The sequence below is a fragment of the Telopea speciosissima genome, chromosome 7 (assembly GCF_018873765.1).
Source record: "Telopea speciosissima isolate NSW1024214 ecotype Mountain lineage chromosome 7, Tspe_v1, whole genome shotgun sequence".
Classification (NCBI taxonomy): domain Eukaryota; kingdom Viridiplantae; phylum Streptophyta; class Magnoliopsida; order Proteales; family Proteaceae; genus Telopea; species Telopea speciosissima.
In genome coordinates, this window is record NC_057922.1 from 1,278,807 (window position 1) to 1,350,895 (window position 72,089).

A 72,089-nucleotide genomic window follows, 5' to 3' on the forward strand; every position below is an offset into this window, starting at 1 on the left:
AAATGGGGATTCATGGAGGTCTCATTCTTTGGGATGTGCATGTGTGTCTACTCTAATTTTCATACTACACCATTCTGCAACGGTTTTTTGTACCCTCAAAAAGTGTCCATTGTCTCTCCCTTTCCCTAGGTAGAACATTCTGGTGATGTCTTTGTTTAACAAAGCGCTCCAATGGTAAATTTGACTGCGGAGATAGAAGGGCGGTATCATCTTTGAGAAGGGAAGCCTAGAGATAGCTGTACGATAGTGGCCGTCTACATCTTTTTTATTAATTTATTTGGCCAGACGAGATTTAAGATGGCGTTAGACTGTAATTTTTGATGTTGTTGAATACTGGCATGGATTCTCTTTTCCATCGTCCGGTTTTGAATTATACTCTTGAGCATAATAGAAAATAGTCACCCTTCAAGGTGGAAGGTTTGTAGAGTATACAAGAGAGAAACAAAATATTCCCTTCTCCTTCTCCTTGCTTCTTTAAAAATAGGGAAAGAGAGCCACAGAATTATGTGTGGGGATTTTCCTGTGCCCTCTCACAAAAAGCGTGGGCCTCGCACGGTATTTTTTTATGGGTAAAAGATTTCTGCCAGTTTGCGTACAGCCTGCGTTCAGACGTGTTCTTATTGTTTTTTTTTTGGTTATGATAAAATACGTGTTCTTATTGGCCATCAAGTTTGTGCAAGGCCATGCATTGATTTTCTATCCTCTTTTTAATCTAATTAAAAAATGTAGAGTCCATATGGATTGATATATTTTTTAGACCACTACTTAGTGGTAGTGTCTAGGTTCTTTTCTACATTGGCAGCGTAGATTGATACCTTTTTTAGACTATTAATAAGTGGCAGTGTGCAAATTCTTTCCCACATTGTCAGTGTAGTAAACCTTCTCCCATAAAAATAATGGGAGAAGGTTCTTTGAGCAAGTGGCATAGGAGAGTTAATAAACTTGGATTAATAGAGGTCATCTCATGTGAGGAGAGAGAGAGAGAGAGAGAAGTTGCTAATGTAGTCTTTATTGTTAGCATGGATTCGGTGATTGGTTGTCGTCGATATCGATATTAACTGGTCACTGATACCAATACATAGGCTGTATCAGTATTGATTGCTTATCAAACACTATTTTCCACCCAAAAAAAAAAAAAAAAAAAAAACACATCCGTATCATATCAGTCAGATATTGATAACATACGATGCTAATACGGCCACTATGATATCAATTCCAAAAAATTGTGGTGGTCGACTTAGAGAACTTTTTCCTAACAATAATTTAATCATCGAAAAACTTGACTGAAACGAAAGACATTTTGAATTCGATATTGTGACTGAGACTGAGAAAAAGAAGTCTCATAAGTGAAAGCGATTTTAAAGACTGAGGGTGTTTCCTTATGGACATGGTTTTTCAGCACGAGGAAATAATCTTTTCTTGGGCACTAAGATTTACCATGTAAAATTTGTGGACAGGTAGGTACCTAGGTCCGAATTTGCCAAGTACTACAAAAAATAGTTGAAAAATATGGTGCTACCATGGAACATACGTGGGCGGTAAATGATTGAGTTTGAGGCTCTTGTGTATTCCCCCCAGCCCCAGCCCCACCCCCACCCCCACTATTAAAGCTGTTCAATTCCACAAAACTGGGTGCATTCGTTAAGATCTTTTAGTAAAAGCCATGTGGGAAAACTTTTTTTATTCTGTTTTGTAATTTATTTTGTTTAATCTTTTATGGTGTCCTAGAGATATTCTCACCGTCGTTGGTTTCTCATGGTTTTACTGACATCCAACCAGGACAGATCAAAGGGCAACACAATCAAGAGAACCAAGAAGTTAGAGGTAGGCCTATGGTATAGGATGAAATGATATGGCAAATTATCTACTATAAATTATCCAAAGAAGCCTTTAATACCAATATTGGGGTTCCAAAAGCTTTTACAGAGAATCTTATAATTCTGAAATCTGAAGTCAGGAAAATGATAGTTTTCCAATTCTTCATCCCTTCTGGTCCAAGGCAGTTTACTGGTTTGCACTTTGCAGTAGGGTCTGGTGAAGGGTACACGACAACAATTGCAAATCATAGCATAAACGCATTTTTTCTTCTTTTTTATTTTTTAAAATAGCATTGTCACTTGTTACCTGGCACGAATTATCAGATCCATCCTCCCAGTTCCGTTTGCCACATTTCTTGTTCGAAGAGAGATAAGAACAAAGTCATTTTCCCAGTAAATGTTATATCATGTTAAGATCGACAATATATCTGACCCAAGTTATATAACTTCTTCCAACTTCACTTTAGAAAGAAAAAGAAAAAGCAATGTGGATAAAACATCCATTGTTTAGATAAAGACAAGCCAATTTTTTTTTTGGTAATAATAAAGACAAGTCAGCTTTTTTTTTTTTTAGTAGTAACAAGTCAGTTCAAAACACACAAGTAAATGCATCTAATATTCATATGTCAAGAAACTTGAATAATGAAAATAAAATTAAAGTAAAAAAAACAAGATATGTCACATAAGTTTTTTTTTTTTTTTTTTGGGGAGGGCCGGGGGGAGAGACTCGTTGGAGGGAGAGCACACCCCAGAAATTGGATGACAACCAGCATTCTTCATTCAATATGTTTGGCATTTATTAATACATAATATGGGTTAACTAATCACAACTAAATAATCCCACAGATTCTAGACTACTACTAACAACCAAACGCCTGATTCAAGAAACTAGACCCATGCACAACCCCATATCTCCATACAACATGGCTAAGCGAACAAGAAAAGACCCATAAGAACTATGCACACCAAGGAAATTTAAGATGAGTAACTATTCCTTTTGAAGCTTTCAATAGTAGCAAATTGTACATGTACGGTTCATAGTGAAAAAGAGTGATTTTGATCTACAAGCTAATCAGCACATACCACCTCTTAAGCACCTAATACACACTTTTCCAGATTTGGCAAGCTGCTAACTACTTGTTTCTTTGTGGAGAGACCCAATTGCATCCCAACAGAAACTAATGTCTCGAGCGATCTTGCACTATTCGAAAGAAGGTCCTCATCTATATCTATTACATCCTACAAAATGTTTCACAGATAAAAGTGAACGCAATTAATCAGTTAAATCCTGTAATGAGTTCCTACATGCTCCCAAGTGATGCATCCATGAAAAGTTCTAAACAAAAATCAGATTTCTATAAATAATTTCAAAGTTACAATCCAAAGGAACATTTATGCAAGGCTAAAGTTTCTGTAGACATGTCCAAAAAGTATCTTCATGAGTGCATTTGGACCCCTTTTATCTGCCTCATTGTCACTTGGTGCCCAAATTTTGTGGAAGTAGACCGAATCAGCTTTGACTTAATGTGGTAGTTTCACCAAAAATTTGCTATATATGTGGCATAAGCAACAGGTGAATTTTTCATCAAAAAAAAAAGAAGAAGGTGAATTTTCATCAAGATTTGGGTCGCTGACACAACAGAAAAGCTTCCATACACATGATTGAGTTTGAAAATTTGACAGATGGCCATCCACTTGTTTCCCGATCTATCGAATGATTAGAATTACCACAACAGACCCGATGATGGGATGAATTTACAAGGGGATAAAATTCATTAGATTGTGAACCATATGATTGAGATTGACCAAGAAATTCGACATGTAGACAATTTAAGGGTGTTATATCTATCAATAGCCAGATTGGCCACATCTGTCCTCCACATGGCAGAACCATGATGTTCATCAAGAGAACCTCTCTAGATGTGCTTATCTAGAGAAACTGTGGCCTTAATAATAATCAACAGAAACTACAGAATAAAAAAAGACTGTCCCAGTGCACAAGGCTCCAGCCACTGCAGGGTCTGGGAGGGGCAAATGTTTGCAGCCTCACCCCGCTTCGTGGAGAGGCTTTTTCCATGTTTCAAACCTGCAACCTGATGGTTGTAATACTGCAACTTAACCGTTGCGCCAAGGCTCTCCCACTTACAGAAACTATAGAACATGGAATGCTAATGTTTAAACAAAAAGGTACGAAGAAAGCTTAGGACATGAGAGTTACTGTTTGATAATATAGTATTTCATGAGAAAATTTAATACTATTTGGATGGTAAATACCAATAAAACAAGTATAGTGTCCAGACACATGTTAAGCAATTCAACATTTGTATGGAACACCAATTTTTCACAAAAGAACTTTCCCCCTCTTTAAATAGGCGACAATGTTAAGAGAACCAAAGGATACTGAACCTTTTTTTTTTATTTATTTTTTGATAAGTAATGCTACTGACCTTTTCAAATACGCAAATCACAGTGCTTCCTCCAAATGAGAAATAACCAAACTGTCAAATTGAGTTCAAGGAAAAAAGTCAGAGACCCCAAATAGTCCATGATTTCACCACAATACAAGTTTGTGACAAGATACCTCTTCTCCCTTCTGAACAAGGTCACCTTCGTTCTTCAAGAATGTGATGCTGCCCACCATTGTCGCTCCAATCGCAACAAATGCCACCTGCAAGCAAAAACATTTCTCCATGATACAGCACTGCACAATTGATTAAGGGTTCTTTCGAACTGTGGCATATGGTGCCTGCACTTTGACTTTGTAACCATGGTCATGTAAGTGTCTTCAGTTCATAATATGAATTTTATTTTTTAATTTTCAGATTGACAGAGCACTGTCAAATGATTATGTTAAATTAGTTTACAAGGAAAAGGACATTGTTTCCATGAGAGAAGAATTTTCTCTTAAAAGAACAATAGATAGGAAAACAAAGAATAATAAGCACAATTAAGCAGATGGTGTAATCTTGATATTTCTTCCTTCCCTCACTGAGACGTGTGAATTTCCTCCAGTAACAATGTGGAACTATGAAGCATCAAATGGTAGTTCTATTTCAGGGACCACAGAATAGATTTACCATATTGAGATAACCATTCACCATAAAGCACCGGAAAATTGCGATGTTGCATTGAGATTGAGCTTTCGGGAAGCACTGTACCAATCTAAAAGATGTAGAAAACTAGAATCTTTTTTACTCATATATATTGGAAATAAGATCACTAGAAATCAGTACTGGATAAAAGATACAGATAGAGAGCATCTGAAACAATTCCATGGATCAATATAAGATTTTCACCATTGTAGAATGGGATTTCATTTTCAGAAGAAAGGCCACTTTCGTTCATTATTTTTGTACTTTAAACACAAGGATGATGAGAGCCAAGAAAGAAGAGAACTATATGCAAGAAGAACTACATGCTTTAAAAATCATGATCACCCATTATGCATCCAGAGATAAGGTTGTCAAAACCAATACTATGATAAACTCATGGCAGAACCGCATGGCAATCTGAAACTTAGAGATGAACAAGATTGTCAGTGCTACTATGCCAGAAATGGAGATTGTGTCAAACACACTTCCCATCAAACAAGCTGAAACTCTAGGGCAATAGAATTTAAAAATAAGCTTTGAATGCTGGCAGGGCTGTCAGCAGGTCGGATTTGAGAATCCGATAAGGAGTTTTGTTGATTGGATCTAATAATCTGATGAATAATTGAACAAGTAACTGGACTTCGAATCCAACAAGGATTCAGATATTCGATTCGAAATCTGATCTGATCCAATCTGGTTATATTATATTATTGGTTATGATTTAGAACTTTTTATAGAATCACATATACTTTGGACAAAAACTAAAGGGAAAATATCTACATGTACTTTTAGCCTAGTTAAGAAATAAACAAGTCGTATAAGATTCTCAAGTCAGCAAATTAAAATGTATTTTTGAGAGTGACAGTTTCCTAGACATCCCACTTAGGAACCCATTCCTGTACGACCCTGATATCTGCCAGGTGGCTGTCAGATGCGCCCCACATTTTGTGGACAGGTAGGGTCCCAAAATAGATGGGAGGTGTACGATTTAATTTGGCTCTAAAGTCTAAACTTTGACACATTTCCCTTCCACATCGCACAATTAGGTGGACCACATAAGTAAGGCCTTCCTATATGGGCCGTACAAAGAACCTTTTCCCTATTGTTAATGCATACATTATATATGTAGATGTGATTCTAGTTGGATATAGTCATATAATAGGATTGGACCAAAGTCCAACACATCACCTGACTTTCCAATTACTACTGGGACAATTATTTATCAGATCAGAACTTGATCAAATCATATCAGAACCTTATCAGAATCCTATAGTTGATTTGGATTGGATTTGGGTCGATTCAAATCCAACGATAACCCTTATTGCTGGCAATGTCAATAAAATTGATCTAAAACCTTTGCATGTGGGAAGAGCTGAAAAAAAAAATCATAGTAGTAAGAAACTGCACACCTTTCCAAAGTCTTCAGTTGAAATAATAGATACCACTCGTTTATTCTCGGTGAAGACATTGCAATATTTACTATTCACAGCAATTGGATTCACCTAAAATAAGGAATGAAAGAAGTCACAGAACTTTCTCAAATGCAAAGGGAAAAATATAACTCTATGACTGCCAGTAAATTATAAAATGCAATTAAAATATAGTTGCACAGACCGTATACAAGCATCCTGGAATGTCAACAAATTGTTCAATGGTTCCAGAGACTGGGAAATGGAACCGATGGTAGTCCTGCAAAAATTAAGTAAGATCATATTACTAGAAAATAAAAAAGTACCCCAGCAATCCAATCCTTAAGAGCCAAATCAAACTTGAAAAATGGAGATGGAACCTAACAAATACCTGTGGTGCCAATCGAAATATCACCAAAGTGCCATTGACGAAATCAGTGGAGCATATGTCCTTCCCTAGAAGACCTTGAATCGAAAATTTACGACCCTGACAACAACAGATGAAGCAACTGGGAGATGAGGAACTACTTAATTTATTGAAGTTAGATGAAAAAGCTCTAGGAGTTTCAATTAGGGAATTCCCTTTATGAGAATCAGGACCTTCTTCAAGTGCAATCACGTAAAAATTAATCTCAAAATGGCAATGTGAGATCCCAGAGAATTTTATTACATTACTCCAAAAATTGGTCCTGAATACGTTCTTGGGATGAAGTTGTTACTAGACAATGTCTGAATGATCAGCTGTCTTTCTACAGCTTCGGGATCTAGTAATGCCCATAGGTACCAACATATTCCCTAATCCCCCCTTGATAAGTTCTCAAGGACCAAGGTCTAAATTTTAAGACACAACATTGTAAGTCGACACTCAGTCTAAGTACTGGCTGATTTATTTCCATTTATCAGAATCATGGATTACCTCAATTCTTCAAGCTTGGGTGTGAGAATTCTTTTGTCTGCAACTAAACTAGGGGTTAAATTATGTACACCAGAATACCATGGGGGGTATTCTGGTCTTTTGGGTGTTTTATTTATTTTTTATTTATGTATTTATGAGCAAGGATAGGAATGTAATTAGGGCTGTGACATTGTTCACGTGAACAGTGTTTCCCCTTGTAATCTCTTTTATTATTATTATAAATAGAGAGCTTGATTGATCTCATTGATCATTCAAGCATTATTCCACAACCTGTTTTGTTAACATGGCATCAAAGCCAAAATTTCTCTGATCTAAGTTTTCAAAACCCACCCCCTTCCTATCGTTTTTTCTTTCCTCCCCTTCTCTCGATTTCTTTTCTCTCTTTTTTTCCCTTTTGCTTCTCCTCCCTTCCTAAAGGCAGCACTACAAAGGTGATCATATGATCTAGTTGCTGCCCTATTCCCACCTCTGTTTTTCCCCTTTATGAGATAATTTATTTGGTTCGATTGCTGCTGGTTCCTGTTTGCGATTTTTGGAGTTTCCAGAATTTTGAAGCCCTAGCCACTACCATTGATCAAGGCTGGTTTTCTGCATATTGGACACTCATCTGCGATCTGGACCAGCTGCCCTCAAGCCTTTTTTGGTTGTTGAAGACCCCTTCTCCCAATCGATTCCTCTTTTTTAGGGTTTTCTAAAACCCTGATCATTATCGATTTTTGGGAATTGGGCTGTTTGCTGCTGTTTTTTTATTGGAGCTTCTTCTCTTCATCAAGGACATCCTCTACAGGTTCTTGGACAGATTCGATCAAGCTTCTTCGTCAATTTTTTTTTGGATCCCCATCACCACATCGATCTCCAATTTCGGGTTTTCTTCCAAAACCCTGACATTGTCGATCTCTGTGGAAGGGATCTCTCTGCTGCTGCTGATTTTTTGGGGGTTGTTTTGCCCTTCATATTGGCCCACTCGACCTTGATTTCAGCTCTTGGTTTAGTGTAATTGCTTGTTTTTCATTCTCCACAGCCTTGTTGCAACTATGGGTGACTCTGCTGATTCCACTGCAACTTCTAATCAACTTGGACATGAAAAATCAGATTATCATACTTTTCAGCCCAATCCCATCAAACTTGATGGCAGCAACTACCTATTGTGGTCTCAGTCAGCCTCTTTTGCTATTGCTGGCCGTGGTCTCATTGGCCACATTGATGGCACTGTTCCCATGCTTGCTGCCCCAGGTGCTGCCTTGACTCGCTGGCTTGCCAACAATGGTGTTCTCACGTCTTATTTGATTGGTTCTATGACTTCGGACATTGCACATGGGTTCCTCCTTTTTGATATAGCTTCTCAGGTTTGGTCAGCCTGTAAGGAAACGTACGGACAGCTTGGTAATGATGCACAGGTTTATGAACTCAGGAAGAAGGTTCTTCATACTACTCAGGAGGACTTAACAGTCTCTAAATATTATGCTACTCTGCGCAACCTTTGGCAACAGTTGGACCACTTCTCTGATTACCAACCTGATAATGCTACTAATCTGGCTGCCTATAAGAAACATGTGGATAAAATCAGGGTCTATGACTTCTTGGCTGGGTTGAATGTTGAGTATGACCCAATTCGTGTTCAAGTGTTGGGCCATTCCCCTTTTCCCAAACTTGAGCAGTCTTATGCCTTGGTCTCCTCTGAAGAAAATCGCCGAGCTGCTATGTTGCACCCTGCTATCCCTGACAGATCAGCCCTTCAGACTACTGTACCGGCTCCTTCTACACCAGTTGGCACTCTCTCTATGGGTGGTACTACTATCGGCACTATTACTTGTGAGCATTGTCATAAGCCTTATCACACCAAGGTCAAATGTTGGAGACTTCATGGGAGCCTGCTGACTTTGAGGCTAAATGGGCTGCCAAGCGAAAACCAAAAACCAAGGCCAATCACTCTGAGTCTATCACTGCAGCCCCTACTACTGACATTGGCCTATCTCAGGAGGATTTACAGGCATTCCTACGTGTGCTAAAGTCTTCCACTACGGTTGCCTCTACTACACCAGCTACTGTCACTTCGTCTACTCCTTCAGGTTCACACTTTGCTCGGTCAGGTATTTCGTTTGGTGGTCATTGTGCCTCTGTAGCTTCCCATCCTTGGATCATTGATTCTGGAGCTATAGATCACATGACCGGGTCCTCTAGCCTCTTCCATCGTTATTCTCCTACCTCTGGGAAAGACAAAGTAAACGTGGCTGATGGTTCCCTTTCCTCCATTTCTGGAAAAGGAATCATTAACTGCACTCCTTCCCTTCCTTTGTCCAATGTTTTACATATTCCAAATTTTACTACTAACCTTCTTTCTATTAGTAGTATAACTCGTGATCTTAACTGCAAAGTAACCTTTTTTTCCTTCCCATTGTGTTTTTCAGGATCTGGACTCTGGGAAGACGATTGGATTGGGTAAAGTGCATGGTGGCCTATACCTGCTTGACGATGGACGTCTCACTCCACCTCCATTACTACTACTACATCAGAATTCCTTAGTATCTTCTGAAATTTATCAGTGGCACTCTAGATTAGATCACCCCCCCTTAAGCATCTTAACATCTTTATTTCCTACTTTGGTCAAACATTGTGATAAGACCGATTTCTTTTGTGAGGCTTGTGTTCTGACCAAACAGACACGTTCAACTTATTCTATTTCTAATAAAAGGAGTTCTTCACTTTTTCACTTAGTACATTCCGATGTTTGGGGCCCCATCGTAAGACTTGGTTTCAGTCACCGTTGGTTTGTCTCTTTTATTGATTGTCATTCTAGACACACATGGGTTTATCTTTTACACACCAAAAGTCAAGTTTTTCTTGTTTTCAACATTTCCATAACATGGTCAAAACTCGATTCAATGCTACTCTCAAAGTCTTGAGAAGTGATAATGGGACCGAGTATACAGAGACTCAATTTGAAATACCTTGCGATAATGGGATTGTTCATCGACAAGTTGTGTTGATACCCTAGCCCAAAATGGTGTGGTGAAAGGAAGAACCGACACTTGTTGGAAGTGGCCGGGCGTTGATGTTTCGCGCCATGTTCCCTCCCAATATTGGGGGATGCTATTCTATCGCAACCTATCTTATTAATCGGTTGCCTTCCCGTGTTCTTGACTCCCGCAGTTCGGCCGATATTTTACATGGGAATTCCACCTTTATGGTTCCTCCCAAAGTTTTCGGTTGTGTGTGTTATGCCAGAGATACTAAACCTCATGGCCAATTTGATCCTCGTGGGTTAAGGTGTATTTTTTTGGGTTATTCTCCAACCCAGAAAGGTTATAAGTGTTACCACCCTCCTTCTCGTCGTACTTTGGTCAGTATGGATGTGGTCTTTCATGAAAGTCTTGCCTATTATCAGTCTACACATCTTCAGGGGGAGAATTCTGGTTCCAGTTAAGATGTGCTTGTGTTTCCTCCCCTTGAAATTTCTCTTTTGGCTGCTGCCCAGCCTCCTACCACTGCTGCCCAGCCTCCTACCGTTGCTGTCCAGCCTCCTTTGGCTGCTGCCCAAACTCCTTTGGCTGCTGTCCATTCATTTGTAGGGACTCCTTTACAAGGGGAGTATGTAGGAAATAATGGTAGTAATGATCATTGTCAGGGGGAGTTGACTCCAGTCCAAAGAACCATCAACTCTAATATCATCACCTACAAGAGACACTCCAACAGAGGGCAACATCAATCCACTGTGGCACCAATACCTATCCAATTGCCAACCTAGGAGTCAGATCCTCCTCCTCCTTGTGGTGAGACCTCTCCTTCCGATCTACCTATTGCTCATCGAAAAGGTACTAGGACTTGCACCCTGCATCCCATTTCTCGCTTTGTTTCTTATAGTTCTCTTTCTCCACCTTTTCGTGCATTTGTGTCCTCTCTTTCTTCTGTTCCTATTCCTAAAAACTGGCAGGAAGCATATACAGATGGAAAGTGGAAGGCAGCTATGTTGGAAGAAATGAGAGCTTTAGAAAAAAACAACACTTGGGATCTTGTAACCCTCCCTCCAGGAAAAAAACCAGTTGGATGTAAGTGAGTGTTTGTGGTCAAACAAAAGATTGATGGGTCTGTGGATCGGTAGAAGTCATGTTTGGTTGCAAAGGGCTTCACCCAAACATATGGGATTGACTATCAGGAGACTTTTGCCCCTGTTGCAAAATTGAATACAGTTCGGGTTTTACTATCGTGTGCAGTTAATCTTGGATGGGATCTCCAACAGTTGGATGTGAAGAATGCCTTCCTAAATGGGGAACTTTGTGAGGAGGTATACATGGATATTCCACCAGGTTTTTCTTTTGACAATAATGAAGGCAAGGTGTGCAAATTGAAGCGAGCATTGTATGGGCTGAAGCAGTTACCTCGAGCATGGTTTGGTCGGTTCCACAAGGCAATGACATCTGTTGGCTACAAGCAAAGTAATGCTGATCATACTCTCTTTATAAAGAGGGCTGGTGAGAAGCTCACTGTTAGTATAGTGTATGTGGATGACATTGTGGTTACAGGCAATGATGGGGATGAGATCAGCCGGTTAAAGAGGTTTCTTGGGCAGGAATTCGAGATTAAAGATCTAGGGCCGCTACGGTACTTTCTTGGGATTAAGGTTGCCAGATTTTCTAAAGGCATCTTTCTCTCCCAAAGGAAGCATGTCCTAGACTTGTTGGCTGAAACTGGTCTGTTAGGATGTCACCCTTCAAATACTCCTATGGAGGCTACTGTTCGTCTCAAAGAAAAGGAGGGTAAACCTGTTGATAAAGGCCGGTACCAACGCCTAGTGGGAAAGCTGATTTATCTCTCACACACTCGTCCAGATATTACTGTTGCTGTGAGTACTGTGAGTTAGTTCATGCATGATTCCTATTCTTCTTACATGGAGGTTGTTCTTCGGATTCTCCACTACTTGAAGTCAGCTCCTGGAAAAGGCATTCTTCTGTCTCCTAATGGTAACCTACGGGTAGAGGCGTATACCGATGCTGACTGGGCTGGTTCTGCAGATCGGAAGTCTATCTCTGGGTACTGTTCTTTTGTAGGTAGCAATTTGGTCACTTGGTGTAGCAAGAAGCAGAATGTGGTGGCTCGTTCTAGTGCTGAAGCCGAGTTTCGGGCTATGGCACAAGGCATTTGTGAGTTACTTTGGTTGAAAGGCTTGCTACAAGATCTTATCTTGGTGTTCCTGTTCATCTTCCCATGATGTTGTACTGTGATAACAAAGCTGCAATCAGCATTGCACACAACCCGGTACAGCATGATCGCACTAAACATGTTGAAGTAGATAGACATTTCATCAAGGAAAAGCTGGAAGAAGGGTTAATTTGTGTTCCCTTTGTGAAGTCTGCTGATCAGGTTGCTGATATCTTCACTAAGGGATTATCTGGGAAATTGTTCCATCCCATTCTAGTCAAGTTGGGCATGATTGATATATTTGCACCAACTTGAGGGGGAGTGTTAAATTATGTACACCAGAATACCATGGGGGTATTCTGGTCTTTTGGGTGTTTTATTTATTTTTTATTTATGTATTAATGAGCAAGGGTAGAAATGTAATTAGGGTTGTAACACTGTTCACGTGAACAGTATTTCCCATTGTAATCTCTTTTATTATTATTATAAATAGAGAGCTTGATTGATCTCATTGATCATTCAAGCATTATTCCATAAACCTGTTTTGTTAACACTAGGTTATGACCAACTAACTTTTATATAAGAATGTTTGTAGCAGTGTAATCCCTTGAGCTGAGAGGAAGTTCAGTTCTAGTTCAACAACCATTCATGAGAGCAATTTTAGGCAGCAGATCCTGTGAAAGCACATTATTTTATAGGAAAAAAATCATTTCATGGCCCTGTCAAGATGAGGGTCTGCCTCTTTTGAGCCATGTTGAGGGTTCTTCTGGTCAACATGCTTGTTAGATGGGAAGCAGCATCCTTTGATTAGCCACATTTCAAGTTTTGGGTCTTATCTCCTCCGTATGTCCCCACCATGTTTGGGCTTCCATCTTTGTATTCCCAATGGTTGAACCAAGGTTTCATATCTCCATGTGGGAAGCAAGGTTCTAAAACTCGGTTTCGACCAGCCAGTAACCGAGAAATGGTCGAAACTTGTGATTTTTTCGCAGCCAACTCGAGGTGGTGGTTTCGAGGCCCAGAAATGGTTTTTTTAATCTGATTTTCTGTATACAGCTTATTTTTAACATTCTAAACACAATGCATGAACTATTTTCACACACAAAAAAAAAAAAATCTCTCAAAATGGTACTTGTGGTTTTTGGCCCAAGTTTACTAGTGTACTGGAGGCACTGATTTATGCTTGTTATTTCATTTACTTACGATATTATTCATAAATATGCAAATACCCCCTATTTGAATCCAATAAAATAGTTAAAAATTCAAATTCCAAAAGAATAAAAGTCAACCCCCCAGTTCAAGAATAAAAACTGGATTTACGGCGGTAGGTGTAATTTTCAACTTTTAAATGTTGGGGTTTTTTCTCAAATCTATATATTCCATAAATCTTAATATGGTAAAACATCAATAAAAACCAAAAGTGCAGTAAAATATTCATTTGTTTTGATGCCTAAAAAATATTCAAAGCGATTTTGATAGCATTTGCGCACACCAAATTAAGTTTGATCGAAACATAACTCCCTCAGATTTAAGCAAATCTTGGATTTGATGGAAAGCTTATCTCGTCTCGGTTTTTTTGATGTGGCTTAATATTGATTTTTGATGATATGATGTGGCTTAATGTTGATTTTTGATGATATAAGGTATATATTGTAACATACTAAATAATATTAGAAGAGAAGGGAAATAAAAAATAACACATGGGCGCCTTGGTCGCCTAAGTGCTTAGGCACCCCTCCACCGCCTTGGGTCGCCTTGCCGCCTTGACAACTATAGAAACAATCGATGGCAGCAATCGTAGCAAACCCTAGCAGCAAATCGTTAACAAAAGAAAATCAAAGCAAATAGCATCGAAGTACCAGATGCCAACAAAGCAGCAGTAGCACGATGGAGTGAACCAGAAAATCACGAGCAATAATGAAGAACACGATGCAGGTAAGGAATTTTTTTCAGACTTGCAGAGACTTTACTTCTTCTCAGCAGAATTTTTTTTTCTTCTTCATCGCTCTGATACCATGTAACAGAGTTAAATATGTGCAACCAGAGAACCAAAGGAGAAAAGAGAGAAGATGGAGAGAAAGGGGAGCTGCTAAGAGACAGAATTATAATTAGGAAAGATTCCTAATCCTACTAGGAATCAGATCTAGAAAATAGAATTATAATTAGGAAATTAAACTAGGACTAATTCTAATTATAATAGGACACCAACCAGGGATCTCGGGAATATGGAATATTTCCTACTATTGGGTTACATATACTTAACAAGGATCAACGAAGAAGAAGCTGAGAGAAAGAGATGATATTGAGGGAGAAAGATGGGAGAGACTGCTAGAGAGCTTAGCAATCGTTACTCTAGCCGTCTTCCTTACCACACTTACATAATAACCAAAGAAGTACAATCAAACAAGGAAAGTAAGTCCTTGTGCAGCAAGAAAACAAAAAATAGAAGTCTAGTCTAATTAAGAAAAAGAGATCTACCCTAACTAGGAAAAGAATAAAACCAAAAATAAAAATAACAACTAACCACAATAGGGACAAAGCCCCTCATCGTGACGCATATCTTAACAGTGGTATTTTTCATTAACTAACTTTTGTTGATGTCTTTTTTTTTGTCCCTTAAATTTTCTTTCCATTTTTATATTGTTCGTAGATTATGTATGTGCTGGACTGTGATATTTCTGTTGATTCATCCAATTTCTTTCCCCCCCCCCCCCCCCCCAAATTTTTTTTTTTTTTTTTAAATACTCTTAATAATCCTTATTGTCTGATCATATGTTTTGACCATTGGTACTAGTTTCAGGTCTAAAAAGTCCAATGTTGGTTTTTTCTGTTCTTCATCTCGATAACTATAGTGGGCCGTCTTATGGTCCTTCCTCTGTTTCAGATGGGTGGTTCCTCCCATTCCTCCCTACAACCCTAATGGGAAGGTCAATTTTATATTCAGATGATTGATAGTTTGGGGCTGATTATGTCCTTTTGTCCCTCTTTGGGTGGTCTCCCTTCAGCTTGATTTGGCTGTAGAGTAGTCCGTTGTTTTGTTGTGGAGCTCTTGGTTTTACATGCTCAAAAACACAGGGAAAGGTGTGCAAGTTGAAATGTGCTTTATATGGGGGTGAAGCAATCACCTCGTGCCTGGTTTGGGTATTTCCACAAAGCTATGGTCACTACAGGTTACTCTCAAAGCAATGCTAACCATACTTTGTTCATCAAGCAGTCTGGTAAAAAGATTGCGGCTTTAATTGTATACATTGATAATATTGAAGAAATTTCTCGCCTCAAACAATATTTGGGCGAGGAATTTGAGATTAAGGATCTTGGACAGCTTCGCTACTTTCTTGTCATTGAAGTCGCCAGGTCCTCTCGTGGCATCTAACTGTCTCAGCGGAAGTATGTGCTTGATCTTCTAGCAGAGACTGGTATGTTGGGATGCAAGCCAACTGATACTCCTATTGATGCTAACTATCACCTGGTTAGCAAGGAAGGTGATCCTGTTGATAAGGGACGTTACCAGAGATTAGTTGGGCGATTGATTTACCTCTCACATACTCGCCCTGACATTGCTTATGCAATCAGTTTGGTCAGCCAGTACATGTATGATCCTTACTCTATTCACATGGAAGCAGTGTTGGGCATCCTCCGTTACTTGAAGTCTGCCCCAGGTTGTGGCATCCTTTTTTCTCCTCATGATCATCTCCAAGTTGAAGCCTTCACAGATGCTGACTGGGCTGGTTCTCCCGATGGGAGGTCTACTACAGGTTATGGTACCTTCGCTGGTGGCAATCTTGTCACTTGGAGGAAAAGAAGCAAGTCGTTGTGGCTCGGTCTAGTGCTGAAGTAGAGTTCTTTGCAATGGCTCACGACATCTGTGAACTTCTATGGCTTCAGGGTCTTCTCACCAATTTGGCTGTCCCTGTTATACTTCCTATGAGGCTTTATTGTGACAGCAAATCTACCATCAGCATTGCTCACAACCCTGTCTAGCATGATCGGACAAAACATGTGGAGATCGATCGTCACTTCATCAAAGAGAAATTGGACTCGGGTCTTATTTGTATGCCTTTTGTTTCTAGTAGTGAAAAATTGGTTGATATCTTTACTAAAGTTCTTAGTGGAAAACTTTTCCATCCTATCGTTTGCAAGTTGGGCATGTGTGATATATATGCACAAACTTGAGGGGGGAGTGTTGTAATATGGGTACAATGGTAGATTGTCATTAGGGGTATTTTAGTCCTGTACACATTCTAGATTGTTCTCCTCCGTATTATAAATAAAGCTGGCCTGTGTCCCATTCAACACAAGTCATATTCATCAAACCAACAATATATATACACACACATGCACACACACACACACTCCACCTTGAGGGGGAGTGTTAAGTTGTCAGTCCAGTCTCATATATTGGATTGAGTTTCAATCTGCCAGGCCATAAGTCCCAATCCAATATTACCTCTAGATGTTTATTATGAAAAAGTATTCAGCTTCTATACAATATTTGCATGATATTGCAAAATGAGATTAACTTTTTACTGCGTTATATAAAGAGATAAATATTTGAATTCAGTAAAGACAAAGATGACAACATGCATGAGAAGGAACCATGTTTTCTTTTGAAGATCGGGAGTGGGTTCTGACGGTGTATATTAGCCTGCTAAACTGTACCCTTAGCCCAACTACTTGGGTTAGCTACAGAAATCATGTTCTACCAGGTGTATATTAGATTAGTAGACAAAATATTACTTTGGAGTATTTCTTCCCAAAAAAGTAAACAGTTTTTTGTCATAAAGTAGGTAAGAACAGATTCAACGCCCCCCCCCCGCCAAAAAAAAAAAAAAGAAAGAAAGAAAAAGGGAGAACTGACCTTAATCCAAAATCTCAGACTTTCTTCAATTGATTTAAATGCCATCAGACGGCTATCAGCAGCACAAACAGCAATGTCATCACGTCCCTTGTGGGTGATGGGTCTTGCATCAGGCTTTAACTCTCTCACAAAAAATTCATTAAATGTCTGCATATTAAAAGTTGAATATTTTGTCACTTTTTGTGATAAAATGTTCACATATATGAGAATACTGATACAACTCCAGGTGACAATTACCACATACATATGTTGGACTCAGATAAGTTATCAACCAATAGATTCGAAGAGGGACAAATATTTGTAGAACCACTGGTAACCTACTAAAGGATTACCTTAAACTGCTCTACAGTGTACTTGACATCAGCCATATTGATTTGATCCTGTGACAGCTCAATTGGAAAAAGTGAGATAAGAACAATTAAGAGACTAGAGATGCATGTTGTATGTTCAAATACTAGTAGGCATGTGAATGCAACTTAAGGTGGTAAGCCTCTTCCAATTATATGGGGTTGAAGGGCATGTGCATATAATTCCTATGTAGGACTAAACAGGTTAGGCTGGATATATATATATATACCCAAGATTTAGTTTGACGACTTAATTCTAGAGTTTCTTACACTTGTAGTCATTTACACAAGTATGCAAAGATTTATTCCAATTACTTTTTGGGGTCATTTACATGACTCCTGTACTGCAATTGCCCTCTACGTAGGCTTATCTTCTGTTATATCTTAACCCCTCGTTTATTTTTTCTTGCATCTATTATCTAGAAACATTGTGAATTAGCTATGCAATGGTCAGGATTTGGGCAGTCAATTTCCACAACTTTAGCACTGAGAAACGTGGCATGTGTAAATTGGTTACAAAAGGAAGATAATGCAATAAGAAAAACTAGCCAAAACAAAGTCAAATACAACAGTTCTTTATGTCACAAATCATGCAACAGAGGTAATATATCTGCATAAAGGTATGCTCAGAATATTTTAAATTAGAACGTGAAGAATGCGATGACTGATAGTAGTTAGTCCTATCACTACTATTTGCTTTAGTGCAGTCCATTCTTAGTGATGGGGAGTAGCGCCTGGCCCCTTTTACTTCTGTGGACCTCTGTCGGGTTTGGGACCTTACAACATTAGGAGGACTAGCAGTATGTCTCCTGATTCCATTACTTGGACAGTTGGACTGCCAACCGGACAAGTCTTTTCCCATCTAAATCTGCATGAGATATCTTGAGAGCATCGCAAACTAAGGTTGGTTGGGGTCATGGTATCTGGTTTTAGTTTTCTATTCCTTGTCAGTCCTTCATGCCCTGGAGGTGTTTGGTGTTAGAGTTTATGTAATATGGGTAGTTTGAGCACCAGTTTAGTATCTTGTTGTTCTATGTTGAAATTTTCCTTTTTTACCTTTTACCTCCCTAGGGAGGTGTTTGTAATTCTTCTTCATGTTAGTAAATCAAATAGGGGAGAGGAATCTTTACTCTCTCACATTCGGTTGCACATCTCTTTCTTTCTTCTTCTCCTCTCTTCTCTTCCCTTCATCTTCTCTTCTTCTTTTCTCACCTCCTACTTTCTCCTCTCCTCTCTTGAATCAATCCTTACACCATTTCCAACTTGGTATCAGAGTGTGGTTTGAGAGTCGACCAAGCTTTCACATCCCTTATACCTCTCTTTGGAACCCTAGAAAAGTAGAGGGTTCCAATAGAGGCTATACCCTGTAAACAAACACATCTAGAAGATCTATTGAAGTTTTCTCATCATCTAGAAGGCATAATGGAAGACGTTTGGAGGTTGTGAAGACTATTCGAAGAAGCAAGAAGCCCTTTGGTCACTACCGCCAATTTTCTCTCTCTCTTCTGGCTTGTCCTCGATTGAGCACTATTTAAAAATGGGGCTGGGCTTGCTAAAGTTGCCCAAGGGGTGGCTTTCAACCCCCCAAGGCCTTGGTTACTAAAGAGGTGAGTTGGTGGAGCACAACTCATCCTCCTCCAAGCTGCCAGGTACCGGCAAATTTGTGTTTTTGCCCTTTTTTGCTCAAAATGCTTTTGTATGGTGAGTTATATCATTTGGGACTTATATGTTGTCATGGAATGAAGCTAAATTGTGAAGGGTGGGCACTTGGATGTTGTGTATCGTATCCTCAGGTACTTGAAGTCAGCCCTAGGGAAAGGACTGTTATATGCCAGACAAAACCATCCGAAGATAGAGGGCTACACTGATGCGGATTGGGCTGGTTCAGTTTCTTATAGACGGTCTGCATCAGGATATTGTACATTTGTGGGAGGTAACCTAGTCACATGGAGAAGTAAAAAACAACCTGTTGTGGCCCGATCCAGCACAAAGGCAGAGTTCAGGGCTATAGCTCTTGGAGTGTGTGAACTCTTATGGTTGAGAAGGCTGGTCCAAGAGCTGGGATTTGATATTGAGGCACCTATGAGACTCTATTGTGATAACAAGGCTGCCATAAGTATAGCTCACAACCCTGTGCAACATGACAGGACAAAACACATTGAGGTGGACCGACATTTCATCAAGGAGAAGATTGACTCCGGCTACATTTGTACTCCTTTTGTTAAGACGGGCGATCAATTGGCTGACATCTTTACCAAGGGGCCCATCCCTCATCAGTTTAGTGCCCTTTTATGCAAGCTGGAAATGTATGACATTTATTCTCCAGCTTGAAGGGGAGTGTTAGAGTCTATGTAATAAGGGTAGTTTGGGTACTAGTTTAATATTTTGTTGTCTTATGTTGTAATTTTCCTTTTTTACCTTTAACCTCCCTAGGGAGGTGTTTGTAATTCTTCTTCATGTTAGTAAATCAAATAGGGTAAAGGACTCTTTACTCTCTCACATTTGGTTGCACATCTCTTTCTCTCTCTCCTTTCTTCTGTTCCTTTCTCACTTCATACTTTCTCCTCTCCTCTCTTGAATTGATCCTTACATAGTTACACCATCCCTCCAACTTTTGGTTGATGCCCTCCCCACCAAAAGACCAGATGAGACAGAAATCTATTCAGGTTCCTCCCTTCTGTTGGGCGGGAATGGAGAGCAGAGATCATTTGTTCTTTGACTGTCCTTTCCAGATTTGGGTGGAGATTTGTATGTTTAGCTTCCCTTGTAGAAGGCTGGGTAGGAGTGTTTTGCAGGAGGCTGAGTGGATTGCCAAGTCATTTCACGGTGACTCTATTAGTATTGCTAAGCTTGTGTTTTGCTGGACTATCTCCCAGATTTGGCAGGAGAGGAATTTTCGCATTTTCCGGAACAAGACTTGGACCAAGACCTCTATAGTAGGGATATTCGGTTGGGTGTGGATGACTACTGTCGCGCTTCTACCCCTAAGGGACCCAAATCCCCTAGGAATTTGTTTCTCTCGGCCACTTGGGGAGTTTCCCCACTTTGGACCAGATCGACTTAGCTTAGGGTGGATTTCACTTCCCTCCCCCATCTCAGGTCCTCTATGTCTCGATTTGAACCTCTTGAGGTTGCTGAATCCCTTTTCCTCCTTTGCTTTTCATCCCCCTTGAGGATTGTCCCAAGTGTAAGGCTGCTAGTTTTTGGGGTAAGCCTTTTCTTCTCTTGGGTTATGTCCTTGAGAGGCTCTTAAGCTTGCCCCCGTTTGTTTGTACATTGTTTTATTCTTTCAATTTTCAACATTGTTTTCTTCTTTCACTTTTCAACAAATTGATTCTACCGATCAAGAAAAAAAAAAGATAGTTAGCCCTACAAGACATGTAATAAAGGGACTTGAGACGATGCCTTTTTTTTTTTTTTTTGGATGAATAAATAATTTCATTACCAAAGGAAAGAAAGGGGGGGGGGGGAAGGGAACAAGCGCAAACCAAATACAACCAGCCAAAACGGCAAGGGCGAGCAAGATCAAAGGCAAGAGCCCACACAAAAACTACTCACTAAGCAAACCAAAACAAGGAACCAACAAGACAATCCGAAGGCAGCCTCAAAGAAACAGGACCTCTAGCCCGGATCCATAGTCTTACGGCAGAAAACATGATCTCTAGTAACCGAACTCAGAAGCAAGATCTTCTCAGCGCAGGGAAGGGAGTAGGCAATGTAGGGGCGAATCTTAGGGAAAGGAGTGGAGATGGGGTTACAACGGTGGAAAACATGAAGAGGTGGAGGAGCATTAGGCTGGGGCTCAAAGGAGGGAGCATCATAAGAACTACGGCCCAAACATGAGTGGGCCAACAAAACGGGGTTAGTGCAAAGGGACAAAATACAAGGAGTAATTGGACTGTTGGGCCTAGCTGAAACAGCGGAAGAGGGAGGGGGGAGGGGGAGATGGGCCGAGGAATGGAATGGGAAGAAAAAGGAGAGGGGATCACCGCGGGGTCCACTAGAAGGGGACCAAGTGAAGAGAACAGGAAGGGCTTTTTGATGCTGTTGAGATAGGAGGAAATCCCGAAACGAAAAGGGGAGGAAATGGGAGGGATTGAAGAAGAGGTGTCTGGGGAAGGAGAAGCCAGGGCGACAGAGGGAGAAATCGACTCGACAATGGAAGAGGAAAGAGGCTCTTCAACAGAGGAAGGGGACATTGCCAGAGGCACAAAAGAGGAGGTTAGAGTGGCAGGGGTAGTAGAAGAGGAGTCAGGCAAAGTTTCCAAAGGGAGGAAGCGGTTGGGACCAGCAGTCTAAAGACCACCGGACAAGAAGGAGGAGCTAAGGGGAGGCCGCGAACAGCTTTAGATTGCCGCCGGCGGCAACCCCGAGAGGGAGAAGGAGAGGCATCACCATTACCGCCACAACGAAAGGCGTTAAGGGGAGAGTACAAGGAGTGAGAGGAAAGGAGGGGATCAAAAGAGGGTAAAATAGGGGGGGCGGAATCATTGGAGTGATGGAAAGAGGTACGGTAAGAACAAGAGGCTTAAAGGAGAGATGGGGGAGGTTCTAGAAGAGGTGGGAATGGGAGATGGAATTTGCCGGAGTTGGCATTTACCCTGGGAGTGTCCGAACACTCGACAGGAAGCACAAAGGGGCGGGGGGGGGGGTCCAGTCAAAGCTCACAGGTTGCTGGAAGGAGAACCCTTCGTTGTCAGAGACTATGATGAAGGATGGAAGGGGAGCATCAGCGGTGACTTCCACACAGATTCGGGCAAAGGCTAGCCGATCTTTTTTCTTTGTTCTTCCATCTGAGAAGAGAGGCTTTCCAAGAACAAAGCCCACCACATTGAGACCATCCTCACACCAGAAATGGAGCGGAAGCCCTGACAGAGAAACCCATAGAGGGATAGAGCTAAGGTCAAGCTTGTTGAGTTGCAGGTGCCGATCCCATTGTCTGAGGAGGATAGGTTTCCTACCAACATTCCATGGACCACCCTCAAGGACACGAGAGTTGTCCAGGTCGTCAGAAAATTTGAAGATGAAGAAGACATTTCCAAGCATAAAAGTCTTTACTGAACCCAGGAGCTTCCATTGATTAGAAAGAAAGGATTTAACAATCGGAAAAGGAGGGCGGCTACCAATAAAATGCCCTATGAGGCAGGATTCCGATTTGTGAGCTTCATTGACCAGGAGGGTCGGATCATAAAGAGCAACCTTGGAGGTGCCGTTAATGGTGGGGGGGACAAAGTGAAGTCGAAGGCCATCTCCAGAAGGAGACTTGGAGTTTCCGAACAGAGAGGACCAAGACAGGCTAGGGGTAGTGTGACTAGCAAAGGGGGGGGGGGGTGGGAGGAAGGACTGAAGGAGAAGATGGGAGGAAGGGGGAGGGAGGGTCCCCGGGTGGCAGCGGCGCCACCCCAGGGAGGTCGGACATGGGAGCTTAGGCCATCTCGAGCACTAAAATGTTGAAACTGTACCTCAGAAAATTTAATTCAATCAACGATACCTATTATCGGGTCAAGATTTCTTATAGCATATTGCGTTTAACTCACTTACAAGTTTTGTGTTTGTGAGACACTTGATTTTTTTATAGGTTGAAAGAATTATGGTGGTTAAGCTAAACATCATTAACTGCACAATTTCAGTATACAATTTTGTCAGATCAATAAACTCTTTTGACAATTCTAATTGTTTATTTGTGCAAGCATAGTTTTCAAGACGACACCTAGGCATCAGGTGCCTTGCAACTATGGTCACCTAGGTGGCACCTTGGTCTCCTTGGTTGCCTACTCACCTTGTTGGTGTCACATTGTGTCCAGGCCCCCTCCAACGTCTTGGGTCGCTTAGACGCTGTGACAACTATGTGTGCAAGAACTATCTGAAATTTAAGCATGGCTTGATAAAAAAATTTAACAGTATTGAGGACAATTTCTTAGAGTAACCTTATCTCTATATCAGATCTATGGAAGGTAAGAAATATTAGATCCTAGACACTTAGCTCATCCAGGCTGATAGACATCATCCAGAATCTTCTTGAAATACCTAAAACCAACTTGCTGGAATGAGTTCTTTTTACCTTCCCCAATTCCATTACATATGAAAATACCAATTTACCGAAAAGTAAATATTCTGAGTTTTGGATTTGCCTCGCAACAAGTCCATAATTTAAGGGGAAATGAATTTGAGACCCCATTTAACTAAGTGTTATATTGTGCTGCATATTTTATGAAGAGTTTTACTAAGTTAGAACTGAAAAATAGTAGCATCAAAATATGCCAACAAAGATAATAAAGAAAAGGAGAAAAGGGATCTCAGTGCTGCTTATTTTGCAAGGAATGTTACCCATGCCTTGAAAAATTCAAGAAACTTTGGAATCTCTTTAGCAGACTCAACCGAGTTCATTCGTCGACCTTGTTTCTCAGAGATGCTCTGCAAGAGTTCTTTTGCACCTGCAGACAAATAAGAAGAAAATATGCACCTTAGAAGCAAGAAAAACAGAATCAGTAAAACAGATACTATTAACTTTTTCAATTTCCCCCCCCCTCCCCCAAAAAAAAAAAGGGACCATTGACATTGTTTAAGAATATAAGGTTCCGATAAGGTGTGGTTTGCAGGTTATCATTTGTCACTGATGGATTGTAATTCCAGACCAGCCTGAGCAGCAATTTTCTTCTTCTTCTTTTGTTTTTTCCCTCCCTTTTCTTTTTTAAGACATTTTGTCAGTAAATTGTTACCAGAAACTGTCTTTAAAATCCAAAAGAATTACTTATTCACATGGTTTAGAAAATATTGATACATTTGAGTGAAGACTCTTCACTCTAAAACAGATATAATGCCCATCATATTTAGAAAATTATGGCCAAATGTGTTCATAAGTTCGAGTCGAGTCACCAATGCATTATGTTGGATGAAAAAACAGCACATGCTAAAAAGATTTGACTTAAACAGAAAAGGCAGTGTTACAAAATAAAAAGATATTGTTCAAGAAAGTCTAACTTGGGGGTCTCTAACAATAAGTGGAATATAAGGTTCAACTATGAGGCATGTTCTAGTTTTCTACAGGAAACCCCGGTAGTGTCATAGTTGATGTGCTCAAGATTTGTTGATATACAACATCGCTTTCCTCTTGAGGCCTTGCATACACTAGTGACTATACACAAGCTTATACACACTCTCCTACATGGATTGAAGCATAACATCAGGTGTTTAGAAGCTTATGGATGACGGAGATTCAATTGTGGTTCTATGACGGTATATCTAACATGGAGATTTAATTATGGTAGGAGGGCAGTTTATCTAACTCATATCCCATCAGCCATATCTGAGCCTTTGCTTATTTTTTGAATATCTCATTGAAGTGGAAACTATAGAAATAAAGTTAAAAATTTTCTTTCTGCTGAGCTAATGGTAAACTTTGTAATGTCTCAGGGGTTCATGAATGTCATGTAGCATGTGAAATATTGTTTTGGGCTATGACTTTGCTCATAGAGATGATTCTTTCTGCCCACTAACTTAGTCCTTGTCCATTATTTAAAAAACAGAAAGTCTAAAGGCTGAAATTAATGCGGGTTGTTAAGATATGTGTCACGATAAGGAGGTTTGTCCCTATTGTGATTAGTCATTATCTTTATCTTTGGTTTTATTATTTCCTAGTTAGGCTAGACTTAGACTTCTATTTCTACAACAAGAAGGACTTCTAGTCCTTCTCTAATTGTGATTGAGCTTTATATAGATATATATATATGCGATGAGGACAGCTGCCAAACATCATCCACTGCAGTTTCTCTTTGGCAATCTCGTCTTCTCCTTCTTCTTCAATTCTTTGTCTTCTCTCTCCTCTCTATTGCAGTTACTGGTTGTCAGGTCTTGGTTTGTTACATGGTATCAAAGCTGTAACCATGGTTCTCTATCCAAAGATGTCACCTTTTTTTGAATCTGTGCCTTTCTTTACTCTCATGAGCACCATCTTTAGGGAGAGACTAGTGGGAGTGAAAAGTCTGTTGATGATATTCCCTTTCTTTCTCTCCTACCTATTTCTCCTTTTATGCTTGACATTGGGAAACACGAAGAAGTAGATGTGGTAGTTGGAAGTTAAGGGATGCAAGAGAACAAGGAGAGAAATGAAGGTGGAAGGTTGACGAAGAAGAAGGAGAAGAAGAGAATATGGTGCAATGTTGTGTATTGGAGAATAGACTCCAACACACCTATATTACTTCACTAATGAGCTAAAAGAAATTTCATACACCTCCCTAGGAGGTAAAAGGTAAAACAGAAAAAATACAATATAAGGCAACTAGTTAACTAACTAGTTCCTAAAGTACCCCTACAACATATAAACTCTAACACTCCCCCTCAAGCTGGAGAATAAATATCATGCATTCCCAGCTTGCATAATAGGGTACCAAACTGAAGAGAAGAAAGCCCTTTAGTAAAAATGTCTGCCAATTGATCACCAGTCTTCACAAAAGGGGTGCAAATGCAACCAGAGTCTATTTTCTCCTTGATAAAGTGTCTGTCCACTTCAATGTGCTTTGTTCTATCGTGTTGCACCAGATTGTGAGCAATGCTTATGGCTACCTTTTTATCACAATAGAGCCACATAGGATCATTAGTATCAAACCCCAACTCTTGAACCAATCGTTTCAGCCATATAAGTTCACAAACTCCATGAGCCATTGCCCTAAACTCTGCCTCTGCACTGGATCTAGCTACAACAGGTTGTTTCTTGCTTCTCCATGTGACTAAATTACCACCAACAAATGTGCAATAGCCAGATGTAGATCTTCTGTCTGAGATGGATCCAGCCCAGTCAGCATCTGTGAAGCCCTCTATCCTCAAGTGATCTTGTCTGGCATACAATAGTCCTTTCCTTGGGGAGGACTTCAAGTATCTAAGGATACGGTATACAACATCCAAGTGCCCACTCTTGTGGGCATGCATAAACTGACTCACAACTCCCACTACATAAGAAATATTTGGGCGAGTCATAGTTAGGTAGATGAGTTTCCCCACTAATCTTTGGTACTTGCCTGCATCAACAAGAGATGGACCACAATCTTCTCCTAGTTTGTGATTTTGCTCAATAGGAGAACTTACTGGTTTGCAGCCTAACATCCCTGTCTCTGTCAACAAATCAAGAACAAACTTCCATTGACATATGTTGATTCCTTTCTTGGTCCTTGATACTTCGATGCCTAAGAAATACTTCAAGGGACCCAGATCTTTGATTTCAAATTGTTGAGCTAAGTAGTTTTTCAGTTTATCTATCTCAACCATATCATCTCCAGTGACTACAATATCATCAACTAGACAATGAGGGCTGTGATGGTACCATTGCCCCGTTTGGTAAAGAGAGTGTGATCAGCTTGACTCTGGGAATATCCATTCTTCAGAATAGCCTGTCGGAAGCGCTCAAACCATGCCTTTGGTGATTGTTTGAGTCCATATAGTGCCTTCTTGAGGAGACACACTTTCCCTTCAGCTGAAGGTATTTTGAAGCCTGGTGGGGTTTGCATGTACACTTCCTCTTCCAAGTCACCATGAAGAAAGGCATTCTTCACATCTAACTGATATAATGGCCAATCTTTATTGGCAGCCAATGATAAAAGAACTCTTATAGAGTTCTGCTTAGCCACAGGAGCAAATGTCTCCTGATAGTCAATCCCATAGACTTAATTGTACCCCTTGGCCACCAACCTTGCTTTGTATCTCTCAACAGTACCATCAGATTTATACTTGATTGTGTAGACCCATCTGCGGGAAGATCCACCAATTGCCAAGTACCATTCTTTTCAAGAGCCATCATCTCCTCAGACATAGCTTGTCTCCACTTTGGGTCTGACATAGCATCAGTAACATTCCTGGGAATAGAAGCAGTAGAGAGAGCAACAATAAAGGTAAGACCTGTAGGAGAAAGAGCATCATAGGAAACAAACTGGGCTATAGGATTAGTACAAGCTCTTTTCCCTTTTCTAACAGCACTAGGAAGGTTTAAATCAGATGGAGGAGAAAGGATGTCACCTGATTGAGGAGAATGAATCTCAGGATGTGGATCTGGATCCAAAGAGGACTCTTGGCAGGTCTTCTTTCCTTCATTATGCAAGCCTTCACCCCGTTTGTATTTAATGTGGTAATCCTTCTCCTTACCAGAACCACTTTCAACAACCAATTCTGTATTCACATCCACATCCACAGTCTTGTGCTTTCCAATGTCAAGCATAAAGGGAGAGATAGGTACAGGATAATGAAGGAAATCAGCAGCCTGTCCACTTCCACAATTCTCCCCCTGAAGAGGATGCTGAGAAGGAGCAAAGAAAGGGACAGACTCAAGGAAGGTGACATCTTTGGAGATTAGGCACTTGCGAGAAGAGGGGTGATAGCACTTGTAACCCTTGGTAGTAGAAGAGTACCCAAGAAAGAGACACTTGAGAGCTTTGGGATCAAGTTTAGTACGATGGGGTTTGTTAACATGCACATAACAAACACATCCAAAGACTTTAGGAGGGAGAGAGAAAGCAGAAACCTGTTGAGACAAGATGTCTAAGGGGGATTTGAAATCAAGAAGTTTGGTAGGCATGCGATTAATAAGAAAGGAAGCAGTGAGAAGAGCCGCAGACCAGAAGGTCTTGGGAACATGCATGCCAAACAAGAGACTACGGGTGACCTCCAATAAATGGCGATTTTTCCTCTCAGCAACCCCATTTTGTTGGGGTGTGTCAACACACGCGAGCTGATGGATAATGCCATTATTAGTAAAGAAGGCTTAGAGGCCACTAAACATGTATTCTCCTCCTTTATCAGACCGAACAATTTTGATACGAGTATCAAACTGAGTAAGAATCATCTGATAAAAATTCTGAAATGCATCACAAACATCACTTTTATGTTTCATAAGAACAGTCCAAGTAGCACGAGAAAAATCATCAACAAATGACACAAAGTAACGATAGCCAAGTAAAGAGGTAGTAGGGGAAGGTCCCCAAACATCAGTATGCACAATATGGAAGGGAACTGTGGATCTATTGCCACTGTAAGGATAAGATGAGCGACAATGTTTAGCAAATAGACATGGTTCACACTCAAATACATGGGAAGAAGGAATGGAAGAAAACAAATGTGGCAATTTTTGCCTCATAACGCTAAAGGAAGGGTGGCCCAACCGTTGATGCCACAACATCACAGAGTCAACAGTACTATAGTCACTACGCTCACATACGTAGGACTAAGCAGTAGATAGGGCTGATGATCCTGGATAAAAAAGGTAGAGTCCATTTTCCTCCCGTCCACTGCCAATAATCCTTTTTGTCACCAGATCCTGAAAAACACAATGAGAAGGAAAGAAGGTAACACAATAATTCAAGGATTTGGTGAGATGTTTTACAGATAACAGGTTAGTGGCAAGGTTAGGAACATGAAGAACAAAGTCAAGAGAAATAGTAGAAGTAACTCGAACAGTACCCTTACCAGAGATAGAAGAATGAGAACCATCAGCAATTCTAACCTTATCCTTACTAGAACAAATGGTGTAGGAATCAAAACACTGAGACATCCCAGTCATATGGTCTGTGGCACCAGAGTCAATGATCCAATGCTGGGAAGATGTAGAAGCCAGTAAGGCAGAGGCCGAAGAATGGAACTCTATAAGAGTAGTAGAAGAGTGGTGGGGCTGCAATATCCAATGTAGGGCTGCATTATCATCCTAAATGGTGTCTGTCTGCAGTCGAGATGGAAGTCCCATAGGCTCAACCTCAAACCTCATAGAAGATGTTCTAGCTCCCCCTCTCCTACTGCCATGCATACCAGGGGGATAGCCATAAAGTATCCAACATCTCTCTTGGGTGTGTCCATATTTCCCACAGTAGTCACAGCTGAACCTATTTCCTCCAATAGCTGACATAATGTAGGAATGCACAAACAAAGGGGATGATACCCAAACCCAATGGGGAGTATATTCTCAACCCAAAAAGAAATTTTCAAACACTGGTAATTGCAGTCCAAGTAGCAAACCAAGCTAATACTTCAACAATATCCAATTCCACCATATGCTTCAAAGTGTACTGGCATCATACAACAACATGAGAGACTCAAACAACACACCTCACCAACACCAAGCAGCTGAAAGTATCACATACCATCTAGGTTGGTAGCTCCCTTCTTTACCAGTAGCACCTTCTATCCATTATAAAACAACCCATAATCTTGAAACAATATAACTCAGCAAATAAAACCCATCAAAGAGGTTCAATACAGTAATATATCACAAAACAGTCATTATTTCAACAACTGGCAGCATTATAGAGCATCACAGTTTGGAGTAGCAGAGAAAGAGGGCTAGATATCACCAGCTGAGCCTATATAGGCTTGAAAGTAGACTCCAAGGCGACTCCACAAGATCTGATTTCATCTCCAACTGACCTTGGATGAAAGAGAAACAAGAAAAACTTCCCAGAACAGGCGGAGTTACTGTAGCAGCAACATAAAAAGTGAGTTGCAGACCTTGGGCTTTCCTCCTTTGCAACCAATGTTTTGGGGGCTTGAAAGGGGACCCTAGGGCGACTCCAATGGGCCAGGTCCAAGCTTCAACAAAGCCAAGATGAGGGAGAACAAGGGCTGTTTCAGAAAAAGGAACAGTAATTTCTCGGGTTACTGTTCACAGAACAGTATTCTGGGTTGTCTTTCATTGATTTGAGCTTCAAACAGCCAAGTCTTCACATGAAGACCTATCTTAGTGCTTCCATAGGCTTCATCAAGAGATATGGCATGATTTCTTCAAAGTTTTCACATATCAGCCTCTTCCTTGGAACCCCTTTGTAACCTAGGGTTCCAAACGAGAGGGAAAGGAGGTGGAGAGCTTGTAGGACGACTCTCAAACCAGAAACGGAGAGCGCTTTGATACCAAGTTGGAAGCTAAGGGATGCAAGAGAACAAAGAGAGAAATGAAGGTGGAAGGTTGAAGAAGAAGAAGGAGAAGAAGAGAATATGGTGCAATGTTGTGTATTGGAGAATAGACTCCAACACACCTATATTACTTCACTAATGAGCTAAAAGAAATTACATACACCTCCCTAGGGAGGTAAAAGGTAAAACAGAAAAAATACAATATAAAGCAACTAGTTAACTAACTAGTTCCTAAAGTACCCCTACAACATATAAACTCTAACAGTGGTTGATATTGGTGATCATTCATGTGGTGGTTCTAGTAATAATAAGGAGGTAATTCTGTACAAGAGAAAGAAAAAGCAAAAGAAGACCTGTCAAGAGTCCTCTTTGGATCCACATCTTGAGATACACCTTCCTCAGTTAGGTGACATCCCTTCTCTTCCTTCTGATTTAGACCTTCCTATTGCTGTTAGAAAGGGAAAGAGAGTTTTCCCTAATCCCATAGCAAGCCATGTCTGATCTAAAGTGGAAGCAAGCCATGTCTCTGAGGAAATGATGGCTCTTGAGAAGAACTGTACTTGGAAATTGGTATATCTTCCTAAGGGAAGAGTTCCAGTTGGATACAGGTGGGTGTACACAATCAAGTACCGGTCAAATGGTGCAGTTGAGAGGTACAAGGCAAGGTTGGTGGCCAAAGGGTACAGTCAAGTGTATGGGATTGACTATCAGGAGACATTTGCCCCTATGGCTAAGCATAATTCTATAGGGTTCTCTTATCATTGGAGGCCAATAGGGATTGGCCATTAATCCATTATATCAGTTAGATGTGAAGACTGCCTTCCTCCATGGTGACTTTGAAGATGAAGTGTACATACAAACTCCACCCGGCTTCAAAAGCTCCCTTCAGCTGAGGGAAAGTTTGTCTTCTCAAAAAGGCACTATAAGGTCTCAAATAGTCCCTAAAGGCATGGTTTAAGCGGTTCAGGCAGGCTATTCTGAAGAATGGGTATTCCCAGAATCAAGCTGACCACACCTTATTTACCCAACGATGTAATGATACCATCACAACCCCTATTGTCTATTTGATGACATTGCAGTGACTGAAGATGATAGAGCTGAGATAGCTAGGTTGAAGACCTACTTGGCTCAACAGTTTGAGATTAAAGATTTGGGTCCCTTAAAGTGTCGAGGTCTAAGAAAGGATTAAATATATGTCAAAGAAAGTTTGAAGTTTTGCCCAGGAAAAGGTCTTCTATATGCCAAGCACAACCATTTGACAATTGAAGGCTACACTGATGCTGATTGGGCTGGTTCAGTTTCTGACAGGCGATCTACATCTGGTTATTGTACATTTGTGGGTGGTAATATGGTCACATGGAGGAGTAAAAAGCAACCAGTTGTGGCTCAATCAAGTGTAGAGGCAGAATTTAGAGCTATGGCTCATGGAGTATGTGAGCTCTTATGGTTGAGAAGCCTAGTCCAAGAGCTGGGATTTGATATTGAGGCACATATGTGCCTCTATTGTGATAACAAGGTTGCTATAAGTGTTGCTCACAATCCTATGCAACATGACAAAACAAAGCATATTGAAATAGACCGACATTTCATCAAAGAGAAGATAAACTCTGGTCACATTTGCACCCCTTTTGTGAAGACAGGTGATCAATTAGGTGGACATCTTCACCAAAGGACTCATCTCCAGTACCCTTTTGTGCAAGTTGGGAATGTATGATATTTATTCTCCAGCTTTAGGGGGAGTATTAGAGTTTATGTAAGAGGGGTACTTTGGAAAGTGGTTTATTATCTTGTTGTCTTATATTGTATTTTTCCTTTTACCTCCCTAGGGAGTATGTAATTTCCTATATCATGTTAATAAAGCAATATAGGTGGGAGAGAGTCAAAACTCTCTCACATATGATTCTGCCCCTCCCCCTTCTCCTTCAACCTTCTACTCTCATCTCCCCTCTTGCTTTCTTGCAACCTTTAAATTCTAACTGTGGTTGGTGTTCACTACCGCTTATTTTGCTCATTGCTATTTGGATTTATTCGACATGTAGATTTTTATCTACTGATGTTGCTGATGATTGGTGTGCCTGAGTTGATATTGCTACTAGAATGAATTTCTTTGTGCTCACTGGCGTCAATGACTGCTATATATGTTCCAAGACTGGTGCTGCTTTTAATGTCTATTCTTGTTGTTTTAAGCTGGAGCCCTTGATATGTATACTCCAGCTTGAGGGGGAGTGTTAAGATATGTGTCACGATAAGGGGGTTTGTCCCTATCGTGATTAGTTGCTGTCTTTATCTTTGCTTTTATTATTTCCTAATTAGGCTAGACTTAGACTTCTATTTCTATTACAGCAAGGATTTCTAGTCCTTCTCTATTTGTAATTGAGCTTTATTTATACGATGAGGGGTGAAACAATATCAGCACCTTAGACAACTAGTGGAGAGAGAGAGAGAGAGAGTTGGACGATAGATAGTGTATATCTATCGTACAGCCTTCATGTCTTCATATATAGAAACTAAATAAGAAGAGCTACAAAAGGGAATACGATACTAACACCTGACGCCTCTTATCTAGAAAAGCCTAGGGACCTAATACAATAGGAAACTGAAACATAACAATAATAGGAAAGAATAACTATAAGAATTAAAACCCAAACAGATTATCACCCCACGGTGTAGAGGTCCATGGACTCCAATGGACCTCCACACGATAAACAATACTCTAACAAGGGGGACTGCCAAAGATCATCCACTGCAGTTTCACTTCGGCAGTATCGTATTCTCTCTCCTCTCTATTGCAGTTACTAGTTTTTAGGTCCTGGTTTGTTACAGGGGTGAATACAAGCAAAGTGAAATTACATCCTACCTCACGAGTATAGGATTGAACCACAGTTGAAATGTCCAACCTAGCAGCAGAACGGCATAGCTGATCTGCCATTGAGAAGGGACTCGAAAAACTTCGGTACTCCCCCTCAAGCTGTGGCACACACACACACACACACTCCTCATGCCCAGCTTGATTAAGTTTTGGAATTGAAATGACAAGTATTCAATAGCCAAAGATTCCCATACCTGTGTCAATAAGGCCGAGCCCTATTTTTGATTGATATAAGGCTCTCATTGAGAGAACAATTTTTCCATCAATTAATTCTTCCACCAGCCTCTTTGTCTTCCGGTCAAAAACCTAAAAAGCATAAAACTATCAATAAAGAGGAAGTCGAAAACCTTTTATCGCATTATGACTGTCCATGAAAATCATGCAAGTTATAGGGAAGAAGATAGGACGAACAAAAAATTAAAATCACTAGTTGGAGTCCTTTTTTCCTTTACTATTTGTAACAATATAAGAACCAGGAAATCAGTACCTACAAGAGCAAGGAGGAAGAACAAGAAGAAGAAGAGGGAGAGAGAGAGAGAGAGAGAGAGAGAGAGAGCACGATGGGAGAAAAGAGGGGAACCCTAGAGCTCACAGTAGGATAAGAATAAGCCTACAATGAGCCTAGGTCCACATACTTATAACTTCATAAGTTGTAAATTACAAATAAGGACAACTTAACATAATTACAACTAGACCCAACCAATAATAAAGGCATGACAGAAAACCCCCTACGCATACTATTTAACACTAATCATTCACCAAGCACAATTAAGAAGCTACACCAGTAAACGGTTTTCAACTGAGAATAATAATAGAAAACTGCCATGTCCGACTTCAGGCCTATTGCTCTCTGCAACCTGCTCTACAAGTTTATTGCCAAGATCCTTGCCCGAAAAACTCAAAAATATTGTGGATCTTTTGGTTAGCAATAATCAAACGGCTTTCATCCCTGGCAGGAATATTTCTAACAACATCCTTCTCTGTAACGATATTGTCAGAGGGTTTGACAGGAAAAATCACTCTCCTTATCTCCTCTTGAAGATTGACATCCACAAGGCCTTTGATTCTCTGATGTGGGACTTTATTGCTTAGGTTATGTCTAAGATTGGGTTTCCTTCGATATTTACCAACTGGATTAGTGCTTGCATCTCCTCCCCAAAATTCTCAGTTTTGGTGAATGGCAGCCCGACCGGTTACTTTGGTGCTTCAGTGGAGATCAGGCAAGGTTGCCCTCTCTCCCCTTACTTGTTCACCTTAGCTTTGGAAATCCTCTCCAAAGAGATCCAGATATGCACAGATCAGCAGCTTATTACCCCTATGCCCAAGTGTAAAGCCCTCAAGCTTACTCATTTAGCCTGTGCTGATGACCTGATGATTTTTTCTAAGGCCTCCATTGCCTCCCTGGAGTCTATCCTTTTATGCCTGCAGCACTCAACGAGCTTTCGGGTCTCCGCATCAACCCCTCTAAGTCTCTGATCTTTTTTGCTGGGGTCCTAGAGTCAGACAAGGTTGGTTTCCTGGGAAAAGCTGGATTCTCAGAAGGTAGGCTATCTATAAAATACTTAGGGCTCCCTCTCATTCCGGCTAGGCTTTCTGCCCACCACTGCACCCCATGTTAGATCTGATCCAGAAAAGACTTCAGCTTTGGAAAGGCAAGCTTCTCTTATATGCAAGCAGGTTGGTTCTTATCAGATCAGTTCTGGAGGCATCGTACATTTACTGGTTGGGTACCTATGGCCTTCCTCATTCCATTATCAAGTCCTTGGAAGCTCTCATGGCTTCCTTCCTCTGGGAGGGTACAGACTCCTCTCGGTTCCTTCATCCTCTTAGCTAGGCTGCAATTTGCCTCCCTAAGAAAGGAGGAGGATTAGGCATTAGAAGAATCAAAGAAGTATACACAGCGGGTATCATTAAGCTTATTTGAAAGATTGCCTCAAAGAAGAAAAGCATTTGGGTTGATTAGATCTATTCGGGGCCTCTTCGCCAGAACTCTATTTGGACTGCATCAGACTCTTCTGATGTCTCTTGGGTCTGGCGCAAAATCCTCTCTTGCCGCCAGCTGGTCCATCAGGCCATCCCCTCTCAAATTGGTGATGGTCTCTCTACTTACCTTTGGTTGGATAATTGGTACCCAAGGGGAATCCTTCTTCACTTAGTCACTCCGAGAACCATTTCTGCCTCAAGTCTTCATAGGCTCTCCTTGGTGGCTGACATTCTTGATCTTGATGGTTGGGCTCCTCCCTCCAATGTCCCTGCTCTTGCTCCTATTTGGAATGATCTCACGTCTATTCCCAGAAGGCCTGTGGCAAGAGGTGACTGTGTTACTTGGCCGTCAGACAATCCCTGCTTATTCTATTCCAAAGTGGCTTGGAACTCTATTTGGCTAAAAGGCCCTGTGGTCCCTTGGCACAAGATTATTTGGTTCAAGCACCACATCCCTCGGTATTGCTTCACGGCCTGGAGAATCTTGAACAACTGCCTCCCAACTCAAGCTTTTCTTCGCAGCCGGAAGATCGCTGTGTCCCCTACTTGTTGCCTTTGTTGGAACAATGATGAAGACATGAATCACCTCTTCTTTGAGTGCCCCACCACCAAAGCTATCTGGAAGGGTATCCTCTCCAAGTGTTGGCCTTCCTAGAGACGAATCCTCCCTTTCTCAAGAGAATGGGTGTGGATTGACAAGTCCTTTGCTGGTTCCTTCTTATGTGATTGCGTGGGAAAATTGGCTTTTTGTGCAACTCTCAACCGTATTTGGATGGAGCGTAATGTCAGGAAATGGACCTCCAATTCTCGATCTTACCGGCAGATTTGGGATTCCATTTCCTTTGAAATTTCAGCAAAGTTATCTTTTGTTCCTCCTTCTCACTATTTAGATACCCCAAGGAACAGGCTCATTGTTGATTCCTAGGGCCTTCTTAATGTTTCCTTTGTTGCTTTGGACTCCCCTAGCTAAGCTTGGGTAGGCTGTCCTTTTCTTTCTTTTCCCCTTTTGGGGTCTCTTGTAGTTCTTTTTCTTTTCTTCTAGTAATGAATTCATTTATTCACCCAAAAAAAAAAATAAAAAAGACATAGAAAAGGTGAGTTTAGCAAGAAGTGCTATCCTTATTTTCTCAGATATACTGAGGAATGCCAATAAAGTCCTGGACCAACTAGCTAGAATCATTTTTGATAAGGACCATTTTAAGTAAACAAGTTTACAGTATAAACCAATCACCATAATGTTGCTTAAATCAACTGTGAATACTAACTCTTACTATTTAAAAGCTCAACTTAAACATTATCAAGGGCCAATCAAATGAAGACCAATTAATTCTATTTAAAAACTTCTTTTTTTTTCCATAATGGTTCCATTAGCCAATGAAACATGGCTAACTTGGCCTATTTTAACAAGTTTACAGCCTTATCGAAAAACTTAGAAACCAACTTCTTACCAAAATATGTGAAGCGCTTGACCCGGAGTTTAGACCAATGTCATACGATGAAAAATGGGCCCATTCACTCAGTTTGAACATCCACCTATATAGTACAGATAGTTCTGAGTTTTACCAAATTTAGAATGGCAATCTAAGAACTTCTAGGAAAAATAACATCACGTTGGGAACTCCATTTCATGACAAAAATTATGCAGAAGAACAATGAATTAAAAATTTCTCACCCATATGATGCTTGTTTTTCTGTCAGAAATCCTCCAGTCATAACTTGATTTCCAGTGCCCTCATCAAAACATAAGGTCAAATGAATCATATCATTTAACCTATCAGGATTACCGAGAGTCTCACCACAAACTGGACAGCTATTTATAAGTGGTTCCCTGGAGAACAAGATATAGAATCAACGACATTACAACAATATTGACAGCAAAGCTACATACAACAGAATCCAAGACACATAATTGGTGAAGAAATTGGGAAGTTACTGTACATGTCAAACATTCCTAACAATTCATATAATATATTAATATGGAAATCAATATATGCTGAACACAAGAGAAAGATAATATTCTATGATATTACTGAAGTCCCAACCATTAGAAGCTCAATTCCAACAACTAAATTTCATTACAGTGGTGCACTTTCAAAAGTTTGCAGATTTTATTCCAATGCACTGTTATACCCTTGAAGGTAGAACTTTATGGTACCCTACTATGTGGACTTTGATGTAGGAAAGTCGGTGGCTGAGATAAGCCAGTACCTGCATGTAGCAGGTCTGGGTGCTGAAACAGGGGAATATGTCGGACTTCAGACTTGTTGCCCTGTGTAACCTGCTATACAAGTTTATTGCAAAAATTCTTGCCATTAGGTTGAAGTCTGTTGTGGATCTTTTAGTTAGTGACAATCAGTCGGCTTTCATTCCTGGTAGAAATATTTCAGATAATATTCTTCTTTGCAATGAGATTGTTAGAGGATTTGATAGGAAACATCATTCCAAGCTGCTCTTATGAAGATTGATATCCACAAGGCTTTTGACTCTTTGAGGTGGGATTACATAGTTCAGGTGATGACTAAGATAGGATTTCCTCCAGTTTTTGTTCATTGGATCCACTATTGCATCTACTCCCAGATTCTCTGTTCTGGTTAATGGTAGTTTAGCTGGCTATTTTGCCTCTTCGGTGGAAATTCGTCAAGGATGCCCTCTCTCTCCCCATATTTTTTCTTTGGCCCTGGAAGTTTTGTCTAGGAGCATCCAAACTTGTACGGATCAGCAGCTTATCACTCCCATTCCCAAGTGCAAAGCTCTCAAGCTCTCCTATTTGGCTTTCGCAGATGACCTTATGATATTCTCTAAGGCCTCTATTAGGTCTTTTGAGGCTATTATGTCTTGCCTGCAGCAATTCTAAGAACTCTCAGGGCTCCAGATCAATCCAACAAAGTCTCTATTATTCTTAGTTGGGGTCTCTGAAATGAACAAAGCTGCTTTGATTGAAAAATCTGGGTTTCTGTTGGCCATCTTCCAGTCAAATATTTGGGCATACCTTTGATCCCGGTCAGGCTTTCTACTCATCATTGTACTCCCATGTTGGATCTCATTAGGAAAAGGGTTCAACTTTGGAAAGACAAGCTTCTCTCTTATGCTGGGCTTCTGGCTCTCATCAAATTTGTTTTGGAATCCTATTATATATACTGGTCCAGCATTTTTGTGCTTCCCCAATCAAGTCCTTGGAATCTCTCATGTCTTCATTCCTCTGAAAGGGTACTGACTCCTCAAGGTTCCTCCATCCCCTTAGTTGGGCTTCAGCATGCCTTCCAAAGGAGGAGGGGGGCTCTGGGTATAAGGTGAATCAATGAGGTGAACTCGGCAGGCTTCATTAAATTAATTTGGTAGATTGTCTCTAAAAATAAGTATTTGGATAGATTAGATTTACTTAGGGCTCCTTCGTACTGATTCTTTATGGTCAGTCTTTGTCTCATCTGATGCTTCATAGGTCTGGTGTAAGACTTTAGCTGCTCGTCATGTTGCTCTTGAGCTATCTGCTCTCATATTGATGATGGTAGCTCTACTTCTCTTTGGTTGGACCATTGGCACCCCATGGGAATCCTACTCCACTTGGTCAGCTCTAGAACCATCCATTACTCAGGTCTTCCAAGAAATTCCAAGGTGGCAGATATCCTAGATCCAACTGGATGGGCTCCTCCCCACACTACACATCATGTGCTTAGTAATATTTGGAATGCCCTGCCTACAGTTTCTAGAAGACCCTCAGGGAGAGGTGACTGTGTTATCTGGTCACCGAATTTTTCAAGCTCTTTTAGCTCTTAAGCTGCCTGGGATTTCATTCTCACTAGAGGCTCTCGGCTCCCTGGAGGAAGCTTGTTTGGTTCAAACATCACGTTCCTCGTCACTGCTTTACGGCCTGGCGAGTTTTTTCCAACTGCCTACCAACGCAGTCCTTTCTTCGTCATCGTCAGATTGCAGTCTCTCCTGTGTGCTGCATTTGTTGGAATGCTATGGAAGATATTGACCATCTCTTCTTCGATTGCCCTCTCTCTTTTTCCATTTGGAAAGGCATCTTAGCTAAATGCTGGCCTAGAAGTCAGAGAATTCAGCCCTTTAATAGAGAGTGGATTTGGATCGATATAACCTTCACTGGATCCTCTATATGTGACACGGTTAGCAAGTTGGCTTTTTGTGCTGTCATCAACCACATTTGTATGGAATGTAATATCAAGAAATGGACCTCCAACTCTCAGCCTCTCCAACTGATTTGGGATTCCATTTCTTTTGAAATTAAAGCCAAACTCTCGGCTGTTCCCTCTAATTGTATTGACACCCCAAGGAACAGGCATATTGTTGTATCCTGGGGTCTTCCTTCTATCTCTCTCCAAGCCTCTGCCTCCTCTGTTTGAGGCTCAGGATCTTTGTGTATTTTTGGTTTTCTTCTCCCCCCCCCCCTTCGGGGGCTGCTGTAGTTTTTCTTCTCTTTGGTAATGAATTTTTTTATTCACCCAAAAAAAAAACAACAGAACAAAGGGTTCTGCCAATTCCAAGTTGCAGGCTACTTAACACTCTCGATTCTCTCTCTGTTTGAGATTATACAGTTGGTGTCGCCAATGGTATGCCTACTGGGGCCTTCAGTTTCAACCTGATTGGTTCCGCAGATACCAGACTTCTGATGGTATAAGAATTCCCTATCTCTAGTTTCTGTTTTAGTGATTTTCAGTCTAGTTTCCTTTCATTTTTCTGTACTTGATTAGCAGGGGTAATTTATGTCCCCAATCAATAGGGTTATTGGAGAGATAAGGGTGTAATGTCGATAAAAAGATTTGACAGTTTTCTTCTTCAACAATAAGTGAAATAGACCCATCAAGTGCTGCAGGTTCAGCACAGTTTATTCTTCTATTTTCCTGTAATCTATGTAATTAGATTCCCTCAACCTAATCCCCTTTGTCAGACTCCAAAGAAGAGACACAGGGTTTGACTCTCAAAGGAGAGTGCAGTCTGGAATCAAAATGACACAGAAATGTTGGTGATTATGTGTCTTGAGAACTGATAGATGTTCTGATGGTTACCCAGAAACTAGAGAACTATATTTGAAAAATAAAAACTAAACCTGAAATTTCACGAATTGGACGCAAGATATCATAATGAAAGATTTTTTGCCACTTCACAGTTGAAATTGTCATAACAATAATGGGGGCTGAAGGAGTCAGAAGCTAGTCTCCCATGCATGGACCAAACTCCAAGAGGCTAATCTGTGGTCGGTCTGTTGTGGAGCCTAGTACAAGAGAGTGAAAAAACAAAAAAACTGAGATGAAAAAATCAATTACAAGCTGAAGACTACAAGAAAAAGGAGGAAGAGGAAGAAAAAGAAAAGCGGTAGCTCACTGCCTCTTGTATGGTCATCGTCCTTTTCTACAAGAGAAACCCCAAAGAAGAAACCCTTTCAAAAATAGATTAAGCCCCCTTATATGATCTCTCCCTGTATATTGGGGATTAAGTAATCAACAACATCCAAAATTCCCTTGAATTTATGGAACACCATAAAACTCAAAATTACATAGATGTCATCCCCTCACCCATGATACCCCTCAAAAGTCACAGAAAATTGCATAGGTGTGACTCAAACCAAAAAAAGATATGAATACATCCTCTAAAATACAAATATCCCAAAATGTGTCAAATCTTATAACCATTATCCAAACAGGAGTGCAATGGGAATATAATGAAGTTCATGTTTTTAATTCACATATGAAATAACTTCGGATGGACCATTACTTTTCTTGTTGAATAGCAAGAAGGGTTGCCAACTCATCCATGCTAACATTACCATCACCATTTTCATCAGCTGCTTTGAAAAGCTCCTCTTTCTAATAAACAATATGACTGCTAAGAGTTAGCAAATATACCAAAGAAGTAATCTTTTAAAGTGATAGTACAATACTCTGAAAGACCCATAACCACTTCCAAAGGAAAATTGGTTTCCAAGGGATGCTAAAGGAGTTCAGGTGCATTAAAGGAAAAACAAAAAAAAACAAAAAACAAAAACCTCAGCAAACCTTGCTTGCTGCCACTTGATTCCCAAATGCATCAATCAAATCAGAAAACTCAGAGAACGAAAGTTTGCCATCTTGGTTATAGTCCTATATACAAACAACAAATGTTAGTTAAAGCAGTTTACTCATAAGGAAACAAAAATCTTCCTTAATGACAAATGGCCACAACTATTTGGAAGTTATTTTATCATTTGGATTGGGTTACGCATTCCGTGATTTGTTCTACTGGTATCATTGTCCAAGAGGCTATTTGAGGTCCTTTCTTACTCTTTCTCCGGATGCTTAAAAAGCATAGTTGAAGAAATTTGAAAGCAGAAGCCTGATGAATGTTATCAAACAGAAGAGCCATTTGGAAGCTAACAATGTATTAGTTCCTCTGTTGAAGAATCCCGAGAGGTCCTGGTAGAGAATTTTTTTTTTTCAAGTTCGACAAATATCCATTAAAGAGGAGAAGGATTCAATGGAGAACATTAATGTTGTTGGCATTGGCATTTTGTGGTGTTTTCCTAAAGCAGTCTTTCTCCTCCCCCTGCGAGGCAGGGCGATATAATCACAGAGAGATCTTCATTGCCAATCTTGTTCCCTTTGCTAACCACTATTTTTTCCATGTAAATGGCCAATTTGGTTATGCTAACTGTAATAATGTAGAGAAATAAATAGAAAATAAAGAAGCCTGAAGAGAAGAGAGAGAAAAGAGAGACAAAATAATGGAGAAGAACTAACCAAGCGATAGAATCAGTGTGCAATTCCCTGACCTCCAATCTTTATTTATAAATGTTTGGTTACATCAAATAGAGTCTACATAGAACTCCTACTTAGAGTACAACTCAAGTTATAAACCAATAAGGAAACTAAATAAATACTAACAAGGAACCTAAACTAAGACTCACAACTACACCACGTTAGGGACACTCCCCCATATCGTGGGTAGTCTTTAACACTCCCCCTCAAGCTGGCGTATACTTATATCAAAAGGGTCCAGCTTGGAACATCAAGAACAGGTATTAAGGGCAATGCCAGTCTTGAGCATAAACGGCAGTCATCTTCTCAAAGAGAGATAAAACTGCAACATCCAACGGCTACATCATAAGCGGCAGATAGTTGGTAGTAATCTTCCCCCCCCCCCAAAAAAAAAAAAAGTACAGCTCCAATAGCTACACATAAGCCCTTCTCAAAGAAGGCAGGTAGTAAGTAGTATTCTCCTCAAACAAAAGTAGATATAGAGCCCCAAACAGAGGTCTCAGATAAAAACTCCAATGATAAATAAGCAGTATAGGTTACTGCGAACCAAACATCATCAGGTTGTTGCATACCAGATAAACAGTATAGGTTACTGTGGACCAGATAGGTAGTATAGGTTACTGCAAACCAGATAGGCATTATAAGTAAATGCGGACCTAACAACATCAGGTTGTTGTAGACCAAATAAATATGAATTGTGGCTGAATACGATCTTCAGATAAAATCATGGTTCAAAATCTCGCAATATATCGTTGATATTTCGAATATCTCGACACTGCCGAGACGAGATGACCATACGAAATGAAAAAGTCCAAATTTCAGTATATTTCGTGAAATTTTGGTATATTTTGTCAAAATTTCAGTATATTATTTAAACAATGTGTATTTAACTATTTATACATCAAGGTCCGACCGTATACTGTCAATCAAGGGTGCAAACCCAAAACACCACTTTGAGTTCATTTTTTTGCAATATAAAGGTTTAAATGTGTTTATTTAACTTAAATAAGGGTGTACATGGAGTATCAAGCCTTAATATGGCCAAAAACCCACCGAGATGGACTACCGAAATATGGCAGAAAAAATACCATATTTCACCGAAATTTCGGTAAATTTCTGATATTTCGGAAATCTCAACTTCCCCGAAATGGCGAGACGAGACGAGATCTTGAACTATGGATAAAATTGTTGCTGAGGAAATGAATAAATAAATAATAGTAATCTTCAGATAAAAATAGTCTAGAGTTGATGACTTGAGCAGATAAGAGAATAATAATCTTCAATCTCCCCCTCATGCGTAGCAGTACACGTGGACAAATAATGACAATCAATAATCAGCATCTCAAAGGATGAGCATCACAAAAAACAAAAAAAAATTCCAATAATCAAGAATAGCTGCAATAAGATCCCAATAATAATATTCAGTTTCCCCTTATTGTAGCAAATAATCTCCATGCAATTACCAACCTTCAAAGAAGTTCAAGTCCCAAACTAATGCGAACTGGGGTTCCAAGACCCTAAAACAAGTGATATGCGTCCACAATGGCAAATCTGTAATTAATTCATGGAATCCTAGGTTCGAAAACCTTATTTGGGCTTGCTGTGGATCCACCCAAGTGCTTTAACATGTCAATGTCTAATGGCAGTGGCAATCTTGTAATTAAATCAAAGTAAATACCCTTATTAAGAAAGTAGTGGCATTCTGGTAAAAAACCAGATTTTTTTCCAGGGCTTTGGTAAACAAAGAAGTAATGGGACACAATAGGAATTACTATTTATTAAGTAGGACCAATCTTGGAAACAATTGTAAGTGGTGGATAGAAGCTGAATTAGGCATAAAGGCAAAGGTAGTTTGGGAAATAAAAAGGGGATGGCATGGCTATAATTTAGTTGAAATCCATGTAGAAACACAAGCAAAGGGCAAAGGGTAAACTTGGAATGAGCTATAAAATATGGACATTGGAGGATAAGGGTATAAAGGGAAACTCAAGGAATAAAAGAAACTAATGTATGATATAATCATGGACCAAGGGACATGGGTGACATAGGGGACATGATTGACATGGGGACATGGGTGTCATAGGGGACATGATTGACATGGGTTAAAGTAATAAAGAAACTCAATGGAATGAGGAACAGACCATTTCGTAAAAGGAGATTGCATACCAAGAAAGAAGATGGGGACAAACCTGGAAAATAGCATGGAACTAAAACTCGAGAGAGAACGCAAATATCTCGCTTTTTCAAGACCTCGAGACGAGAAGTCACAAGATGAAGAGTAAAATCTCTTATGTGGGTGCCAGATCTCGACCGAGAGGCGAGATCTCGGTGGGAAATCTTGGTATATAGACACCTATTTATGCGAACCTTGGTATACGGACACTTATTTATGCCAGAAACCAGGACAAACACTTATTTAGCTTTCAAAATAAAGATTTCCAACAAATCCAAGATTGCTTAAATCTGATTTATATTGAAGGAGTTATGTACTGGTCAAACTTAATTTGGTGTGCGCGAATGCTGTCAAAATCGCTCTGAATGAAAATGTTTTTTCGGGCATCAAAACAAATGAATATTTTACCGCAATTTTGGTTTTTAGCAATGTTTTACCATATTAAGATTTATGGAATTTTTAGATTTGAGAAAAACCCCAACATTAGAAAGTTGAAAATTCACCTACCGTCGAAAATCCAGTTTTTGTTCTTAAACTGGGGGGTTGACTTTTTTTCCTTTTGGAATTTGATTTTTAAACTATTTTTATTGGATTCAAATAAGGGGTGCTTGTCAAGTCTGTCCTCCAAGCCTCCTACATTTATTGGTCAGGTATCTATGGGCTGCCTCATTCCATCATCAAGTCTCTGGAATCACTCATGTCTTCTTCTCTTTGGAAAGGCTCTGATGTTACCAGATTCCTTCGGCCTATCAATTGGGACTCTGTGTGTCACCCTTTCGTGGAAGGAGGGTTGGGTATCAGAAGGATAAAGGATGTGAACCAAGCCGGCAATATCAAATTGTTGTGGAAGATTGTGTCCAAGGCAAAAAGTATTTGGGTAAAGTGGATATATTCAGGCCTTCTTCGTTCTGACTCTATCTGGACTGTCCATTTATCTTCTGATGCTTCTTGGACCTGGCGCAAAATTATGGATGTCCGACCCTTGGTTCTTCGCTCTATCCAAACTCACATTGGTAATGGGAACTCCACTCAGCTTTGGTTAGATCACTGGCATCCTTTGGGAATCCTGATACATCATGTCAGCCCTAGATTGATCTATGGTTCTGGGCTGCCTAGCAATGCCTTGGTGGCTGCTATTCTTAATGCCGACGGATGGGACCCCCCTGATTCATCTACTCCAGCTCTAACCCCTATCTGGAACTTATTGCCCTCTATTTCCAAAAGACCCTTCATAAGGGATGACTGTGTTTCTTGGTTGCCTAGTTCCTTGGGTAAGTTCAGCTCCAATTCTGCTTGGGATCTTGTTAGAACTCGGCTCCCGCTCGTTCCTTGGAGGAAGCTCGTTTGGTTCAAGCACCACATCCCTAGGCACAGCTTCACGACTTGGAGAGTCTTCTCCAACTGCCTCCCAACGCAAGCTTTCCTCAGACATCGCCACATTATGGTTTCTCCCAATTGTGACCTATGTTGGAATGCGATTGAAGATTCAAACCATCTCTTCTTTGAGTGCCCCTTCTCCCGCTCTATCTGGAAAGGGATCCTCTCCAAATGCTGGCCAAGAAATAGGAGGATTCTCCCTTTCGATCGTGAATGGATTTGGGTTGACATGACCTTTGGTGGTTCTACTCTTTGTGACATGATTGGGAAGATGGCTTTCTCAGCCTCCATCAACCACATTTGGATGGAGCGCAATCTTCGGAAATGGACCTCCAAATCCAGATCTGCTTATCAGATTTGGGAGTCCATCTCTTTTGAAATCAAATCTAAGCTTAGTTTGGTTGCTCCTGCTTCTTGTATTGACACCCCAAGGAACAGACTAATTGTTGTTTCCTGGGGTCTTTCTTCTCTCTCCCTTATCCCAGCTGGCTCCCCTGTTTGAGCTTCTGCTATTGGTTCTTGTTTTCCTCCCTCCTTTTTGAGGGCGGCTTCTTTTTAGTAATGAAATTTTTATTCACCCAAAAAAAAAAAATCTAATGTAAATAAAACATTTACTTAAATGAAAATAGGTATAAATAAGTGTTTGTCCTGGTTTCCCACTAAGTGAAACTTCTATTTGGACTTTGATTTTTCAAAATCTGATAGTGCCATTGTGTTTAAATGGCCCAAAATAGGCTGTATACCAACTTTCATGACCAAACTAGGTCTAAAACCCACTGAAACCAGCCACCGAGTTCAAAAAAAAAAAAAAATACCCCAACTCTGGCGAGATCTCAACCCAACTCGCTTTTTGGCCAGGTCGAAACCTGTACTCAAGACGAGTTCTTAAACTATGGAAAATAGGGGACCTCCCAGCAATAACTGACCCTGTATGGTCAGCTATCTATGCAGGCTTCAAATTTCAAGTGACCATGATTAGAACAAGTTGCCTTTCAGGAGTGGTTTTAAGACATCAGGGAATTCAACGTGCTAACTCCAACTGAGTGGTCTTTGCGACCTTCCATAAGAAAATGTCAAGGCATGTAAGAGAGATAAATTGGCATCTCTACATGCTGTTCCTATCTGCCAGCATTGATCAAGGAGTTCCTGCTATCTGAACTAATAGTTTTGGTTAATTGTAGAATCAGCATATTTGCAACCCAGCATCCTCTCCAAGGATTAAAAGAAGATACATCCTCAAGAAACAAATATACCCTTATTGAATGGCACAAGATCTCGGTGGGATCTCGCTATTTTCTCAGTTTCGGCAGCTCTCGAGATGAGACCATAGTTGATATATCGACCTATATCACGGTCTCGGTTCGAGTCGGTCAAACCAGACCATCTTAAGTGTTATAAAAACCCCCCTCTCGGCAAGATTTGGACCCCAAAGTTGAAATATCGCCTCCTCTCGCCAGTCTCAGTCTGTTGTGAAGGGAAAACCCAACTTTGGTAGTAGATTTTTTTTGGCAAATCTCACCTCTAAGTCGAGATTAAAGCCGTTAGATTCAACATTCATGCTTCAACATCAAGAGAGGGAGTTGGTTTGCTTCTCAAGAACATTGTTAGGTAACTATTCATCTCAAAACCAATTTATTTCATAGAAACATGATCAATACTTGTTTGTTGATTATGTACTTATTATATGTGATACAATGTCCACCGATATACGGATTGACGGAGGCGGAATTATTTCTGTTTTAAATTATTTATCTATTTTTCAGTAAAATAAAATGATTTTCTTGCAAAAAAATTTGAAAAAAAATATAGCTTATACCATATAAGAGAACTCGGTCGAAACATGTCGAAACCACCGAAAAATCTCGGTTTCACAAGAAACCGAGACGAGATGTGTGTAGATTTTAAAAAGTCACTGGTTTCGACCAGTTTCGGTTCCCTCATACGCTTCTTGGGTTTGGCGTAGGATCCTTCAGGTTAGGCACTTGGCTATTGAAGCCATCTCTTCCAGAATTGATGATGGTCTCTCTACCTCCCTCTAGCATGATAAATGGCACCCTTCTGGTGTTCTCTCTTCATTAATCAGCTCTAGACTCATTTACTCGTCTAGCCTTCCCAAAGATTTCTTGGTTGCCTCCATCATCTCCCAGGGCTCTTGGTCTCCCGCCCTTGCTGATCTCTGGAGCTCCCTTCCCCACCCCCCATTCCCCCTGGCCATCATGGTAGAGATGACATTGTTCTTTGGCTCCCCTCTTCCTCTGGTCCTTTTACTTTCCAGTCCGCTTGGGGTTTGATCAGACCCAAAGGCTCGGTCTCCCCCTGGCACAAGATTATTTGGTTCAAAGGCCACATCCTCTGTCAGAGCTTCACAGCTTGGAGAGCCCTCACCAAATGTCTCCCCACTCAGGCTTTTCTCATCCATCGGCAGATCCATGCTTCTCCTTCTTGCTGCCTTTGTTGGAATGGTCTTGAAGACGCCGACCACTTATTCTTCTCCTGCCCTTTTGCTGCTACCATTTGGAAGAAAGCTCTGCTTAGCTGCTATCCAACTAGAGGAAGAGCTCTTCCCCTTCAGAGAGAGTGGCTTTGGCTTGATATGACTTTTGGTGGTAACTCCATTTGTGACACTATCGGCAAGTTAGTTTGTTGCGCCTCCATCTCTCACATCTGGATGGAACGTAATCTTAGAAGATGCACATCCAACTCTCATTCCCTTGATAAGATTTGGAATACCATCTCCTTAGACGTCCATTCCAAGATTGCCTCCCTCCCCCATCATCATGTTCGTGATACCCCAAGGAACAGGCTCATTGTTGTCTCCTGGGGTCTCCCTCCCCCCCTTTTTTCTTTTCCTTTTCCTTTTCTTTCTTTGTTGGCCCTAGGGCTTGTATATTCCTTCTTTCTTTGCAGTATAATTTTTTAATCATCCAAAAAAAAAATGTGGAGGCTTAAGAGGAAGTGTAGCCGAAGGAAATTTTGGGTATTGAAATAAATATATGAGGTCATCCAAAAGTGGTCTCATGAAAAAGAAAATGTCATGATTATTTACTCAAGGACCACTGTCGCTGATATGGAGGTTCCAGGTCTAATGGTTAGCCAGGTCAGTAGGCACAGAATAAGAAACGGAGGAAATTCTAAACGTCATTATAATGAACATACTTCACATTTTCAGTAACTAAATAACATTGGAAAAAATTGCATGAAAAGTGATCGGATGAAAAAAAAAATTTCATGCGAGGAAAATGTACCGCGATAGAAAACATACCACTATAGATAAGATGCGTGATGCAAAACTTTTTTCAGTATCAACAGGATCCTGCAAACATTTTCAACTATAATGATTAAGACCATCATAAATATGGATGCTTTATCATATTTATCATACTGTCACCATGCAAAATCAGCTATAAGATATGGATTACAATGTACACCTCAATAATATATGAGACAGAAATCTTGCCAACAACTGTGTTGGGCAACGATGGATCTAATAGGTCAAGTACCTCAGAGTCAGAATCTGAATCCTGAAAGAAAGTAGAAACATGGTAAGATTAGACTACAAAACAAAGCCAACCCAATGCAAAAGGATACAAGGTTGCACAAATAAACAAAGAGAACAAAAATGAAAACAGTTATTTTCAATCCACACTTGATTAGGGCTGTAAACGGATCGGATTCGGCTCGGATAGTGCTATATCCGCATCTGCATCCGATTAGCTATCGGACGGATTCGGATAGTGCTAAACGGATACGGACACGGATACGGATTGGATATTTTATCCGTTTACACGTAAATATAGCTTTTCGGATAGCTATAGCCTATCTGTATCCACATCCGTTTAGCTTTCGGACGGATTCGGATAGTGCTAAACGGATACGGACACGGATACGGAAACGGATTTCGGCTATTCATTTACACCCCTACACTTGATGACACTAAGAAAAGAAAATGAGGGAAGTATGGAACGAGAGTAAATATTCAATAATGTTGTTGAAGTGTTGTTCAATAGGAGTCGTGGACCCCTTTTTTGCCCTTTTGTATGACACACTTCTTCTTTCAATGAGGGTAAAATTCTGTCATTTTACATGTGTACTAAAAAATCGTGCAAGACAATGACATGTCTTGAAAATGATATAATGATAAGTCACTTGCAAGTTATTTTGAAAACCCTTATTATTTTTTAGTTGACTTAAAGAATTTTTGGGAATAAGACAAGGGGCAATCAAAAGAAGGTTACAACTTCTCAGATCACCACATTGGTTACAACAAGAAGCATCCAATTTGAATTAAAGAATCTATATGCACAGTATTTTGTATGCCTCAACCACCATTATAGAAAACTTCAAGCATGAACTTTACATGCAGTACACAGGCAATCTAAAAATCATCTGAAGCAAGAAGTAAGAGAAACGGTTTACAGTCTAGCATTAATATACTTGAAAAGCATCCACTAAGTTGGAAGTAGAAAACATACCCGAGTAAGGACTTGAAACAGATCAATCTCACAATACCCAATCAAATTGTTCTTTGACAATCTATTGGTCTGCAAAATTGTCAAAACATGATTAATGCATTGATAGTTACCTAAGATCTCCCAAAGAATGAAACCAGGTCAATAAATGGGTTTAGAACTGAGTCATTACTTTAAAACTTTGCATTCTGGTTTTGCATGTTAAAATATAAAAAGAATGAAAAATGCAAAAAAAGCAGGATTGTACAACAAATAGTTCCACCATTTTACACGGAAAAGCCAATTCCATTAACTGGAGTTTTGGGGGTCTGCACTTCTGTAGAGTCCCGCACATTGACAAAAATTACAGGCACACCTTTTAAAAAATGAAATTGCCATTTTGTCCACTGAGTTCCACACAGTTTTAAAACCAGACCATACCATCCAGTAGAATTTGGTCACCTGCTAGTGCACGGTTATCTGGTTGGATTGTCAAATAACCATTATTTTTAATCAATGGATCCTCCTGAACTAGTGGAGCATGTTGACAAACCAAATCTTCAGGAAGGACTTATCTGTCCTAAGAAAATATTCACCTATCCTACTCCTGCTGGTAGCATTGCTGGAGACATCCCCTCCCTCTTCTCCAGAAACTCTCTTTCCTCAAAACAACAATGCTTGTTTTATCTCTAGTGGAAAGAAAGCCCTTGCTTCATTCATTTTTTTGGCTTTCCCTCCAGCAACTGGATGGATTTCTCTTTTGTGTCTGAAATGACAGATATTGCTGGCTATACCGTTGATTGGTTTAAAATAAACCCTAAACAGATAGGGTTCATGACAAACTGGGTTATTTCCAAGCAATTTTAGCAACAAAGTATAAGTTTATCCATGGTTGTTTGTGCATCTGTTGATTCACATCTCTGTTTTTCCTGTTCTTTCAAGATAATTTCTTTCCCCCTCTAGTAGTTGATTTGGTATGAGATAAGGATATGGTTTACCTGTGTTGTCAATGCATTCATAACAATGGCTTGCAGTATGTTTTTCAGGGGGATAAAATTTAATATCAGACAAACACCTGAAATACTTCTAATCAGGTTTCCTATCATTTTATATGGGGCTGTTCAGGGAAAACTTCTGAAGGCTCTGTTTGTTCAAGATAAAATCCACATAAAAGGAAATTTCCAAGTAAAATCTGTGTAAACACTGTTTTTATACAGAAACAAACAGAGGAAACAAAATTTGACCTTGAAGTATTTTACTTCTCTTCATATATTATGCCAAAAATACAGGACCTTATTTCCCCAAAAAAAATTGAAAATTTCCCATTAAACAAAGCATTATTGCAAACTACTTGTGGCAGCTACACAAATCTTGTTCTACCATTCCCACTCTATCTAGGGCCATGTCTTCCACTTGAAAATCATTTTAGAAAAATGCTCTCAAATCCCACAATGTCAGTATGCTCTAAATTGCTTTGAAAAGCATCCAGTTTCAACTGTTAATTCCACTTTGTGTCGAACATCTTCTACAGAATGAATTTACCCATTTAATTCAAAATGATGCAACAAGAACAGAAAGACACTGGTATTTTCAGTTTCATTGTAGAACTCACTTCAAATACAGATATCCGTGCTATATGAGGACCATTTCTCTCCAAAAGAAGTTTCTTCGCCTACAGCAAACCACAAAATTGAATAAATATTAACAGATGTGACTAGATGGGTGAGGAAGAAAAAAACTGTTACTTCTGCTCTCAATCATATATCAAAATGCAAAAACATTTCTACAACATTTCTAGGATAAAGAAACCTTTCTTATCCCATGCATGAGGTCAATAACTTATCTTATCCCATCCATGAGGGTAACTTCATGGATTCGTGGAACCTAGATTTGCTTATAAAGACCACCGTATTTGTGGAACCACTCTCCCTCCCTCTATTCCTCAGTGAACATTTTTGGTGATTATTGTTAAAGGGTGTTACCGCAAGTTTAGGGGTATTTTGGGTGTTCTCTAGTTAGTTAAGGGTAGTTCAGTACTGTTTACTTTTGTTATGTCCTTGTAAGTTTACATCATAATAGTTATATATAACTTATTGTGAGTCTTGGCTAGGCATTCCAGCTGGCCATGACTTCTCTTTTCTCATCCTCACGGTGTCTCTGCTCTCTCCCTTCGTTCTCTCTTGTTCTCTCCTCTTTCTTAAGAAACCCTAATGCCAGTGGGTGTTTTTCAAGAAGTTACATTCCTCTTGTTGGATTGCTTTGATCTTTTGCAGAAAAGTTCTGCCGATACTGCTCAAGCTCTCCAAAATTCAACTCCATAGGATCCCTCCTACTCCCTGCGGTTTCAAGGAAGATTTTTCTCTGCATAAGGGGTGTTTTTCTCCTCCCTGCGGCTTAGTTATGTGACTATTCTGGCTGGATTTTGTTTACCATGAACTCACAGCCATAAATCCAAACATCAACAAGCTCAGGTTTCATGCATTCATAAATTATCACCACACAGACACAATTTCTGTACATAGATAATAGCCTCCAGCCATATTTCCAACAAATTACTTTATCTTTATGTACTAAATAAATGAAAATAACATTTTTTGAAAATCTTAGATAAACATCATATGAGACATAGAATCAGTGTATACTTACAGACTTCCAGAATGGCTTATCCGTGCTGCAGCATGCATTAAGTTGCCAGGAAAGAATATTAAGAAAAACAGGGAGAAAAAGAGAAAATGTCAGAAAAACTTTCAGAAAAGGTAATACTGATGAGAACATTCCATGAGTGTAGAAGGGAAGAACATGTTAGAGAAATAACAAATAAGCAAGGTTTGGTAATCATATAATTCAAGCAATCCGTGAAACTAAATATGACACGATCAGCTGAGATAAAGTGTCTTATAAAAATAAACAAAAGCCACACCGGAAAGAATGAACAGGATGCTGCAAAAAATACAGTTCAGAACCATTCTAAGAAAAATAATTTAACAACGCTATGGTACCATGGAACAAGAACTCGCTGAGATCTCATTAATATCTCGGTTTTTTGCAAAATTGAGACGAGATCAAAGTCAAAATAGGAGAAATACACTGTCTCGGCCGAGATCTCTCAGTCATCTCAATGGGAAATCTTGGTACACAGATACTTATTTAGGTGATCTTGGTCATCTTAGTGAAAAACCTTGGTATACACACACTTATTTAGGCCAGAAATAAGTGTGTTTTTATATTTGTTAAAAACATTTAAGACATTATTCCTAAATAAGCAAATACCCCCTATTTGAATCCAATAAAAATAGTTAAAAAATCAAATTCCAAAAGGATAAAAGTCAACCCCCCAGTTCAAGAACAAAAACTAGATTTTCAACGGTAAGTGTAATTTTCAACTTTTAAATGATGGGGTTTTCTCAAATCTAAAAATTCCATAAATCTTAATATGGTAAAACATTACTAAAAACCAAAAGTGCAGTAAAATATTCATTTCTTTAATGTCTAAAAAAATATTTTCATTCAGAATGATTTTGACAGCATTCACACACACCAAATAAGGTTTGATCAAAACACAACTCCTTCAATATAAATCAGATTTAAGCAATCTTGGAGTCACATTAAGAATGATACATTACATTGGCCGCAATAGACGTTTCCATGTGATTCCATAGCAAGACTATTAAGGTGTCATTTTCATGCATCCACTCATCATATTCTTTAGATTCAACAGAGGAAGGCACAAATAACAGATATTTTAATTTCCCTTTCACATTGTTATAAACTTTGATGCATGGAAGAAAACTCGGTAGGCTACCAAGACAAGTTAAGGGTCAAATTTAAATTTAACCAGGTTTCGCATAGTTTCGACATTGTTTTGGACATGTTTTCTTTATTTCACAATTTTTTACCTAAACACCTATATAAATTCACTTATCCCCGTTGAAACTTGAGGAAACCTGGCTCGAAACTAGGACAAGCACTTCACTTATTTATGCTAAACATCATTTAAGTAAAATATTTACTTAAGATATCATTCATAAATAAGCAAATACCCCCCCCCATTTGAATCCAATAAAAAAAGTTAAAAAAATAAAATTCTAAAAGGATAAAGAGTCAAACCCTCAATTTAAGAACAAAAATTGGATTTTCGGCGGTAAGTGCAATTTTCAATTTTTAAATGCTAGGTTTTTTTTTCTAAAATCTAAAATTCCATAAATCTTAGTATGATAAAACATTGCTAAAAGCCAAAAGAGGGGTAAAATATTCATTTGTTACGATGTCTAAAAATTTATTTCCAATCCAGAGTAATTTTAAACAGCATTGGCGCACACCAGATTAAATTTGGCCAAAACATAACTCCTAAAATATAAATCAGATTTAAGCAATCTTGGATTTGTTGGAAAGCTTTCCAACAAAGATTTCAAACAAATCCAAAATTGCTTAAATCTGATTTATATCGAAGGAGACAAGGAGTTATGTTCCGGTCAAACCTTATTCGATACCATGTCTAAGAACAACATATACTATCAAACTTGGGTCAAAACCACAAGTATTATTTTGAGTGTTCTCTATGTGAAACTAATGCATGGATTGGGTTCAAAATGTCAAAAATTGGCAGTGAATCCGAGCAAAAAAAAAAACTTCTGGGCCTTGAAACCAAGATTTTGAGTTGGCTTGGAGAAAGTACAGGTTTTAACTGAGATATGGTCTAACAGGAAATCTCGGTTTATTACTAGTTGAAACCAGTGTCAGCACCGAGTTCTTGAACCTTGATAGCTTGGGTCCATAAGAGGTAGTTGTATGCACCAGTAATCTTAATAGCAGTTATTTGGACATTAACTGAGTCTGCGGCAAGCTTGGGTTACCAAATAGTCCACACAGAATGAAATTCCAGCAACAAAAAAAATAGGGTCATACTGAAAACCCCAAATCACAGCAGCCACAATGATTCAAAGATAAAAAACACACGATAAAGGAAGAATCTCAGAAACCACAAATATCAAGGTGATATACGATCACCTAAGATAAACAAAATCAAGAAAAAGAGTCACATAACCAAGCCGCAAGGGGGGGAGAAACACCCTTGAGCAAAGATAATTCTCCCTTGTAACTGCAGGGAGTAAGAGATATCTGATGGAGCTGAATTTTGAAAGACTTCTTCAACAGCATCGGGAGAACTTCTCTGCAAAAGATCAAAACAATCCGACAAGAGGAAGGTGACTTCTTGAAAAACACCCTTTGGAATTATGGTTTCCCAAGAAACATCAGAGAACATGGTCTGAGATTCAAAACACCATAAATCAGTCTTCAATATAGAAGATTATCACCATTCATAGGTTAAACAACCATATTCAGCAAAACCAAATCATATCCACATCACAATTCTGAATAAATCTTCTTTTTCAGATGATGAGTTCAGAGGAAAGGTGTGCATAGCTCCAGACTCTATAGGCTATGAGTGTACGTGGTGCACTAACCTTAGAGACAGGTCATGAGAACTTATGGAGTTTGGATAAACAATGTGATTATACAATCTTTTGATGTAATAATAACTATGTTGAACTTTAGTATTTGTCACCAGTAGCTGTATGTATAGTGTGTAAACCTTAAATCCAGCTCCAAATGTTGTTAAGTCTTCCGCTGTGTATGTATGTAATGTATGGGAGCTGGGTTATTATACAAATGTGAATGGTGGTTTCTGCCCAATGCCCGTGAGGGCAATACCTTATACCTTGTCCGGGTTTGGGGTCGTTACGGATGTACTGAATTTGAAAATTGTATTAATTTGATAGGGTTTATTGATATTGACGCTAAAAACCCAGAGCACATATATTATGATTGAGGACCTAACTTAGCCCTTAAGTTTATATCCCTTGGCCAATTACCCACATGATTTGATATCATCCTGCATGAGTCCTTCGATTGAAACATTTAATTTATTTCCCTTATCCATTTATTATTTCTATTTCTTTTAGAAGTCTATTACAGGTCTATAAATACAAGCAGCAGGTTACACAGTAAGCAGCTGGTTTTGAATAAAGATTCCTCTCGGAAATGCTACGACCAGGATGTTTTCCGTTTAGTTTCTTATGGCTACTCTATTTGCTCTTCTTTCTATTGTTATTCAACATTCGGGGAAGCAGAACTTGTACTTTGCTCATTGAACAGGTTAATTTTGAATCCATTCATTGCTTTCAATGATTCAAGATATCATGCAATTGCTGTTTCTCCATCATCCACTTCTTTCATGACTCCCGCAGGAATATGAAACCAATCTAGGCAGCACATGAATTAAAACCATAGGTCTTCTGACATTATACACTTATTAAAAGACATCTAGAGCCCAAAGGGAATTCGTCACACCTGCTACAATGTTTTAACATTCTTGTAACACAATTTGTCATGATACAAACAAATTCCAGAATCTCACATACAACCAACTGAGATGTGATTTCAGCAATTCAGCATTGAATTTCTTCCAAACAATAACTAGAGGTCAGAATGATCATTTTCGAGTTGCGATGTTAAGACGCTTAAGTTGACTAACATAAGGGAAAATATGAGAGTATTGTGCTGTTTTTTTTTTTGTTTTTTTTTTTCACTTAACTGATCTGAAGTCGCCGTCCGGAACGTGCGTTCACCCAAAGAAACACAAGCTAACCACTTGTCCTTGAATTTCATCTCCGCCTGCAAGTGTGAGTAGGAAGAAATAAAAAATTTAGTCTGAACCACGATTCAGAGATTTCAGGAAATCAAATGAATAAATAGAGTGGAGAAGAATTACACCGATGAGTGTGATGAGAGCGATCCCGGCGAAATCCTCGCTGGCGAGGAGCTTCTGCTGAGAATACGAACTCGAACCACTGCCGTTGCCACTGCCACTGCGGTGGCGATGCAAGTGGAGGCGACGCCGGATACGGGAACCACGAGACGGTTTCGAGGCATCGGTAGCATCTGAAGAGTCTGTGTTGTTGGATTTAGAGCTTCCATGGCCCATTCTGCTTCTCTCAGCTCTGGCTAACTCGTCCGGCTGTTACGAACGGGTTCTTCGATCACAGGAAATAAAAATCAAAGAAGGGCGCCAATAGTTATGTAGGATTGGAGTAGCTCTTCCATTTAATAACGGGAAAATATCATCGCCACCCTATTTCATTGCAACCCTACTAAGTATCCAAATATCAAACTGATAGTATGACCTTTTAGATCATTTTTGTATTTTAATATGGACTGATACACCCCCATCACTCTATTGGTCAGCTATCGCTATTAGGTAGCAAGGATACCAATATCAGTCCATCGATATGATAAATATACCTTGAATCATGGCTAACGGTGTAACACGGATAATTATCTCCTCCAGGGACATGGAGCCTTACAGGGGAGAGGTCGGAGGGGAAAGGGAATATCTTGAAGGGTAATTTAGATTACAAAAGAATTGTCGGCCCAGAAAAACTTCCATAGGAGTATATACTGGAATCCAATCTTGGGGAATTGTAAAATTTCCAAAAAAAAAAAATAGATAAGATTACCTCTCTCTCCTCCTTGTAGCTGTTGGGCTCTGGAAAGGTGAAAGTGGAGACAGATTGAGGAAACCATCAATCGACTGTCCCACTACACTAGTCCACTACGCCACTTTTGTGAGTTTTTCCTTTCTGTTAATGGCATATGGCCTTTTACCCCAAAAATGGGGAAAAAAAAAAAGGCATATGGCCTTATTTGTTGAGGGACAAGTAAATAATGTGTGTATGTTTGCGCTTTTGTCCATACTGAGTCAAAATGGCCGAGTTGCTTTCAAACTTTTCAATAGTATATATATATGTATGAGACAAGTAAGAATGTGTGTGTATGTTTGCGCTTTTGTCCACACTGAGTCAATGGCCGAGTTGCTTTCAAACTTTTCAATATTATATGTATGATTTTAGCTTTTTGGATGACAGCCCAAAAGCAGAATAAGAATTGCTGAAACTCATGATTGGGAAACGGAAAGAAAATACGAATCCAAGGACTTGTTGGGCAAAAAGGATCCCCTCTTTTTGCAACTTACATGGTAACTAAAGTCCTTCTGTACCTCTTACCCTACAAACAAAAAGTCCTAATGCAACTTTCCTCCAATACACATGTGGTGCACACTACATGCTTGTTGAAATATTTACCAAAAAAAAATACATCCTTGTTGAATAATATCCAGGCACTTCCATGGTTTAAGGTATTGATGTCGGATCGGTCATATCGATATTATCCGTATCCAATACATATACAGTATCGATAGGTGCAAGAGAAGGTAAATGGTATAAAAAATCAAAGTATTGGTATTTTAAGGGGCAAAATCTCGGGTAGGGTGTTCGGGCAATGAGTAGGGTGGTCATACACAGGCAGGCGGCAGCAGAGGATCCGAATTCTAGTGGATTTATGTAGATTCTTGAAATCCAACACGAAACCGTGTTCCAAAAAATCAAACACGATAAAAAATATGGAATCCAGATCCCGTCAAATCCGACTCTCAAAAACCTCCAACCAAACACGCTATTATTATGGATACCCAATTTGTGGAGCCACCCATTTTTTGAATTTTGTTAATTGCCTCTCACCTTTGAATCATTTTATACTTTTCTTTTATTATTTTATGGGGAGGGAGGGTTCGCAATATGGAGAATCCACCATTATGGTAGGGGAGAATTATGATTCGTCGATAGGTGTATGAGTAGAGAGTATCAAGAAAGATATAGAGAGAGGAGCTGCTAATGTAACCTTGTTGACACCTCAAAATATGTTACAAAATAAGCTCCTCTTCAAGGAGCCCAGCGCCCAAGGAGTGCCCAGGGGAGCATCCAGCTGTTGAGTTGTGCACACACACATCTTTATGACTGACTAGGTATGCGGCACAACCCAGCCCTTGGCTTGACTCAAGTAACGATATTAAAACACAGGCCCGACCCAACCCTGTTCAGGCTCAGGGCGGGTTCGGGTTGGCCGGGTTTTTTTGACACCCCTAGATTTGATCAGCTGCTCTATTTTATGTCCTTGGAGGAAGTGTAGATTTTCCCTTGGCTGGTTTACCATGGTTTTGACAAAATCCAATTTTTTTGGCTTGTAATCAAATCTTTGAGGATTTTTACGTGAAAAATAAAAAAATAAAAAAATCTTGGAGATTCATTTCCTATTCTGACAGAGTCTAAGACGGATTTTCAAAACTTATGGTGAAGCACTTGCTATCAACTGCTGGCCCTTTCTTCAACAAAAAGAGTAGGATTGATTCAAGTAACGATACTTTCGGATTGCCGAGTGCTGGTTAGGTGTCTATCGTCTGCTTCTATGGTGCCCCTCCCCCCCCCCCCATGGAATCTCTTTGATGATGAAAGATATTCTCATGTTGAAGAATGATTTTGCTTATTGCAGCTTACGTCATGTAATTAGGTCTAAAAATGTGATTGCCCACTCTATTTCTAAGTGGGTTATTAGCTTTCCTAGACAAGGGTTTTGGTTTTCTTTTTTTTTCGGGAGGACCTTTTGAGAAATGTACAACAGTTTCTGCCCTTTGAGGCTTCTATATATTCCCCCCTTCCCCCTCTCTGCCGAGGTTTTGGGGGTTTTTGCACCCCAAAAAAAAATAAAAAAAAAATACTGCAAATATCAAAACTAGATATATCTTTTTTTTTTTTTTTCAGAGCTTCTTCCAAAGAAAATGAAACGAAGTAGGCCAACTGTAATTACAGATATACAAGAAAAAATTCAGGAATTCAAGGATAGAAAACACTTAATTGGTAACTGTGAAGTATATAGAGAGAGCTATGGTAAGTTGTTTTTATCCCTCTTCATCATGACTCCAAATATTTCTCTATAGCAGTAGTTAAGGTAGAGAGTGGCACCGCACCAATAACACTTTCTTTCTTCTCTCCATTCTTAAAGAATAACACAGTTGGGATGCTCCGAATCCCATACTTAGTGGCGATGTTGGGGCAATCATCAGTGTTAACCTTGTAACAAACAATCTTGCCCGCATAAGTCTTCGCCAAATCCTCGATCACCGGAGCAATCATCCGGCAAGGTCCACACCAAGGTGCCCAGAACTCCACCAGTGCTGGCCTCTCACTTGCAATGACTTCGTTTTCCCAGCTTGTTTCTGTCACCACCAAAACTGCAGATTCCAAATCCATGTTGGTTAGCTAGCATACTAATTAAGAATGAATCCTTTTAATCTTCAGGTTAGATTAATTAAGGTTGTTTTTGTTATGCATTTTCATGAGAATAGATTAATTCTGGGTCTAGAACGCATTCTGATGCGAGATCTTTAATTTCAGTATCCAGATAACTTAATTAGGATGTAGATTCCTATTGATTATATGATTTTTTTTTTTTCTTTCTTTCTTTTTTAATTTTAATTGGGTGGGAGAGTGTGATAAAGATGAAGATCTAGTGAACGGTCACATAGTGAGAAAATTTGATGTACATGGCTTGGAAATTTGATCTAAATTAATTAATTTCAATTACAAGCTATAATAATTAACAAGTTATAGTCATCCCTTCCAAGCTTAATTCAAGCCATACTTTTGAGTTCTGAATCTGAATCCTAAGAAACTGGATTAATTGAAAGAAAAAAACTAATAAGAAACTATAATCATTACACATATATATATATATATATAAAGCATTAAATCGATCTCAACGAAACGACTAGCTAGGAAATGATGAAATGCAAGAGAGAACAACTTAATTACCTTCATCAACGGCTTCTCGGGCTTTGCAGACAATGCGGGATCTGAGGCATCTGTGATTCACAGAACGAGATAAAGAGGACGCCGAGGAAGAAGAAGGCGGCGATGATGATGATGATGATGATGAAAGAGAGAGGGCAGAGAGCTTCATCAATCCCTTACATGTCGGCAAACTGAACTTCTCCTTGGAGGAAAATGAGGGGTGAGCATGTAGATGAGCACAAGCTCTAGTAGTTGTAGCCATGGTGCTAACTTGTAAACAACTTTCCAATACCATTTCTCTCTCTCTCTCTCTCTCTCTCTATCTGTGTTCCCTTAAATTCTACTGATGTTTTTTTTTTTAATTTATTTATTAGAAAGGGATGAAGCCTTGAAGAAGGAATTCGAAATGGGTATTTTAGCTTGGATATTCTGGGATTGATAACAAATTCCTTTGCAATTTTTCAGATTTTTTAAATTAAATTTGGATAGTGGACATTCCAATTTGCCCCAAAAACTCACACACACACTCAAAAAAATATATATGTGGATAGAGATTGTGAGGTGCTAAAGTGGTTGGGATCATGTGGATGAGATTCGTGCTGTCATGGTCCACTAATCTTTGTCCTGTGGAAATCCGATCTCTAGCTACTCATGTTTTTAAAGCAAGGAATCGGGATCTGAATCGGATCCAGCTAATTTCAATTTGATTCCGTCTCGAATTGTTCAGAATCGATCAAGAATCGATCAGAATTAAGCAGATTCCGCATGAATCTCAATGTAGATTGTAGATCGACTGTTCTGAGGAATCGCAATCGGGTTTGGTCAAATTCAATTCAAATCAACCAATTCATCCGATTCGATTCGGATTTTAAAACTATGTCTCTACTGGACTAGTATTGCAGGCTTAGCTGATCTAGGAAACTAATCTCAAGGCATCGTATGTACGTAGGTTAATAATGCAAATGAAGGATTTCATGGCTAACAAGCACCGAGGTGTATGATTATATGTCGGGCTGGTGGGGGTAAAGTGATCTTTTCCACCTTATTCTGTGTGAGGTGCACGGAAATAAGGGCAGCTCGAAAGTAGAGGATCTAGATCCGTGTATGATTCTTATCCAAGTTAGAAAACTGGGCTTGACTTGGTCAAGCTGCCAAGATTCAACCTAATTAACCACCAATTAACCAGATCGATGGATCCATTGAGTGACCAACAATTTGCCAAGTTATTTAACAGATCTAGATCCAGGCTAGGCAAGGTTAGACAAGTTTTGGGATCCCCCTGATGTCTAGGGAGTGCCCAATGAGCATCTGACATTTTTGCACACATCCACGAGCATGCACTGAGATATGCAATACAAATCTTCTATGGCGCTCTACCTATAGCGGCCTGTGCAGCCCAGACAGAGTGCCACACGTAACGTCCGCCCTACCCCTGCTCGGGCAAGGCGCTCAGGTAGGGGTAAGGCAAACATTGCACGCGGCGCTCTGTTTGGGCTGCACAGGCCTCTACGGGCAGCGCGCCATAGAGGATCACGATCCTTGAGATATGTGCCAACCAGTCCAGCCGTCATTGGGCAATCATTCAAGAGTAGGAGCTCGATGCGATCCAGTTTGGAACCTATATTGGAAACAAAATCCTAATCTAAAACCATAGATCTTCTATCTTGTCTCTTTGTAGTCTCAAGCCTCAACTCTTAAGCATCTCTTTTCGAAGCCTCCAACCATGAAATTAAAACTCTATCGGCGAATCAACCGATACAGTTGAGCTGATACGGATAAATCAATAGGACCAAAAAAACTAATGATTTTTTAAATAAAAAAATAGCTTTTTTTTTAATGTCAAATTGGTCTGATACGGTGGATCTGTATCGATATCGATATCGATATCGATATCAACATCAACATTGACCACCAACAACTGCTTAGCTCAGTTGGTGAGTCGTGGTGCGCTTCATGCTCATGCTCACCAAGAGGTCTCGAGTTTTATCACCTGCGGTTTCCTTGTCCTGCACGATTCCCTAGTGCTTCCAATAAAAGGGGGTGGACCCCACCCGGGTAGTGTGTTTGATTAAGGGGTGGAATGGTCATTTCAGCCCCTCCTATGAGAGGAACCGCACAACCATACCAGCCACCGAACCTCAGGGGATAAAGGTCCAATGACAGGGTACCATAGGTATCCATAATCGAGTTAGGATCACGTTCACGCACGTGAACATACGAGAATTGCTCACAGCCATTCAGATAGAATCCACTCTGTGGGATCCACATGGAGTGATTCCATCTGAACAACTGTAAGCCGTTCTCGTACGTTCACGTACATGAACTTGAGCCCAAATCTCCATAATCCTCCTTTACGCATAATCCTCCTCACGTAAAGGAGGACGACCCATATTATCATGGTTAAAGAAGTGAGTGACATAAGGGAGAGGTTCTCTCTCAAGTCTCATCACCTCATCTATACACAACACTTTGACTCTTTGAGTCGATTGTTTTGTTGTTTTATGCATATTCAGTTAAGTCCGAATTACTATCGGGGAAAAAAAAAATGACCAAAGATTTCAGACACGGCCATGCAAGTATACGCAGTCATACCACCTCTCACAAAAAATAGGAAAAGTCATAAACGCCCCACCCATATTTAATGCCTCAAAACTCCCATCCTCTCACATGCACGGCTTACACAGCTATGTATGAAAATTTCCCCCAAAAAAAATTATGTCCAAATTTGTACAGCTTTTTCTCTTCTATTTTTTTCTATACAAGGGGGAGAGGAAATAGCTTGAAATTATGTTCTCTCATTTTGTGTTGTGGCGTAACCGTGTTTTCTCTAGCTGTTAAGGGAAGAAGGGAAACTATTGGTTTGATAGATCATTCTTCCATTGATTGCTGACATGTTAAATTCAGCTGTCAAACTCACCGATATGGCTCATATTGTATAAGATTTTTTCTTGTCTATTTTGAAATTTAGAATTGTTCTGCTCCTACCTTACCAATTCTTTTCCATCATTTTTGCCATGTTTAAGGCTCCTTTTGAAATGAAAATTTTACATGTGGAAGGGTTAGTGAACCCATACTTAAGGACAAAAGTTGTGTACTATAAATGTTGACTTACGATCCACAAGTTTAATCTAGGGTATTGGGGATTTTGAGGTTTGGGGGGATGTTAGCTCCTCTTTAATGAACCTTACAGTGTACTTACTTGGTTCAGTTAATAAGCGTCAACGCTTCGAGAAAGGGCCAAAAGGCCCAGAACCCAAATATTTCTTTGTCGGCCCAAATCTAATGGGTCTGAATAATTTAAGCCCAAGTCTTATAACAATTAGGGGCAACTTGGGTAGGATAGGCCGCAATTTTGAATCTGGGCCCAGGTTTTCGACAAACCCTTTGCCCAAATCTGGCCCAATTATTTAAAAAAAAAAACACAAAAACAGAAGACAGCAAAACAGCGGGAAGCCTGGAACCAATGTTATAGAGATTAATTTCAGAATGGCCTTGGCACTTACGAGGTTCGTCCTCTGATATGTCCTTCAATTGAGTTGTTTGGTTTAAAGTTTGTTCCTCGTACGTCTTATGGTCTTGCTTTCGTGAGATACCAAATTACCAACGGAAGTTCTAGTGTTGTTCTCCAATGAAGGGTCAAATCAATGTCAGCTTCGACCAAACAAGAGAAAAAAAAATCAATGTCTGCTTTGTATATCTATAATAATTCTGCCACTCTGTAATATTCTTTTTAGGGAGTGGTTTTCCTTCCTTCTAATGGCCGAGTACTAGGGATGCAAATGGATCCCTCGGATAGTGCTATATCCGCATTTGTATCCGATTAACTTTCGGACGGATTTGGATAATGCTATATGGGTACGGGTACGGATACGGATCGAATATTTTATCCATTTACAGATAAATATAGCTTTTCAAATAACTATAGTCTATCCGTATCCGTTTAGCTTTCGGATGGATTCAGATAGTGCTAAACAGATACGGATACGGATACGAAAACGGATTTCGGCTATTCATTTACATCCTTACTGAGTACTAATTCGGACGAGTAGAGGGTCTTCATTACAAATCATTAATTATAGAGAGAGAGAGAGAGAGAGTCCCATTAGCATGCATCCCAATGTATGTCCATGCATGCCTATGCTACTCTAATCACTTCTGTATACTCTCCAATTGCTCTGGTTTTTCAAAGTTTTTTGTTTTCTCACGTGACAAATTCTATTTGAGCTGAAACTCGATATGTGAATACGAAAACTAGGGCTGAAGCTTGTCTTCAATATAATTACTACATAAATCAAGCTAGTGTCTTATGAGACTCCCATATTTCAAAAGGAGCCCAATTGTATCATGGGGTGATTTGGTATTAGTGTTGCTCCTTACAATAGAGGTTGTGTTTGGTATTCATTCTCGGAATAGATTCAAGATCTAGAACATATTTTGAAGCAAGAAAATAGCAAAGAATCTGATTTCAAAATGCAATATAAACCCATATATAATCTATTCTAAGAATGCATATGAAACACAGCCTTAGAATAAATTCGAAGGGACCCATCCGGCTTGTTAGTACAATATATAGCTAGGCTCAACTTTTGGACTAAATTTGTTTCTTCTATTGATTCTTTGAACCACTTAATTTATTTGCTCATAAACAAGTCGTCTCTTTAGCCCATGGGATTGCTTCTAGCAGTTTTGTTTGGACTTTAGACGGAACCTATGACATATCTTCCCCTTTAGATGGAACAATCAATCAAGGGTGATCAATCCGGTGTTGAACCAGTACCTCTCCGCGTGGAAAAATTTTGTCTAATCACTGCGGGACCCACATAACTTGTCTAAATTATCAACCCATACCTCCCCCAACGCCAAAAGCCCAAATCCATCAGAACGTACCCATCTATCTGACCATAATTGATAGTATGTATATCAGTTATCAGTTGCTCACCTGCATACGCTTTAGCAATAAATATGATAGATATTGGGGAAGGAATTAGCCAGTTAGGAACTACCAACTTCACAAGGAAACTCTTCCTAGTTCCTACCCCACAACTTTAAGTGCTACCTTGTTTGGCAAGTCGGGGCTGAAAGCTTCTATGACTAAGACATGTTAACCTAAAGAGGGGTGGGAAGTGGGGTGGGGCCTAGCCCTCAATTCATTGCCCCCAACCCTATTTTTGGCTACTTCTAGAAAGGCCCTATACAGTTCCAATAATTGGATCGATCAACTTGATGTCTCTATTGTCCCATTCGAGAGCTGGGATGGATCATTATTAATTGGTTCATGCATGGATGGACCTAGCTACTTCTAGTCCAATTGTCCAATTCAACTTACTTAAAATTATAATACATGTTTATATATGTTTCTTATGACCATTGAGGAGTAAAATTGAATACAACGATGAAACTATGATATTTTCAAACGGATTGGGTTTTGTTCACTCACGGGTAAAGATAGAATATCTTAATCCATGAGATCCAATTATTTCAGCCCTTCTAAGGTGAGAGTTAATGATGTCATTCATTATTTCAAAAATCTAATAATCAAAGGATAAAATCACCTTGGATGAAGAGATTCTCTCAAAAGCTTTCACCTCATTGAAGTACTCTAATTGGTGACCTTTCAATGGAATAAAGTGGGGAAAACAATATTCAAAACACTAACATGTTTGTTTTTGAGAGAAAACTTTCATTCACCGTGGTCTAAGGAAAACTCTTTTTTTTTTTTTCTAACTATACTCATTCTATTGAGCCTTTTGGAGGATAAGGATCCACGTTAGCAACAATATGTAGCTGAGTTTTCCTGTTTTCCTGGGCTATCCTCTTTCCTCTCACTTCCATTTTTTCATGTTCCATTACTTACTTTTTTATCCTATTTTTCTTATTTTAATCTCCATTCCTTTTACTTTATTTTTAAAATGATCCATGTAACCGACCCCATTAGTTGGGTTAAAGTTGAGTTGTTGTTGTTGTTGTATATATGTTCATTCTATTGATAAACTTGCTCACCATTTGACGGGTTTAATCCAACATAGATCATACACCTCTTATGGTGCCCATGTGTGGTAGAAAATAGAAACCCATCATCAAAAAGTTAACAATTATGCTTGGAATACAGTGAGAAAATGGTAAATGCTCCTTGGCTGAATAGGATCTTAGTTTCATGCATGGGATAGCTAACTGAGAAAGCTTACAAAATACCAACCCATCGAATAATTAAGTTAATGATCAAAAGTTTATCACCATAATCCATCCTCTCTCAGTGGTCGCGTAGATATTAATAAAAATCCCATGCACAATCCTTTCGGTGGAATTATAGATATTAATATAAATCTGTACATAAATTTGTCACTGCTCGATCTCTGGCTAACTTGGCAGGACTTAATTAGGAAACCAACCTTAATTAGATGATTTGCTTTTGGTTGGTTCAACTTGGGGAGGTTTTTATAAAGGGCCCTGGGGAAGGCACTACTCTAGCTCCTCTCAGTTCTCACCATTGTGTGTGTGTGAGAGAGAGAGAGAGAGAGAGGGGCATACAAAAGGCAAGCAAGGTGGTGGGTATAGGGTAGATTATTAATTGGTGCAATATCTACGTACCTACAAGAAAACAACTAAAACATCCATTAATTCATTGCCCAAGTGGGGGCTCGATCAAGACCTCAAAAGTCAAGAATTAAGAGCTGTCCGGCCTCTTTCTAAAAGCAATCTAAACTTAAGCGGTAGGTCGTGAGTGCTATCCTAATGGGTTTAATTATATATATATACTAACCTTACTTAACAATTGATCAGTATAGATTATTTTTATTAGTTTTATTATTGTTATTATGATTTTGGTTGGTGGGGCCTTCATGTACTCATCGTGTATGCCAAAAATGATGACTTCATTCGGATCCCAGAATATATATGCACCTAAATCATCTAGCTTTATTAACGAAGTTAAACGAACGTGAACAGCAAGAGAAGCCCCCCAATAGAATGGATCATATGCGGGCACATACGTGCAGGTGAATGTACATCTCTGAACCAATCACATGTTTATTTTATTTTCATAAATACCCCTCCTCTTCTTATAAATGGTAAAAATAAGACATATGATTGTCTCTCACATGTACGTGTAGATGAACCGAACTCAAAAAGAAAATATTAATTATCATTACTTTATGATCCTTTTTCTTTGTAATTTTTTTCAAACCTAAACTAAAGACAATTATGGGCTTACGGATATCTACAATCTTTCACAAAATAATAATAATAAATTTCCAAAATATGTGCTTCCTTGAAAGGAAAGAAAAAATATAAATCCCCAGTGATTATTTTTCTTTCTAGTTTACTCTTTGTTTAATTTTTGCTCATAGAGCTATCACTAATGTGCCTCATAATTTGGCGGATTATACTTTAATTAAGCTTTAGTACATAAATTTTATTTGATTTGGGGTCTTTCTACCTTGGTTGTTGAAGTGCTTTATAGTTTTCCCCTTTCTCTAAAGAATTTCTTCTCTACCAAAAGATTAAAGAACTACTGGTCCGGTCCCCCTCATACCTGTTGTCTCAAGTGATTCGAAATATTGTTTCTATGAAGGAGAAAATTCCCCGGGGGGAAGCGTATCGCCCACGTCTAAATACAGTAGGGATAAAATGATCATCTCGCACATTATGAAAGGCGAAAATCCCACCCCCATGATGCTTCTACATTCACTCTCATTGATCTTCGCACGCACACAGGGCCACACTCCCCCCCCCCCCCCTACGGAGAACGTTCCTAAAATTAACAAGTAATCCTAACTGGTACATAACACCTTTACTTTCCTAAAATGTTTTTTCATAGCCTTTTCTGAATGTTATACAAGTAATCCTAATTGGTGCATACAACTTTTTCACAAAACTGTGGATGATATTATTCTATTGGTATTATGAGTTTCTTCTTTTTTTCATACATTACAGTTTTTCAAATATAAAATAAAAACTAGTGATTGCAGTTCACTCTAAGTCACCTCTTTTTTTGTGTAGTGTGAGTCGAAGAGTTTGGTTTGAAAACCTTTGTTAATTAAGATGTAAAACCCATGCAATTGGTATAGGAAATTTTGGTAGGTTGAGTTTGCAGTTCCAATGACAAAGCTTTCTACTTTGTGTAATGAATGAGCTTTAAGAATGAGGATCAAATTGTAATGAGCTTTAATTCCTAAGCGTGAGTTTACCATGACATCTTCCAATGGTGATGCAACATCTTAAAGCCAATTTGATTACATTTTAGAGTATCAAATATAGAAATATCAATTCGATTTTTATTTCAAGCTCAAGCCCAGCTAGTTCATTTGATTGAGAAAAGTCAGTGCACCAAGAAGAAGAAGTAAAGAGTATATCATCCTTCTTTTGATATTATTATCCCCCCAAAATAAAAAATAATAAAAAAAAATCTTTTTTTTGGGTAATAATTAATATCAAGAGAAAAGATCTCTATCACTTTTTTAGCTATCTAGGCTGATGATTTGGAGGGTGACCCATTGGACAAATGAGGATCTCTTTATTGATAAGTCGTCACTCACTCGTATATTTAATAACCTATCTCAACCATATAATTTGTTATGTTTATGATTTTCTTAGGTTTTTTGGAAGTTCATATTTTCTATCCAAATTACTTTCTTTCGTATTTAAAAAATAATATTAATAATCTTATGGTCGAAATTAATACCTTTTATTATCTGAATTAAAAATAAATTAAAAAAGAGAAAAGATTAGTATTGGGTTTCAAACTTTTAGCAATGCATTGACCCAGATGGGAGAAGTTCTTGACCGCAATCTCTTTCCGCAATGTCAACTGAGAGATGGGGTGGAAGCCTAGTCTTCACAAGTAAATGTTTACCTTTCAATGTGGTCCATCATCCATTGTTCTCATGACCTAGAAAAAAGGAATATATGATCCATATATTTAAAAGGAAAAAGATTATTGAAGTCACCTTAAGACTTCTATACTATATTGAAAAGTGAATCAACCTAGCTATCTGTATGAGGCTGGGTCTCACAACTTCATGGTTATTTGGCCCATTCTAATATATGAAAATGAGAGAGAGAGAGAGAGATGTAAATTAATACGTTGCTTGCTTGCCTAAAAAGACTTTTCTACGTACTTACATCATTCTTTAAGGGCAAGCAAAGTAGTGAGGTCTTGACTAGCTTGGTTAGTCTAAATTAAACTCGGTCATTGTTAAGATGACTTCTTCAATGTAATAGAATATACATACATGTCATTCTGTTTCCATAAATGCCACTTCATACTACCATTAAGAGTATTTAGACATTTATGAATGAAAGAAAAAAGATATGTGTTATCACGGGAAACCATAAGTGATCGAAGAGCCATATACTCTCCGCTAGGAGGCTTATTCAGGCTCTAGTCTTTATGCATAAAGGACCTGACCCAACTTCAAGTTTGGTTAAGAATCCGGTTTATCCCATAACCATGCCCTCATGAGTCATGACCATGCTTAGAGCTCGATCTCAACTCTCAAGTGTGGTCATTTGTTAGTTTTGCTATTTGTTGAACAAGCCAAAATTCATGGCCCATAACCCAGGGAGGAGGACCAAAAGATGTAAGAGAGAGAAAGAGAGAGAGACCAAGCCCATTTTCAACAGCCTCTATCTATCTATATATATATAATTCAACAATGTGATAATGATCTGACCTAATTCTTTAATTATAACTTACTTACCAAAAAAAAAAAAAGTTCTTTAATTATGACAAAATCCATGGGCTGCCCCACCTTTTAATTTGAGCTGTGTTAGCATTATCAATGAAAGTTTCATCTTTTATATGCTTGAAAACGAGTAAATAATATTGCAGCCACAAAGGCTACAAAAGAATAGGGGGAGGCCGGGGGTAAGGATTGGGCTTCTTTCCAGCGTGGGACGGTGTTTAACGCACATTCGATGGCTGCAAAATCACAATGCGCATACCAGCACACATCTCGATGCGCATCGTGGTTCTGTAGGTAGCCGACGGATGTGCATTGGACACTATCCCGCTCTGGAGAGGAGCCGAGTCCAAGGGAGAGGGAGAGAAGTAAGAGAGGCACTTTAAGGTGCATGAAGATAGGAGAGTCAATCCCATGACCTTTTGACACTCCCAAGTCCTACCCTCTATTGGCAGGGGTATCAACCAACTACGTTAATAGTTAGCTTAATTGTCTTCTCTTATATGGTATTAGAAGTTTACCAATTAATCGGGTATTAAAGAACTTTGTGATTTGCTCATTGTGCGAGTATGATAACCAGACATCTTTATATTTGCTTCTTTACAAGTTGCAACAATTAACTTCAAAAGGGTTAGAGCCTTAGAAAGGATCCAATTAAGTAAAGAAGCATGAGTACTAGCAAATAAATTGAAGAATACTTTTAAAATTCATCAATTTGTTAAGGCATTCATGTTCCCCAAAATCTTAAGGTCACAGGCAAGAGAAAAAGAATAAAATTGCACAACAATTTTTCATTTTTCCTTTTATATTATTGGTTAGTTATAAAGAGTTTATGATTTTTTCAAGGGGGATTTGTTTTGAAACTAACAAAGCTAGCAATAAATGTATGGAAAAAAAATTTGCCATCCAATCGTGCAGCGAACGCTGCCTCTGCATCGAGACACAGGGGCGTGCTTATTGACCGCCACATCCCTTGAAAAGATGGAAATGACCAGGGATGTGACGGTCGTTTTACTTACCCTTGTGTCAATGTGCGCTGCACAATCAGATGGCATTCTTTTTCCCTAAAATATATATATATATATAATCTTCATTTTTATTATTATTTCGCTGTATTATGTATCAAATCATAAGTTTCTGCCTTCAATTGATTTTAAAATGAGGGAAACACTTCTTCTTCTTTTTTTCCCTTGATAAAAGTTAAAAAGTGGAAGAACTTTACCTTTTCATCTCGGGGTGCACAAGTCTATTTAGATATGCAATTAACTTTATGATGAAGAAATTTTATAGAAAAATCATAATTTTAAGGTGGAAAGTGGGAACACGAACCCAAAGGCCAAAACATGAGTTTTTAAACACCGGACGGTACTTTTAGATGAGATTTTGATTTGAACTAATGTTTAGATTATATCTTTAAAAAATAAATAAATAAAGTCTTACTTACGTACGATGAAATCGGTCACTTGATATTTGAAGTGGTTAATTTTTTGAACATATTTCAAATTCAGGCCCTTCTTGCATATATATATATATATATCCTTGCGGCTAATATACTAAGAAAAATGATTAAAATGTTTTTATCAAATCAATTATGAAGTGAAGTCAAAATTGGATTTAATCGAGATTTGTTTTTTGAGTACTTAGATATATATTATATATATAATCGAGATT

At 39.3% G+C, this 72,089-nt stretch overlaps 3 protein-coding genes across 5 annotated transcripts in view; 1 reads left to right on the forward strand and 2 right to left on the reverse strand.

Moving 5' to 3' along the window:
* LOC122667216 (transcriptional corepressor SEUSS) overlaps nt 1-102 on the forward strand; it is a 9,795-nt gene extending 9,693 nt beyond the window's left edge. For both annotated transcript variants that reach the window (XM_043863461.1, XM_043863463.1), the window contains one exon: nt 1-102. This exon is cut by the window's left edge and continues 1,278 nt beyond it. The gene's annotated coding sequence lies outside the window, so the exon portion shown is untranslated.
* A 2,798-nt stretch (nt 103-2,900) lies between these two features.
* Nucleotides 2,901-57,141, reverse strand: LOC122669322 (phosphatidylserine decarboxylase proenzyme 2-like). Of its 2 annotated transcripts, none has more exons than XM_043866071.1 (21): nt 56,829-57,141; nt 56,652-56,731; nt 52,703-52,727; nt 51,669-51,728; nt 50,081-50,149; nt 49,037-49,129; nt 48,871-48,921; nt 41,321-41,404; nt 41,040-41,131; nt 36,982-37,137; nt 36,758-36,842; nt 33,521-33,632; nt 23,909-24,009; nt 17,561-17,608; nt 17,229-17,375; nt 6,710-6,805; nt 6,524-6,598; nt 6,319-6,411; nt 4,399-4,485; nt 4,265-4,315; nt 2,901-3,056 (listed from the first exon to the last, which is right to left on the reverse strand). In XM_043866071.1, exons 1-21 carry the CDS (start codon nt 57,039-57,041, stop codon nt 2,907-2,909), a joined length of 1,968 nt encoding a protein of 655 aa, XP_043722006.1. In that variant the 5' UTR covers nt 57,042-57,141; the 3' UTR covers nt 2,901-2,906. The 2 variants fall into 2 exon arrangements, with proteins under 2 accessions (XP_043722006.1, XP_043722005.1); XM_043866070.1 differs by having other exon boundaries at nt 23,903-24,009.
* Nucleotides 57,142-59,725: 2,584 nt separating this feature from the next.
* LOC122669325 (thioredoxin M-type, chloroplastic-like) lies at nt 59,726-61,064 on the reverse strand. Its single transcript, XM_043866074.1, has 2 exons — nt 60,760-61,064; nt 59,726-60,179 (listed from the first exon to the last, which is right to left on the reverse strand). The coding sequence occupies exons 1-2, from the start codon at nt 61,031-61,033 to the stop codon at nt 59,860-59,862; spliced, it is 594 nt and encodes a 197-aa protein (XP_043722009.1). The 5' UTR covers nt 61,034-61,064; the 3' UTR covers nt 59,726-59,859.
* Nucleotides 61,065-72,089: the final 11,025 nt, after the last annotated feature.

Coding starts and splice junctions, on each gene's coding strand:
- LOC122669322 (XM_043866070.1), bottom strand. CDS start 57,041: ATGGGCCATGGAAGCTCTAAATCCAACAACACAGACTCTTCAGATGCT. Junction 56,732..56,828: donor CTCTCATCACACTCATCGGT/GTAATTCTTCTC, acceptor TCACACTTGCAG/GCGGAGATGAAATTCAAGGA. Junction 52,728..56,651: donor CGGACGGCGACTTCAGATCA/GTTAAGTGAAAA, acceptor TGCATGCTGCAG/CACGGATAAGCCATTCTGGA.
- LOC122669325 (XM_043866074.1), bottom strand. CDS start 61,033: ATGGTATTGGAAAGTTGTTTACAAGTTAGCACCATGGCTACAACTACT. Junction 60,180..60,759: donor CCGAGAAGCCGTTGATGAAG/GTAATTAAGTTG, acceptor TGGAATCTGCAG/TTTTGGTGGTGACAGAAACA.